General features: G+C 43.2%; 2 pseudogenes and 1 gene segment (V, D, J or C); all 3 read left to right on the forward strand.

The window, feature by feature from the left end:
- Positions 1-14,758: 14,758 nt before the first annotated feature.
- On the forward strand, positions 14,759-36,096 carry LOC119062521 (immunoglobulin heavy variable 3-23-like). The segment is given in 3 exon segments: positions 14,759-14,886; positions 14,990-15,466; positions 36,020-36,096. Coding segments are annotated over 3 exon segments (600 nt in total).
- A 7,907-nt stretch (positions 36,097-44,003) lies between these two features.
- LOC119062520 (immunoglobulin heavy variable 3-23-like) lies at positions 44,004-44,504 on the forward strand (annotated as a pseudogene).
- Positions 44,505-64,081: 19,577 nt separating this feature from the next.
- On the forward strand, positions 64,082-64,150 carry LOC119062522 (uncharacterized; annotated as a pseudogene).
- The last annotated feature ends 7,939 nt before the right edge of the window (positions 64,151-72,089 follow it).

Here is a 72,089-nt window from a genome sequence, read left to right on the forward strand (position 1 = left end):
AAGAATCTCCTGCTTAGGTAAGTGTTGATTGTCCTATAACTCCAGTTGGTGTAACTCCAGTTGCAACTTATTGATTTGTCTCTATAAATTAGTAGAAAAAGCTCCTCTTAGGTGATGTTGAATATTACTTCATGAATATTGGCTGGAGTCCTATTGTAGAGGGGTGACACAAAGTTTGGAGAAACCATTATCAAAGGTCAGCTGCTGATGGGTCACTAGTGTGTCCTGGTGTTCATTGATCCAGTTGAGGGCTGATTCGACTGCAGCACACTGAGTTACGGTTTATTGATGAATCTGAGCCTGTTGAAGCATTTCTTTCTTTTTATTTTTTTAATTTTTGTTTATTTTTTTTGGAGCACTAGGGAAAAATTAGCATTATTTTTCATTTTTTATTCTATTTTTTAAATTTTATGTAGTTATTTTTCAAGTACAGTTTTTGGTCTATTTCTCCCATCCCAGCCTCCCCCACCCCTTGCTCCCCACCTCCCTCCCATTTCCACCCCCCTTAGTTCTCGTCCTTGTGTCCTTCCTATTTGTTTCTCCAAATCCCTCCCCCCTCTTCCCCTTAACTTCCCTTCCTACTCCCCTCTGGTCACTGTCACCTTGTTCTCTATTTCAGTGTCTTTGTTTTTTTTTCCCTGCTTGCTTGTTTGTTTTGTTGTTTAGCTTCCTGTTAAAGGTGAGATCATATGGTATTTGTCTTTCAACACCTGGCCTATTTCACTCAGCATAATGCTTTCCAGTTCCATCCATGTTGTTGCAAAGGGTAGTAGCTCCTTCTTTCTCTCTGCTGCATAGAATTCCATTGTGTATATGTACCACAATTTTTTGATCCACTCATTTACTGTCGGGCACCTAGGTTGTTTCCAACTCTTGGCTATTGTAAATTGTGCTGCTATGTACATTGTGGTGCATAGGTTCTTTGAAATTGATGTTTTAGGATTCCTGGGATATAATCCTAGCAGTGGAATTGCTGGGTCAAAAGGCAGGTCCATTTTTATTTTTCTGAGAAAATTTCATACTGTTTTCCATACTGGCTGTACCAGTCTGCAATCCCACCAACAGTGAACTAAGAACCGCTTTTCCCCACACCCTCTCCAACATTTGTTGTTTGTTGCTTTGTTTATGATAGCCATTCTGACTGGTGTAAAGTGGTATCTCATTGTGGTTTTAATTTGCATCTCTCTGATAGCTAACGATATTGAGCATCTCTTCATGTGTCTCTGAATGTTCTGTATGTCCTCCTTGGAGAAGTGTTTGTTCAAGTCCTTTTCCCATTTTCTAATTGGGTTGGGTGTCTTCTTAGAGTGGAGTCATGTAAGTTCTTTGTATATTTTGGAGATTAAACCTTTGTCTGAGGTATCATTGGCAAATATGTTTTCCCATACAGTTGGTTGTCTTGCTAATTTAATACTGTTTTCTTTAGCCATGCAGAAGCTTTTTATTTTGATGAGATCCCATTTGTTTATTCTTTCCTTTGTATTCCTTGTGCTAGGGGACATATCAGTAAAAAAGTTGGTGCGTGAAATATCTGAGATTTTCTTGCCGATGTTCTCCTCTAGGACTTTAATGGTGTCACGGCATACATTTAAGTTTTTTATCCATCTTGAATTCATTTTGGTGTATGGTGTAAGTTGGTGCTGAAGTTTCATTTTTTTTTCATGTAGCTGTCCAGTTCTCCCAGCACCATTTGTTGAAGAGGCTATCTTTACTCCATTTGATGTTACTGCCCCCTTTGTCAAATATTAATTGACTGTAGAGAGTTGGGTTGATTTCTGGGCTCTCTGTTCTATTCCATTGGTCTATGTGCCTGTTTTTATGCCAGTACCAGGCTGTTTGATTACAGTGGCCTTGTAGTACCCTTTGATATCAGGTATTGTGATCCCTCCTACTTTGTTCTTCTTTCTCAAAAGAGCAGTTGCTATTCGAGCTCATTTATGGTTCCATATAAATTTTTGAAGTGTCTGTTCTATGTCTGTGAAATATGCCATTGGTACTTTAATAGGTATTGCATTGAATGTGTATATTCCTTTGGGTAGTATGGACATTTTGATGATGTTAATTCTTCCAATCCATGAACAAAATATATGTTTCCATTTGTTTGTGTCTTCCTTGATTTCGTTCTTCAGGGCTGTGTAGTTTTCTGCATACAGGTTTTTTACCTCCTTAGTTACATTTATTCCCAGATATTTTATTTTTCTTTTTGCTATATCGAATGGGATTTTTTCCTTGATTCCTGCTTCTGCTGATTCACTGTTGGTATACAAAAACGCCTTTGATTTCTGGATATTGACTTTGTATCCAGCTGTTTTGCCAAATTCATTAACTACTTCAAGCAGTTTTTGGGTAGAGTCTATAGGATTTTCCATGTACACTATCATCTCATCTGAAAACAGTGACAGTTTTGCTTCCTCCTTTCCTATTTGGATGCCCTTTATTTCATTTTCTTGCCTGATCCCTGTGGCCAAATCATCCAACACTATATTGAATAGAAGTGGTGAAAGTGGACATCCTTGTCTTGTTCCTGATCTTAGTGGAAAGGCTTTTAGTTTTTTCCCATTGAGCATGATATTGGCTGTAGGTCTATCATATATGGACTTTATTATTTTGACAAATGCTCCCTGTATTCCCACTTTGCTGAGTGTTTTTTATTATAAATGGGTGTTGTACCTTATCAAAAGCTTTTTCCGCATCTATTGATATGATCATGTGGTTTTTGTCTTTGCTTTTGTTTATGTGATGAATTACATTTATTGATTTGCAAATATTGAACCATCCTTGCATCCGTGGGATGAATCCCACTTGGTCATGGTGTATGGTCTTTTTGATATATTGTTGGATGCAATTTGCCAATATTTTGTTGAGGATTTTAGCAACTATGTTCATCAGCGATGTTGGCCTGAAGTTTTCTTTCTTTGTTGTGTCTCTATCTGGTTTTGGAATTAAGATGATGCTGGCTTGATAAAAAGAATTTGGGAGTTTTCCATCCTTCTGGATTTTTTGGACTAGTCTGTGGAGAATAGGGGTTAGCACTTCCTTAAATGCTTTGTAGAATTCTCCTGTGAACCCATCTGGTCCAGGGGTTTTGTGTGATGGGAGTTTTTTGATTACTGCTTCAATTTCTTTTGCTGTTATTGGTGTATTTAGATTTTCTGCTTCTTTTTCACTGAGTTTTGGAAGATTGTATTTTTCTAGAAATGTGTCCATTTCCCCTAGGTTTTCAAATTTCTTGGCATACAGGTCTTCATAGTAACTTCTTACAATCCCTTCTTTTTCTGTGGTATCATTTGTAATCTCTCCTCTTTCATTTCTAATTGTGTTTATTTGTGTCCTCTCTCTTCTTTTCTTGATAAGCCTACTTAAAGGCTTGTGTATTTTGTTTATCTTCTCAAAGAACCAACTCCTGGATTCACTGATCCTTAGAATTGTGCTTTTAGTTTCTATGTCATTTAAATCTGCTCTAATCTTGGTTATTTCCTTCCTTCTGCTTGCTCTGGGCTGTCTTTGTTGTTGTTCCTCGAGTTCTTGCGCCTGTAGTGTTATGTCGTTTGTTTGAAATGTTTCTATCTTCTTTAGGTAGGCCTGTATTGCTATAAATTTCCTTCTCAGGACTGCCTTCGCTGTGTCCCATAAGTTTTGGGTTGTTGTGAGATCGTTTTCATTTGTTTCCAGAAATGTTTTTATTTCTTCCCTAATTTCATTCTTGACCCATTCATTGTTTAATGGCATACCATTCAGTGTCCACGATTTTGGGTGCTTTGGGTTTTTTTCTTTGGGGTTGGTTTCCAATTTCAGTTCCTTGTGGTCAGAGAAGATGCTTGGTATGATTTCAATTTTCTTGAATTTGTTGAGGCTTGTTTTGTGTCCTATCATGTGGTCTGTCTTTGAAAATGTTCCATGTGCATTTGAAAAGAATGTGTATTTAGTGTCTTTGGGATGAAGGGCTCCATATATATCAGTTAAGTCCATTTCATCTAGGGTGTTGTTTAGTGTCGCAATATCTTTCTTGATATTTTGTTTGGAAGATCTGTCCATTTTTTTGATAGTGTGGTGTTAAAATCCCCTACTATAATTGTGTTGCTATCAATATCTTTCTTGAAGTCCTCTAAGATTTTCTTGATATATTTGGGTGCCCCTATGTTGAGTGCATATATTTTTACAATGTTAATGTCTTCTTGGTGGATTCTTCCCTTGAGTGTAATGAAGTGGCCTTCTGGGTCTCTCTTTATGGCCCCTTTTTTGAAATCTATTTTGTCCGATATGAGAATTGCTACCCCAGGTCTATTTTCTTGTCCGTTTGCTTGGAAAACTTGTTTCCAGCCTTTTACTTTTAGTCTGTGAAGGTCTTTTGTCCTGAGGTGGTGTCTTGTAGGCAGCATATGTGTGGATCATGCTTTCTTATCCATTGAGCTATTCTGTGTCCTTTGATTGGAGCATTTAATCCATTTATATTTTAGGTTATTATTGATAGGTATATATTCATTGACATTTTTGTACCTGTGTTCCTCTCTGTCTTTCTCTTTTCCTTCCTTCCCTTAAAGCAGTCCTTTTAGTATTTCTTGTAGATCTGGCTTGGTGGTGGCATATTCTTTAGGCTTCTTTTGTCTTGGAAGCTTTTTATTTGGCTTTCTATCTTGATTGAGAGCCTTGCTGGGTAAAGTAGCCTTGGTTGTAGGCCTCTGTTTCTCATTACTTGGAATATTTCTTGCCAATCTCTTCTTGCTTGGAGTGTTTCCATTGAGAAGTCAGTGGCTAACCTTATTGGGATGCCCTTGTATGTTATTTCTTTTTTTTCCCTTGCTGCCTTTAAGATTCTCTCTTTGTGTTGGAATTTTGCCATTTTGATGATGATGTTTCTTGAAGTGGGCCTCCTTGGGTTCCTCTTGATTGGGACTCTCTGTGATTCCCGGATTTGTGAGACTTTTTCTCTCATCAAATTAGGGAAATTTTCTCTCATAACTCATTCTAATAGGTTTTCTATCCCTTGTTCTTCTTCTTCTCCTTCTGGTATTCCTATTATTCGGATATTATTACGTTTCATATTGTCTTGCATTTCTCTTAATCCCTCTTCATTCTTTCTGAGCCTCTTTTTGTTTTCTTGCTCTTTCTGTGAGATGCTTTCTACTTTGTCCTCCCACTCACTAATCCTATCCTCTGCTTCATCTATCCTACTTTTGAAACTTTCTACTGTGTCCTTCAAATCAGAAATTATATACTTCATTTCCTCTTGTCCCTTACTGATAATTTCTATTTTCTTTTTCACGTTGATGTAGTTTGCAGAGAGATCATTGTAATTTCTCTGTAGTTTCTGATAGCTCATTGTTAGCTCTTTGAACTTCATAATAACCAATGCTTTGAATTCACTATCTGATAGTTGATCAGCCTCTATTTCATCTAACATTCTTTCTGAAGTTTCTGCTTTGTTTTTTATTTGAGGATTGTTTCTTTGTCTTCCCATCGTTTGAGACTCTTCTTGGTAGTCTGAGCTTCTAAAATTGTTCTGACACCCTGGGTTAATGGTTTGAACTTCTGTGGTATGATACCTGTGAAGTTCAGTGGTGCAGACTCCACGTTTCTTGATTTACTCCATCTCCACCTACTGTCATGCTGGTCCTCGCACTGGTCCCTGTGTTGGTCGCCTACCATTGCTGAATATCCCGGCTCTAGTAGCTGACTCCTCCAGCGCCCACGCCCGTTACTATGGCAGCGGCACAGGGGTCAAGAATGTCCTGCCTCCCATAGCTAACTCCTCTGCAGCCCAGGCTGGTCACAGGGGTTTGTAGTGTCTGGCTCCGGTAGCTGACTCCTTGGCGCCCAGGCCCCTCTTTATGGCAGTCGCACAGGGGCCTCTAGTGTCCCGGCTCCTGTACTTGACTCCCCCGCGTCCAGTCAGTCACTATGGCAGTGGTACAGTGGTCGAGAATTTCCCGGCTCCCATAGCTGCCTCCTCGGGGCCTGTCCTGGTCTCTATGGTGGCGGCACAGGGGCCTCCAGTGTCCCAGCTCCTGCAACTGACTCTTCTGTTGCGCATGCCGGTAGCTATGGCAGGGGCACAGCGGCCAAGAATGTCCCAGCTCCGGTGTTCCTCACTCCTCTGGTGCCCAGGACAGTCACAGGGGCTTGGAGTGTCCGGCTCTTGTACCTGACTCCCCGGCTCCCAGGCCTGTTGCTCTGGCGGCAGCACAGGGGCCGTGTGTGTCCCAGCTCCAGTAGCTGACTCTGCCACTGTCTGGTGTTTCAGCGTCAGTCACAATCTCTGGTCTTTTAATTTCATAAATGCTGGGTAGCCAATGATTTATTGTGCTGTTTCTCTATAGATCTCCCAGGATTTTTACCCATGAGTACTGGAGCTATAATCAGCTCCGTCCTACTTCGTCGCCATCTTCCCAGCATAAATGATGGTCTTTATATCAGTTAGGATTGCATTTATTTTCTATTATTTTACATTTTTAATTGGCATCAAGTTTTCTATAATAAATATTTTGTAATTTATCATACTTTCTTGACAATAGTTAACTACATCTTCATCTAAGATTTAGTCATGACTGATTTTCTTCTCTACACGGAGCCTAGAAAATAAAAGGAAATTTGAGGCAGTGAATCTGCTGCATATTCAGCACTGAACTCTGATGAAGGAACATGGTCTTTGAACTCTGTCAGCTTCTATGTACACTTCATGCTTCTGTCTCCCAATCATCCACCCAGACACTCATGTGCTCCAATGTGCTTTAGCATCACACTCTGTTATTTGTTCATACTCTGACCTCTTAGTAGGGGAAGCATTTTCAGATGAGACTTTACATCCCCCCAAAATGAACCTCCTGTATTTTACTTATCCTTCTGGTCATGAGCTTTGATTCCTTTTGATGTGTTCATAGTTGGCGACTTTCAATGGCATCTCTCATTGCAAATTCCTCTCTGCTTATAACGATTCACAGTCCTGTGTCATGAACCCATCTCCCAGAGCAGTTGGGTCACTTGGGAAGGCACAGGAGCAAATGTAGGGATTAATTATTTTATTTCACATATTATTATTATTATTATTATTATTATTATTTTCTCTCCACCAGAGGGCACTTTTTAATTACTTTTAGAGAGAAATTTAGGGAGAAAGAAAGAGGACAGAGAGAGAGAGAGAGAGAGAGAGAGAGGTTACTTCCTATACATGACCAGTGTTGCATAGCCAAAATAGCTAGGGAAGAACTGTGAGCCAGAAGAGTTCAATTAAGGGCTTTTATTTGAAGTGGGACACTGAGATCAAGCAGTCTGAGATTGGCAGACTGCAGCACCACAAAAAGGGCAGAAGGGTTTTTTAAGGGTGTGTGGCCAGCCCCTTGGCAGGGTTAGTCACCCTGCTGATCTGACACAGGTGTCCAGTTTATAGGTGTTTTCAAGACTGTGTACTCATGTCATGGATGGCTGACTCAGCAGCACGAAGTCTGGGAGATTTATAGGCATTGTTTCTGGAAAAAAGATCGAGGTAGAACACAGAGGTAGTGAGGATTCAACCAGTTTCCAGCAGGGTACCAGAGGCTATATCCCAGCTACTTTCCATAATAGGGAAACTCATGGTCAGGTATTCAGCTGGTGATGCACACAATTTTTGATCCAGCATAGCAGTAGCTTGGGTTCTCCATGCCACAGTACATTCTAACACCCAGAGAGCGGATTACACACACCCAGACCTGGGATCAAAACACCAACCTCTGGCCATAGGACAACACTGCAACTGAGCCAAACTTCCCAAGACATGGGAGTAATTGTTACCAGACATGTTCCCTTGGACAAGTATCACTAAAGGGACATGTTTCTTATCTTAGCATCCAAAATTCAGAGCTCTGTATACAGTAGAAGAACATGCAAATGGGGCCCATCTGCTCATGAAAAGAAGGACCCTGCATGTATATAATCCAAAGCAGCCCATCCATGAACCTGCTGCTCTGGGACAGGAGCCCAGCCTGGGATTCCCAGGTGTTCCCAGTCCCTGCTCAGCACAGAACATAGACCACTCACCATGAAGTTTGGGCTCAGTGGGGTTTTCCTGTTACTATTTTAAGAGGTAATTTATGGAGAAGAAAAGACACTGAATATATTGGGGTATATGATAGAAAGAAACAGAGGATGGGGCACAGTTTCCTGACCTGACAGCTTCATGATTGCCCGTTTCCACTACTTTGCTGGAGTCTGGGGAAGCATTGGTATAGGGTGGATGGGTTTCTGGGGATCTCCTTTAGGTCCTCTGAATTCACCTTCAGTAGCTACAATATGAGCTGTGTCTGTCAAGCACTATGCTGGGGGCTGGTATGCGATTGTAGAATAAACACTGATGGAAATACTACATACTATGCCAAATCTTTGAAAGGCCTATTGACCATCTCCAGAGATAATACTGAGAATGAGCTCTACCTGAAAATGAACAGCCTGAGAAGTGAGGCCATGGCCATATATTACTATGTGACAGACACAGTGAAGGGGAGTAAGCATAAGACCTGACACAAACCTACCTGTAGTGCACAGGAGTGCTGGGATGCATTGGCCACTCAGGACTCAAGGTGTGAGAGGAATTCTGTCCATCAGAATTCTCCTATCTGCTGTGGATGATAAATCAGTCATCCTGTAAACAATCTTACTGTTCCAGAGAGAATGGTGTTGGCAGTTCCCTCTAGTGGAGAATATCCCAAGTTCTTCTCCCAAATGACTTTTATTGGTGATGGTATGTATAGGTATATACAGCATACATGCATAGCTCATCACTCAATGTGAAAAGGCTATAGTAATACAAAAAACAGGTATTATTTACAGATAACAATTGAAGGGACACAGATCATTGTTATAGGTCAGGTTATGTTAGTCATGCTGATGCCAGAGGGTCTTTAAGCTGTGTTTCATGAAATAAGGAGTTTATTCCTTATGCCTTGAACTTAAACATGTGGTTTATATCATCAGGGCTATACAAAACAAAGCAGAGCAAGCTTCAAAGGATATGATGCTCATTTCAAGCCTGATTCCCATGGGAATCTTCAGTGTTAGAGTCAGGTCATGTTTCTGACCTGCATTATCTTGTTTTCAAAAAAGACTTACTACCCCATTTCAGAGCTTGGTTTCATGGGGCTGCAAACTTGGAAACCATACAGAGGGGTCCCCAACACAGGGCTTCTTCAGGAGCAATTTTATTCTCTTGTCCAGAGATTCCTCTCCATATCACATTCAACATGCAGATACATAAGGAAGTCTTCACCCCAATGAGTCTGAAGTGCTTGCTTCTCCATCTAAACATATTGAGCAGACTCATATAACTGAGATCAAATAAACTGTTCCCCTAAATATCTGTGTTGTGACTGCTGATTTTTGTGTTAGTTTGAGTAGATGACAAGGTGCCAAAACTTTTGCCTGAAAGTCATTTCTGGGTCTGTGCATAGTGTGTTTACACATGAACATAACTTTGAATTGATGGTGCAGTAAAGCAGATGGTTCTCCTCAATGTGGGTGGGCACCCTCCACACCACTGAATGGCTGACTGGAACAAACAGTGAAGAAGGGAAAACAAAGTTCTTTATACCCATGTGCTGGATACTGGAGCTGGGACAGTGGTCTTCACTTGTCCTGGGCTCCTTTGTTCTCGGCCTTTAACTCAGGCTGAGTTATGACAGCAGCTATCCTGTGTCTGCTGCCAGCCACCACAGCTCATTGAAATTTGGGAGGTCTCACTACCCAGATTATGAACATCAGTTCCTAATAAATGTTAATGCAAATGTGAATTTTTGTTTGCTTCTCTGGAGGACCATGAGCTATGCTGTGTAAAGAAGAAGGCATGCAATTGTACCTATCATAGACAGTGTGCCCATGACAGCTCACTCGTATGTTTACTTAAAACAGTACTGGGAACTCGGTGACCATGAGGGAGGATCCCATTAATGTCATGCTACAAATAGCAAAGCTGTTTTCTGATATTCCCTGTGCCCTTTGACAGTCTGTTGATGACCATTAAAAATCCGGGAGCTTTGTGATGATTCATAGATCACAGAAGGTGGAATGAGCAGTAATGTGTAGAATCAGAGCTCGCTGTGACAGTGTTAGCAGAATAAGCTGATGACAAGCCAAGGGCACAAGTCCTCAGTGATTGATCTTGCAAATGATTTTCCTCCATATTGATCTCAGATAATATCCAACTGCTACCTACTTTCATGTGGAAATATTCATGATGTACATACACTGAAACAAACAAAAATATGTATTTGACTAAATAAATTATTGTGAATATTTGGCCCTGGCTGGTGTAGCTCAGTGGATTTAGTGAGGGCCTGCAAACCAGAGAATCATGGTTTGATTCCCACTCAGGGCAAATACCTGGGTTGCAGGCCAGTTCCCAGCAGGGGATGCACAAGAGGCAACCATACATTAATATTTCTCTCTCTCTCTCTCTCCTTCCCTTCCCCTCTAATGATAAATAAATAAAGAATCCTTAAAATATCGTTTATATTTGCCAAGAAGTATGTTTGCTAAATGTAGGTGCCTAGGGCAATAATACATGATAATGACAATATCAACATCGAAGGTAACTATGCAGTGACTCCAGTAACTTGGTGGCACACAGAACTGACACCAACAGAACTTGTGATAAATCTAGCACAACTCCCCACACCTGTGGAAATAGGAACTTTCTCTTACTCTCTTATGTAGAAACCACCTGTCACATTCCTCAGCAAGTGAAAACCAGAATAGATTCTCCTGTCTGTCCCAGGAACTGAGAACTCAGTGCCTGCCAGGCTGCTGGATTGGAGGACATGGAGTCCATGTGGGAAACATCACACAGATCTTTCATGACTGACACCAGAGAAGACCAGCTTGGAAAAGGAGCCTGAGTAAATGATCAGCAGGGCCTGAGTCCTCACTTTTGATGACTTGATCAGTGCAGGAATGTCAACAGTGGTTCCAGAAACCCAGATGCAGGAGGAGATGGTGGTTCCTGTAGCCCCTTACAGGTACAGCTGGGGTCACTGAGCAGTGGTTCTGTTTCTGTGTGGGATGCTGAGGTCTGAGTTTCTCAGGGCAGGTGGTCAGGAGGAAAGACAACCAGCATGATGGAGAATTGATAAAGGAAGAAAAGCCAGGTTATCCCTCCCACAGTTGACCTCACTCACCAAGCAAGTAACAATCAGGCCTAGAATTCATGTCGAGGTCCATCCCATATGGTAGGAACAGGGGAGAATGGAGACTTCAAGAGCATTACCAAGAAAATCATCACTGTGTGTGTATGTGTGAATAATTGAGCAATCGAAATGTGGTGGGATTAGAGCCTCATGTAGGGTCCTCAGATGGGACCTTAAAACGGAGGAATCTGAGGACACTAGAGGCTTCCAAAAAGCCCAAGAAGTTCCGGACTCAGAAGTGGTGGCAGTGGCAGTGCATCAGGCAGCTCCAGGAAAGGGGATTCATGGTGGCTAATAGTGCCATTGTCTGTAGGTTCCTTGTAGAGTGACTGGGGTTTAGTAAGATCAGTTCTTTGTGCCTAGAGATGTCAAAGCACATTGTGTTTCTTTGGGAGCATCCTGAAGTGAGGGTATTTTCTTCAATTCTCAACTACTGCCAATGAGATAGCCATGCCCTCTGAGCCCAGACAGGACCCACAACTGCAGGACCCAGGCTGGGCAGCAGGGGGCACTGGAGACCCAGGAGCTCAGGGCGACAGACCCAGGATTGGGCAGAGAGGGAGCTAGGGAGGAATTTTCTTTGAGGTCCTGCATCCTCCTCTTATAATAAAAAAAAACATCTGAAGTAGAGTCAGACATGAGCTGACTTTAAACTCTCTATTCCATTAGAGAATTTACAAAAGTATAAGGCATGAGGACCACAGCCAATAAGGGCATTTCTATGTCTTCTTTATATCTCAATTGTAAGGAGCTGGACATAGGTATTATTTTATTAACTCACTAGGTGGAGAGTTTTGTAGACACACTGGCCCAATAATAATACATTGATGTACCAAAGCCAGACTCACCCAGGTATCTCTATGCCACTCAAATTTGGGTTAAGAATAAGAAGCATGTCCTGTGGGGGTTTGTTTCTCAGGGGGAGAATTTTTTCTTTATAGAACGTAAGGACCTGGCAGGGGACACATACCCTCACACAGTGATTAGGGCTGGGTCTATCAGAGTCCCATTGAATATGGTCTCTGTGTCCTCTAACTTCTTTCAGCTCAGGTAAGGACTTCAGGTATGAATCACTGTGCTTCATGAATACTCAGAGGAGAGAGGTAGACAAGATAAAATATGAGTGTGTTTGGACCCTAAGAGCATCAACCATGGACACACCACCCCTTCAGGAGTCCTGATGGCACAGGCCCTCACCATGGACTGGAGCTGTAGTGCCCACTTCCTGGTGACAGTGGCTCTTTAGTCTCTGTGTTGATGAGGGGACCAAGGATAGGCAAGGTACATTTCCACAAACTCCTATCTTCTCTCCATGGGTGACAAATTCCCGGTGCAACTGGTGCAGTCTGAGGGTGAGGTGAGGAAGCCTGGGGTTTCAGTGAATGTCTCCTGAAAGGCTTTCAGATACACCTTCACAGGCTACTGGATGCACTGGGTGTGACAGGTCCAGAGAAAAGGGCTTGATTGGATGGGGAGAATCACCCCAATGATAGTGGAAGAAAGTACACAAAGAAGTTCCAGGGCAATGTCACCATGCCTGCAGACATGTCCATGAGAAGAGCTTGCATAAGGCTGAGCAATCTCAAAGGCAATAACTTGGCAATATATTACTGTGTGAGAGACACAGTGTGATGACCCATATGCTGAATGTGTCACAGACCATGAGGGGTGGGGAAGTTTGGCTGATCAGAGGACTTGAAAGGGTGATGGGCCTTCTGACTTCCTCACACACAGGTAGAATCTGAGACCAGGACTGATGCTGCTATGGGCACATCAGAAACTCAGGGAAAGTTTCAGGAGACCAGATACGTAGCAGGGTAGAGGCAGGGAAGGTGCTAAAGAAAGGGCTCCTGTTCTTTGTTGTCATTGTGCAGGGGGCACATTTGGAGCCTCCTTGTACTCTGAATGAAATGTTTCTTTGAGGTGCTATCTGGGAATCCTTGGTCAGTGTTACCTTTGGGTATTTGGGCAAGGTTATGCCAAGCAAGTTCTAGTATATCTACTTATTTCTGAAAATTGGAATTGTACTTGGGGAAAAGTAAGTACATGAAAGTAAATGGGAATTTTTATGTTCTTGTCTATGGCCCAGTATCACACAGATGACATTCTGGCAGCAAAGTCCAAAATCTGGCACACTCTGTGACATCACAGCCTTCTTTCAGCCCTCCCTCAGGGTGAGCTTCTGTGGCTTCTCCTCACATGAGATCAAAGGCCTATGAGTGCCCTGTCTCTGAAATAGTACTGATGCCCTCACACAGCAAGGAGCATCATAGGGACGCCTTTGACAATGGAAGATTCATATTTAGCCTGTACTATCTTCCTTTGTCAAGTGAAACAATGATCACACACCTGGTGCTGCAATGTACACACATTTGTCTTGTACATTCTAGAGGTCAGTGTAAAACTGTCAGTTTAAACCAGCTTCGCTCACCATCCATGTAAATTAATCACCATGCATGGAGTACTGTTTTCCATTTTGCACATTGATACTGTCATTACATCAGGTTCAAGTTCAGAGGATGCCCATTATGTGTGGCCATGGTCAAACACTCCCATGGATCACATGCAGACATAAATAGAGACTGTGAGAGACAGGAGATGGTTCTTGTGAAATTAACTGTCAAAGAATCAGAGGACTTCATTATACTCCTTCCCCTGGTCCCTGATAACAGCTGAATTGAACATCCATGTAAACACAGATCCTAATAGACAGCATCAGGCTGAACCTGCAATGATGAATAGTTTAACATAAAGTCAGATCCACCAGCTCCAGTAATGGGAGGTTATTTGAATTATTTATTCATCCTGTAATCAAAGGATAAAGAAAATAATGCTCTTCATATAAATTGTGATTTTATTTATACATGTTATTTTCTATTAGTTGTTTTCACCAAACTTTTATGTAATCTAATTCCTAAAATTTCAACATATTTCCTCCTTAATTTCTACATAAATCTTCACATAAGAAGACATTCTTATGACTGATTTTCTTCTGCATCCCAAATATTTGCACCTAATTTTCCCAGAGTCTAGGAAAAGAAAACAAAAATGAGGCCGTGAACATTCTGCATTTTCAGCACCAAACTCCACTAGAAAAATATTTCCCAGGCCACACTGCCCACTTCTGTGAAGGGTTCCCACTTCTGTCTCCAAAAGAACCACACAGACCCTCCATATCCTCCAACACTGTGTCCACGAGCTCTAGGGTCACACTCTCTCCTTAGTTCATAGTCTGATCGCTTTGTAGTGGAAGTAAGACACATGGAACTTCCCATGACAAGAACAGGAACCTCCTGGAATTTTAATGCTCCTTGTGGTCATGAGCATCGAATTTTCCTGGTGTGTTCATTACTGCTGACTTTGAAAGGCATAGCTTATTTTAAAAACCTCTCATTCATGATGATTCACTCTCCTTGGTCATGTACACATCTCATGGACCAGTACAAGTTCAAATGTGGTGAGTAACTGGTAACAGAGATGTGTCCTTAGATATGTCACACTCCGGGACTATGTCCTTCAGGTCAACATCCAGCCCCAGATCTCCCTATGTAGTAAGAGGGTATGCAAATAGGGTGCCTCTGCTCATGAAAAGCAGCCCAGACCAAAGCCTGAAGCTCTGAAATAGGATCCCATCCCTGGATTCCCAGGTGTTCCTGAAGTCTCGTCAGGACAGAACACAGACCACTCACCATGATATTTGGGCTCAGCTGGGTTTTCCTTGTTACTGTTTTAACAGGTAATCTCTAGAGAATGGGAGACACTGAGTATGTGAGTGGATACGTCTGAAAGATAAGGTGGATGGGCAAGAGTTTATTGACTTAATATTTTTGTGTTTGCAGGTGTCCAGTGTGAAGTGCAGCTGGTGGAGTCTGGAGGAGGCTTGGTGAAGCCTGGGGGGTCTCTGAGACTCTCTTGTGTAGCCTCTGGATTCACCTTCAGTAGCTACACGATGCACTGGGTCCGCCAGGCACCAGAAAAAGGGCTGGAGTGGGTCTCAGCAATTAATAGTGATGGTGGTAGCACATACTATGCCAACTCTGTGAAAGGCCGATTCACCATCTCCAGAAACAATGGCAAGAATGAGCTCTATCTGCAAATGAACAATCTGAGAGCTGAAGACATGGCCGTGTATTACTGTGCAAGAGACACAGTGAGGGAAAGTCACTGTGAGCCCAGACACAAACTTTCCTGGAGCAGACAAACCAGCTGGGCTGCAGAGGATACTCAGGACACTAGGGAGCGCTCAGGTCACATTGAGCACTGGGTTCATTTCAGGAACAGCTGCAAATGCACATTAATTTTTGGTATCCTGGCAGGTATGGGGTTAATTCAATACACACCAGTTTCAGAGAACCTCAGTTCCTTCATGATTCTGTGCTGACATCTTAACCATGTGAATTGTAAAGGCTTGCTATAATAGAAGGAAAACATTTCACATGCACAGGAGGCAGAAAGTCACCTACATTTGCCTAATTTTATCCTAGTGAATCATTATTGAATCATCATATCTTCATGATTCACATCTGAAATCCAACATGATGTTCTGCTGGACCCAACAGTGCAGCCCAGCCCCACACAGCTCAGAGTCGATGTTGGCCAGCAGCAGATGCATGCATGCTGAACAATGTGCACAAAGGCTCATGAGCCCAATGTCAGAGGACAAGTGCCCTGGGGGAGACAGTATTGACCTGACTCCATGTTCATGATGACCAATAGCAGTTGACATCATGCACATGTAGATCAATCTCCCCCCTAACTTGCCACAGGTGTCCAGGATGATGATGTCACACACAAAGATGGACTATGAAATAGTTTTCCACTTCATTGTGGAGTCTGTTGATAGCAGGGAAGACTTCAGCAAGTCAGGAATGGCTGTTTCACATCATGTAAGGATGCCTGTTTTGGCTCTTATTGTTCATCCATGACAAGGTTGAAGAAGGTACTGCTCATAGGGTGGGTTTGCATGGTTCTAATCTCCCACCTGTATGGAACTAAAGAGAATAACCACTTTCTTTATATATTTCCCACCTGTGTACAAGAGGAGAGAGAGGGATGAATCTTACTATGACAGCATCCAACATAATAAAAAATGATCCTTACTTCTTATTCCATCAAACTCTTAGGAATCATTAGTGAGAACATGGAGCAAACAACTAGTGTGGGTAGAAAACAAATTCAGCTCCTAGAAAATGAGAATAATTGTGATATGTAAGCAACAAGGTAAAATAATAATAAATTATGTGGACATCTTAGCTCAAATTTTAGGCTGGAACCTGTTCATTATACAAGATATTCAGTTTGGTCTGAAGGACTTGTATTCCTTTTCTATTTCCAAAGATGAGAAGTTTCCACAGGACTATAGGGATCCTGTTTGGGGAGATCTGCTGAAGTGGTCTTCCAACTGGACAGAAACATGGTTTGATTCCTTTTGTGTTGCTATGAGTGATTGTGTCACTCAAAATCTCACACATTAAAATTTGAGACTCATATTATGGTGTTAGAATGCCTGGCCTCAGGACAAGGGTTGGTCCCAGGGTGGAGCTTTGATGAATGGAGTCAGGGCCTTCATTAAAGAGGACTGAGGAAGCTGCCTTGCCCCAACTGTCCACTGAGATTAGAGTTAACAGCCATCTAGGAAGTGGATTCTCACCAGTCACCTAAATGGCCAGCATCTATTCTTGGATTTTTCACATCCAGAACTGTGAGTAATAGATTTCTTTTCTCGACCAGTGTTCCAGGCCACAGGACTTTGTTACTGCAACCAGAATAAATTAGGACTGTAGTGCAACATGACCACATGGGTTGACTGTCTAGAGTTTCACTGCAGTTTGTGTTGTAAAAGGTACCTCATGGGTGTTCTTTCAGTGACGTTCCAGGGCAGTGTTTCTCTGATATTTTTTTCCACAGATAAAAATGTTCTGATTGGACATTATGGGAGACTCCTAAACAAATGTAGCAGGAAGGCAGCATTAGAAGTGAGTTTAATCCATGAACCCTTTCAGTATTTACCACATCGGCATAGAGTGAGGTTGCCCTGGAGGTGAAATTTGTTGTTCTCCCAGTCACCATGTCACATGGACATGGCTGATGTGTCCCTGAAGGTTTGGACAGAAGCAACACTCAGGAGGAGCATTGGCCAAGGGTGTTAAAGGGTTCACTTAGGTTTGATCATTTTAACTAAGCATGTCATGTTTTCAAACTTCCCAGATATTGTATATAATGATGACAGTGTGGAATCTGGAATATAGTATCCTTTTATGTATTAGTGGTTTTGTGTGGTGTGCATGTCAGTAACTTGAGGAGGCAGTTGGTAAATCATTGGGCGGAGAAAAGAAGTGGCTAGGCACAGAGTATATCCAGGGCAGGTAAAACGCTGTACATGTGTTTGTTTCTTCTTCCCACTCCCTTTCTCAACACTGATGGACTCTCAGTGCACAGATGCACAATGGGCAGAGATTCTGTCTTGAAAGCACAAAGAGTAGCCCTTGCATTGTCCACTGCCCTCAGACCCAGGAAGCTGATGATGGGGATGAACATCTGTGAGAGCGACTTCCTCGCGAGTCCTCCCTGGTGCCATGGACGAAAGTGAATATGGCCGAGACATGATGTGATCTGCTTGGGGAGGAGAAGTGGCTAGCGGCCAGTTTCTCAGGGGAGACAAAGGCCCCGAGCCCCCTGCTCCATAGCCTTTTGTTGGGTTGTAATAGGAATACAGGACAGCAAGTATGAAACAGCAGATAACATTTCAAAGAAATGTGAGGGCTTCAGAGTCTGAGTCAGTGTCTGTCAGGAAAAGAGTTGCAGAAACTTTGGGAGACATACTCATTTCCTCTCGGACCCTTATCATATGAATAAAAGCAATCTTAGCAGAGCAGATTTCACAGGTTTATCAGGAAGTCTTTGTGATGACATATTTTCCCCCTGGACATGCTCTAGCAAAGCAAGGAGCTACACCTCTCCCAACAGGTATTCAGTCTTAAGGGGATTAGAGTCAGGGAGCTTTTCTCCCAGAGAACATGGGGACTTGGGTTATGTCAAAGCCGGGGAGCGAGAGTCCAATCTTCTTTGTTGCAGCCCCCTGAGTCCTTTCATGAAGGCCTCCCAAGTGATGGAGTCTGGCTTAGTTTGCCCCCCGCTGTGAGGGGTTTTACCTGTCATTGACTTCCGACCAAGCTTTGGGGACAGAGAGAAAACTGAGGCAGCATTTGCTACCAAAGAGAGGCTTTGTCTCCTGGGGCTGGCATCCCAAAGGTCGTCCCTTGCTCTTAGCCAGGATGGGTTGAGATACAATTCTTTAAACCAGGCAGAACGGTCTACAACAAACCTGCTTTTGTGTGTGGACACATGGACAAGTTTGCAAAGGACATTTATTCTGAGGTGAATAGCATGGAATACTGTGCAGGTGGAATATCTCAGTAAATTAAATTATGTTAAACTGATCAATGGAAGAAATTAGCAACAACAATAACTCTATGGCACACAGACTTAACCATCCTCTTATAAAATTTTCACTATAACAACCAGAATGCTTGTCCCTCTGAATCAAGTAGGTTCTCTTGCTCACAGACTTCATCTAAGTCTCCCTAATAGGAGGACTAAATGGAGATGGTGTGCTTTATGTGCTGATAAGCTAAGCCCTGTGACTGAGCCTGCACCTGAGAGAGCAGCCCTAGCTCCTGAGTCTCTGCTGTTTGCACTCACTTCAGCAGTTAACACAGAGGAAGCACCATGAAGTTTGAGCTGAGCTGGAACTGGTTTTGATGTTTTCACATGTAACATTATGAATAAACTGGGGTTTGAGTGTGCGAATGTGTGTGTACTTCTAATGAGAGAGTTGTCTACAGGCATCTGAGGTGATGTGCAGCTGATGGAATCTGAGGAGTACTTGAGATAGACTGCTGGAATCTGAAATTCTCTTGCAAAGGCTCTGGATTCAGTTTCAGTGACTATTCCATAACCTGGATCATCCAGCCTCCAGGAAAGAGACTGGAGTGGATAGGCGTTATTTGAAAACAAGCCAACACTCACACAACAGAATACACTGCGTTAGTGAATGTCAGTTTAACTATTTCAAGTGATTATTTCAAAAGCACTGCTTATCTCCCTTAAAGCAAGGGACATAAAGGAAAAAATAAACAAATGGGACCTCATGAAATTAAAAAATCTTCTGCATGGCTACAGAAAACAACATTAAAATAAAAAGTCAACCAACAATATGGGAAAGCATATTTGCAAATGATAACTTGGACAAGAGTTTGATCTCCAAAATGTATAAAGAACTCATACAACTACTCCAAGAAGACAAAAAATCCAATTAGAAAATGGACAAAAGACTTGAACGGACGCTTCTCCAAGGAGGACATACAGAGGATCCAGAGACATATGAAAACATACTCAGCATCACTAGCCATCAGAGAGATGAAAATTAAAACCACAATGTGATACCACTTCACACTGGTAAGAATGGCCATCATAAATCAACAAACAAATGTTGGAGAGGATGTGGAGAAAAGGGAATCTTAGTGCACTGTTGGTGGGACTGAAAGCTGGTGCAGCCACTGTTGAAAATAGTGTGGAGTTTCTTTAGAAAACTAAACATGAAACTTCTTTTTGACCCAACAATTTTACTCTAGGGATTTGAACCCTGAAACACCAATCCAAAAGAACATATGCACCCCAATGTTCATAGCAGCACAATTTACAATAGCCAAGTGCTGGAAGCAACTTACATGCCAATCAGTAAACTAATGGATGTAACGACTCTGGAACATTTACACAATGGAATACTATGCAGCAGAAAGAAAGAAGGGGCTTCTATTCTTTTTGACAGTATGGATGGAAATGGAGAGCATTATACTAAGTGAAATAAGTCAGGCAGAGAGGAACAAATACCATATCTCACCTTTAACTGGAACTTAGTCACCAAAAGAAAAAAAGCAAGCAAAATATAACCAGACACATTGAAATTGAGAACAATCTGACAGTAACCAAAGGGGAGGTAGAAGGGGATAGTGGGGTGAAGGGTATTCAGGAATTACTTTAAAAGACATATGGACAAAACCAAAACAGGGTGAAAGCAAGGGAGGGAGGTTGGTTTGGTGGGGGTAGAGAGTAATGGGTAGAAAATTCAAACAGCTGTAATTGAACAACAATAAAATAATTTAAATTAAAGAAAGCACTGTTTATCTATAGATGAATAGCTAGAAAGTTGAGGGCACAGCCATGCATTACTGCATGAGACACACAGAGATGGAAACTCAGTGTGAGGCAAGAGTTGCAACTTCCAGCGGGAGAGGCTGTGACTACTGATGGGCACTGAGCACCTCTGAATGTGGTCAACCCCAGGAGCTGCTGCACGTGGCGGGTTGGGCTGGTTTGCTGTGTGGTTTTCTCTTCCTGTAACAGTTTCCCTCAGGCAAGATTTCTGGTTTCCTGATTCAGTGCTTCACTCTGAATTCTCTGAGTTAGAAGTGTCTATTGTAAAGAGAGACAGCTTTTCCTTATGGGCAAGAGGCAGAGTCATTTTCAGACACTCTTGTGTCCAATTCCAATGAGTAATGAACCCTTCTGATTCCTGTAGTTAAATAAAACCAGAGGCCGGGCTGAGTGAATTATTCAGCTTGGGTGAGTCATGGTGTGACCAGACAATTAATGACTTGGAAGTTTTCTAAGTCTTCGTCCCTCACACCTGTGACCTAGTTACCAACTGTAACACACTTTGAAAATGTGAATGGGTAACAATTAATCCCCTTTCCATTTTTGTACCAGCAACGTGTCCCTTGTTTCTCTTGATCTCTACCTGCAGAATCTTCAACATTTCTATTTCTAACAAAGTCCTCTTTTCTAAAATGATATAAATTATCTCTATCATGCCCTGTACTTCTTTTTGTATCCTCCCCTACAAAAATCTTTAAACACATATGTCTAGTAAACTGTGTTCATGAAAATAAGGTGTAGTTCTGTTTATGACTTTAAGTCAGCATCTTCCCCTTACTCAGTTTCAAAGTGTCTGCTCCAGTCCCTATGTCTGCTGTAACCAAAAAAACATGGGTAATGGAGCCTGCGATTTTTCTGGGGAGATCTTTGGGGAAAAAATACCTAACAAAAGTTCCATTTTAATACTGATAAAATACACTTTGCTAAAATTAAAGAAATTTCTCCAATCAAAGATCCATTAAGCCAATAAAGACAGAGGAGAACATGAAGAGTATGTTTCTAAATTGCATGTCTGATGGAAGAAAGTGTTTATTATACATTAAGTACACTATATATTGTGTGGTAGATCCCAGCAGCCTCTGACCATAGAGATCATCTCCAGAAACAGGGCTTAGAAAGGCTCAGAGTGAGCATTTCCTGTATGGATACAAGTTCCCTTGCCCATGAGCTAATGTGTACTTAGAATTATCTTCATTTCCTGCCCCCTGAACCACAATATCACTGACAACACTAGTCTGAGCAAACAGGTTAGTTAAGCCACTACCATAATCTTTTCAACAAATGTAGATTTCTGAGTCGTAAACATACATAATCATGTTTTTTTTTTCTTTTCTGGTCATTCATTCATGTAAAATTGTGATTATTTCTGCTGCGGTTATTTTGGGGTCTCTGCAATGTGTAAAGGGCCTGTGTGAGGGGAGAGTTTCCACAGAGAACTTAGACACCATCACAAAACTTCCAACATCAAGAATGCAGGCCCTGCCTGGTGTGGCTCAGTGGATTGAGTGCAGGACTCTGAAGTGGGGGATCACTGGTTTGGGTTCCTGTTGGTGCACATGCCTTAGTTGTGGGCAGGATCCCTGGTGGGGGGGTGAGAGGCAGTCACACATTGATGTTTCCCTCCCTTCCTTTCTTCCATCCTCCCCCTCTTTCTAAAAATAAATGAATAAAAATCTTTAAAAAAAGTTCAGGATGTCTTACCTGTCTGAGTTTGGGAGACAATTACTGAAAACAAAATGGCATCATAGATTAAGAAACAAAGGCAGAAATTGTACTTAAACAACAATAAGAAAGTTTAATAAAAAAGAAACACATGAAAAGATGCTCAATATCACTAGCTATCAGAGAGATGCAAATTAAAACCACAATGAGATACCACTTTACACCAGTCAGGATGGCTATCATAAACAAAGCAACAAACAACAAATGTTGGAGAGGTTGTGGGGAAAAGGGGTCCCCAGTTCACTGTTGGTGGGAATGCAGACTGGTACAACCATTATATAAAACAGTATGAAATTTTCTCAGAAAAATAAAAATGGACCTGCCTTTTGACCCAGCAATTCCACTGCTGGGATTATATCCTAAGAACCCTAAAACATCAGTCCAAAAGAACGTATGCACCCCAATGTTCATAGCAGCACAATTTACAATAGCCAAGAGTTGGAAGCAAGCTAGGTGCCCATCAGTAAATGAATGGATCAAAAAATTATGGTACATATACACAATGGAATTCTATGCAGCAGAAAGAAAGATGGAGCTCCTACCCTTTGCAATAGCATGTATGGAACTGGAAAGCATTATGCTGAGTGAAATAAGCCAGGCGATGAAAGACAAATACCATATGGTCTCACCTTTAAGGAAGCTAAACAACAAAATAAACAAGCTAGCAAAATAAAAACAATGACAGTGAAATAGAGAACAGGGGGACAGTGACCGGAGGGGAGAGGGGAGAGAATTTCAGGGGGAAAAAGGGAAGGATTTACAGGAACTACTATAAAGGACACATGGACAACAACTAAGGGGGGGTGGAAATGGGAGGGAGGTGGGGAGCATGGGGGGTGGGCTGGGATGGGAGTAAAAGACAGAATACTGTAGTTGAAAAATAAATAAAACATAAAGTATTGCTGGACGTGGTTTTAAAAAATTCTACAAATCTTGAATACCTTTAATCACTGGTGTATAAAATATGCATATGCTTAGAATCTCTAGTAAAAAGATGAAAACAAGGCCATGGTGCACATCTGTACCTCATTCTTTATTTATAAGGAAAGCTGTTAGAATTTCGTTTTTAAGTACTATGTTTGCTGGGTGAGTTTTCACTTCTTTTTTCTGTGGGTCCTCTTTAGAAATGCTTATTCTTTATTATTACTAGCATGTAAAGAATATCATCATGAATTAATGTTTAATTGTGTCAAACACTTTATCAGATCTACTGATAATATATCTTTGACTTGTTAATGTCACAAATTATGTTCAGTGTTTTATCATTAAACACTCCTAGTATTCGGGGAATAAATACTTTCAAAATGCAAAAAAAAAAAAAAAAGAAACAATACATTGAGAATGACTGATATATCCCCAATTTTTCTCTTATGGTAGATATTTTTGTGTGAAATTATAATATTAATTTTTGTTAATCATGGATATACTAAAGTTTTGTGATTCAGGAACTGAACCCAAGTGGTATCCCTTTTAAATCTGATTGGAAGAGAATTTAAAAGTGTGCCCCCCACATATCATCAACAATTTCTTCTTATGCTCAGAACGGTGAGGATGTATGTTGACCTTATTCCAATGTGTCTCAGAAACCAGGTGATCTCCTATACCTGAATCACAAGTTGAGTGATTCCAAGAGAAAAAAATGTTCACATAGAGGTCCCTGAAGAACCCAGGAGTTGGAACTCAATGCTTTCCCACTTATAGGGAGAAGACTGCCCTGCATGCAAATTTCTCCTCCAGTATCAGTTTAAATCTTCACCTGGGATATGGGGGCTCACAGCTCTCTCCTCACATGGGTCAAGTCTCTGGGGAAGATAGAGTTGTGGTCTATGGTCTGGAAGAAGATGAGGCTGCTGATTTTCCTTCTGTGCTTGGTAACAAGCCCACAGGTGGAGTGTCTCGGATTCTGATATTAATATGGAAGGTCCTCCTTGACCATTGAAGGCTGGCAGGTTACCAGTTTGACAGTCGTGCTTGATAGATTTGGAACTGGAGTGTCCATATGAGCTTTCGTTCTGCCTTTTGCACCCATGGCACTCGTGTTTCTCCTGTGACTGAGTCCTGAGTCCTTGGGCCAGAACTAATCTGGACACTCCTCTGTGACCCTCACAGTACACTCACTCCTCAATTTCCATGTGTTCCACAAATGTCCTCAGTCTTTAAAATTCACTGCAGGCATTTCTGTGTCCTATAAAATAATGGCACTTCAGTGCAAATTTTCTATTTTAATTTAAAGCATTAAGTTTCAATTCTGCCTCATTAATTGTATAAACATAACAGGAATGACCATTGATTATATAGGCTCTCTTAAATGTGCTTTGCTGGACTATTGTAAGATATTGCCAGAATAAGATTAATTCTACCCCATGAAGCAGTGAAGTCAAGCTACATGGTTGCTGTTAGATTTTACCTGCAATACCTATAACTTTGAGTGAGTTCCTTAAGTTCTTGAAGTCTTCCAAAATGTCCTGAGCTCTCCCCTGCCATCTCCCAGGATAGCAACCCTCACTCCTTGCCTGGAAAGACTGCCATGAACCTTACAAATAAGCAAGGTATTAGGCCCTTTCTCCAAGTTGCTTTTATTGGCTTCAGAGTAATTCTACATCCCTTGAAGCCTTTGCTGACATCCAGAGTCTAGGCAGTGTTCTCTCAGACATGGCATTCCTGTGAAAGTCTTGGTTGATAAAACCACGACTGGAAAATGGCTTTATAACTATGATCTTTTCCACTAAGATCAGGAACAAGACAAGGCTGTCCACTTTCATCACTTCTATTCAATATAGTATTGGAAGTTTTAGCCACAGCAATCAGACAAGAAAAGGAAATAAAAGGCATCAAAATTGGAAAAGAGGAAAAAATTGTCATTGTTTGCTGATGACATGATAGTGTACATGGAAAATCCTATAGTTCTACCAAAAAACTGCTCAAACTAATAAATGGATTTGGCAAAACAGCGAGTTACAAAGTCAATACCAGAAATAAAAGGCATTTTTGTATACTAACAATGAATCAGCAGAATCAGAAATCAAGAAAAAATCCCATTCAATATAACAGAAAGAAAAATAAAATACCTAGAAATAAATCTAACCAAGGAGGTAAAAGACCTGCATTCTGAAAACTACACAATACTGAAGAAAAAAATCAAGGAAGACACAAACAGATGAAAACATACACCATGTTCATGGATTGGAGGAATTAACATCATCAAAATGTCCATACTACCTAAAGCAATTTACAGATTCAATGCAATACCTATTAATGAACCAATGGCATACTTTACAGACATAGAAAAAACACTTCAAAAATTTATATGGAACCACAAACGACCCTGAATATCAGCTGCAATTTTGAGAAAAAAAGAGCAAAGTAGGAGGGATCAAAATACCTTATATCAAGCTATATTACAAGGCCACTGTAATCAAAACAGCCTGGTACTGGCATAAAAACAGGCACATAGACCAATAGAACAGAACAGAGAGCTCAGAAATCAACCCAACTCTCTACAGTCAATTAATATTTGACAAAGGGGGCAATAACATATAATGGAGTAAAGATAGCCTCTTCAACTAATGATGTTGGGAGAACTGAACAGTTATGTGTCAAGTTTCAAAAAAATGAAACTTGAGCACAGACTTATACCATACACCAAAATAAGTTCAAGGTGGATAAAGGACTTAAATATAAGCCATGATACCATTAAAGGTCTAGCGGAGAACATCGACATAAAAATCTGATATTTCACGCAGCAACTTTTTTACTGATATGTCCCCTAGAGCAAGAAATATAAAGGATATAATAAACAAATGGAATCTCATCAAAATAAAAAATCTTCAACGTGGCTAAAAAAAAAGTATTAAAATAAAAAGACAACCAACTGTATGGGAAAACATATTTGCCAATAATACCTCAGACAAAGGTTTAGTCTCCAAAATATACAAAGAAATCACATGACTTCACTTTAGAAGACAACTAACCCAATTAAAAAATGGGAAAAGGACTTGAACAGACACTTCTCCAAGGAGGACATACAGAATATCCAGAGACACATGAAAAGATGCTCAATATCACTAGCTGTCAGAGGGATGCAAATTAAAACCACAATGAGATACCACTTTACACCAGTCAGGATGGCTATCATAAACAAAGCAACAAACAACGAATGTTGGACAGGATGTGGGGAAAAGAGGACCCTAGTTCACCGTTGGTGGGATTGCAGACTGGTACAACCGTTATGGAAAACAGTATGGAATTTTCTCAGAAAAATAAAAATGGACTTGCCTTTTGACCCAGCAATTCCACTGCTGGGATTATATCCTAAGAATCCTAAACCATCAGTATCAAAGAACCTATGCACCACAATGTTTATAGCAGCACAATTTACAATAGCCAAGAGCTGGAAGCAAGCTAGGTGCCCATCAGTAAATGAATGGATCAAAAAATTGTGGTACATATATACAATGGAATTCTATGCAGCAGAGAAAAAGAGGGAGCAACAGCATTGATGGAACTGGATAGCATTGTGCTGAGTGAAGAAAGCCAGGTGTTGAGGGACAAATAACAAATGATCTCATCTTTAACAAGATGATAAACAAAACAAGCAAGCAAAATAAAAACAAAGATATTGAAATGGAGAATGGGGGGACGGCAACCAGAGGGGTGAGGGGATGGAATTTCAGGAGGAAAAGGGGAGGGATTTAGAGGAGGTAGTATAAAGGACACATGGACAACAGCTAAGGGGGTGGAAATGGGAGGAAGGTGGGAACCACGGGGGATGGGCTGGGAAAGGAGTAAAAGGCAGAAAAGTGTACTTAAAATAATTAAATAAAAAAGCAGAAAATGGCTTTATGTGTCCTGTTATGAATAAAAAAGGTTTCTTCTTGATTTATTGAAATAAATGTATTGCCATGGAAATAATAACAATCATTTATTAAGTCTGTCCAAATTGCAGAGGGGTCAAACAGAAGGAAATATGAACGTCTCAATATTAATTAATTAATTAATTAATTAATTTATTTATTTATTTAATTGATTTTTGCCATTACAATCATCCTATTCCCCCCTTCATTCCCCTCCACTCTGCACAACCACTCCCCCAACATTCCCCCCTTTAGTTTATGTCCACGTGTCTCAAGTTTTTTAGATTATACATTTCCCACACTATTCTTCCCCTCCCCCTATCTATTTTCTACCTACCATTTATGCTACTTATTCTTTATACCTTCTCCCCCCTCTCCCTCCTCCCACTCTCCTGTTGCTAAACCTCCATGTGATCTCCATTTCTATGATTCTTCTCCTGATCTAGCTGTCCTCTTAGTTTACTTTTGTTTTAGATGTGGTTGTTAATAACTGGGAGTTTGCTGTCCTTTCACCGTTCATATTTTTATCTTCTTTTTCTTAGATAAGTCCCTTCAAAATTTCATATAATAAGGGCTTGGTGATGATGAACTCCTTGAATTTGACCTTATCTGAGAAGCACTTTATTTGTCCTTCCATTGTAGATGAAAGCTTTGCTGGATAGAGCAATCTTGGATGTAGGTGCTTGAATTTCATGACTTGGAGTACTTCTTTCCAACCATTTCTTGCCTGTATGGTCTCTTTTGAGAAATCAGCTGACAGTCTGATGGGAACTCCTTTGTAGGTGACTGTCTCCTTATCTCTTGCTGCTTCCAGGATTCTCTCCTTCATTTTAATCTTGGCTAATGTAATGATGATGTGCCTTGGTGTGTTCTTTCTTGGGTCCAACTTCTTTGGTATTCTCTGAGCTTCCTGGGTTTCCTGGAAGTCTATTTCCTTTGCCAGATTGGGGAAGTTCTCCTTTATTATTTGTGCAAATAAGTTTTACACTTGTCGCTCTTCCTCTTCCCCTTTTAGTACCCCTATAATTCGGATGTTGGAATGTTTAAAGATGTCCTGGAGGTTTCTAAGCCTCTCCTCATTTTTTAAAATTCTTGTTTCTTCACACTTTTCTGTTTGGTCATTTTCTTCTTCCTTCTGGTTCATTCCTTGATTTGAGTCCCAGTTTCCTTTCCATGACTATTGGTTTCCTGTGCATTTTCCTTCATTCCAATTAGTTTAACCTTCATTTGTTCCTCTAATTTGTGACTAAAATCAACCAGTTCTGTGAGCATCCTGATCACCAGTGTTTTGAACTGTGCATCTGATAGGTTGGGTATTTATTGGTCGCTTAGATTTATTGGCTCTGGGGCTTTGAGTTCTACTTGAGCCATAATGTTTTGGTCTGTTCATGCCTATTATGTATGAGGGGCAGAGCCCTAGGTGTTCCCCAGGGCGGGGCAACTCAGTTGCTGAGTTGTGACACTGTATGTGGGGGCGGGCTCAAAGAGGGGCAATAGTGGTCCTCTCTGCTGCTTCCTGTTGCTGGGACCTGCACAGTCTGTCTCACTGCTCGCTCCTCTGCCTGGTTTATCTGCACGTGAATGTGTGACCTCAGTCAGCGTTCCACCTTGCGCCCTCAGTGGGTCTGACGGTTGCGACCCAAAACCTGGGATCTGCCAATCTGCCACCCTCATGCCTGGGTCAGTCTGGCCGAGTTTTCCTGCTCAAACCCACTCCACCAGTCACTGGCTCCACCCCTCTTACTGGTCTGTCTGAACGGTTCATTGTTGTCAGACTTCCATATAGTTCAATTTTCTGTGTTTTGGTTGTGTTTTTGTTACTAAAACTTTGTTGTCCTTAAACTTGGTTGTGCGAGGAGGCTTCCACCTATGCTTCCACCTTGGCCAGAAGTCCTTAATATTTATTTTTAAAGTATAATTTACCAAACTGCTTTAAGAAAAATGCTAGGTTTCTTATGTCTGAAAAACAACTTGATTAAAAAATTAGCAATATGTTCAGCAACAGTTACAAAATTTCAATTGTTTTCAGTTCCTGAGGTCTCATTATCAATTTTCTTTGTTCTGATTATTGGCCAGTGTCTTTATAAATCAAGTTATTCCACAGAATTCAGTTTTCTTTTACTGTTCAAAATATGATCTGAAAATGTATTCTCAGAAATATGGAATATACAAGAAGTCAGAGTCCTTTCCATGGTTGTCTCTGAAGATGTAACATATATGAAAATGTATTAGAATTAAACTGTGTATAAGGGAGACAGTTTCCCATAACCTTGAGAACAGGCCTCAGAAGTAGTGTTCTCATAGCCCTGAGGCTGTGCCTGATAAGTGGTTCCCACAGGCTTGAGTGGGCTTGCATGCAGAGAATGAAGCTCTGTTGAACAATATGTTGGCTCCCAGTCAGCTTTGTCTATATTTTAGTATATAAGGGAGGTGGGAACTACCAGTGGGGACACAGACTCAGGGCAGGAGACACACAGGTGACATGTAGGGACATGCAGGGAGAAACATAGCTAGCAGCCTACTTAGAGCTGGGCAGCAAGAGAGCCTATGACCAATCCATGTATTGGCCTATGATAGACCTATTGTGATGATTTACTTCCTCTTATGTCACAGACTCTGAGGAATGGGGCAAATGAATTGAGCTGAAGAGATGAAAAAGCAGTGAGCCTCATGACTTCCTCACACACATTCAGTACCTGACCCATGACTGATGCTGCCATGGGCACATCACACATTCAGGGAAACTTTGAGGAGACCAGATACATTGCAAGGAAGCAGCAGAAAAGATTTTGTTGAAAGAACCCATGCTATCTGTTGTGATTGTGCAGGGGGCACATTTAGAGCCCCCTTGTCTTCTGAATGAACTGCTTTATCAAGGGGTCATCTGGGAATCCTTGTTAGGGTCACATTTGTGAATTTATTCTAATTGTCTTCTAGCAAGATCTAGGGCATCCCCTTATTTCTGAACAATTGAATTGTTCTTGTGGAAAAGTAACTATATGAAAGTCAAAGAGTAATTTCTATGTTCCTGACTCTGGCCCAGCATAACGCACATGACATTGTGGCATCAAAGTTGAGGGTGGACAAGTGTTTCATGTTTCACCACAGTATGTGACTTCACAGAGTTCTTTCAGGTCTCCCTCAGGGTAAGATCCTAAGAAGTCTACTCACATGAACCTACAACCCTGCATTGTATCTGTCCCTGGGCCAGTACTGATATCATCACACAGCAGGGAGAAGCATGGTGACTCCCTTGACAATGGAAGACCCACAAACAGCCTGTACTATATTCCTATGACAACTGAACCAAACTGAAACCTGGCACTGCCATCTACACACATTTATCCCTGTAGAGTCTGCAGGTCAGAGCAAAAGTGTCAGCTTGAACCAGGTTCATTCACCATCCATGGTAATTCTTCCCCATGTATGGAATTCCATTTTTCATGTTGCACATCGATACAATCAGTACATCAGGTTCAAGTTTAGTGGATGCCCATCATGTACTGTCATGGTGACAAACTCTCATGGATTACACACTGACATGAATAGGGACTGTGAGAGAGAGGAGATGCTTCTTATGAAATTAACCATCAAAGTACCAGGGGCCCCAACACACCCCATCTCCTGCTCCCTGAATAAAACTATGTCGTACATCCATGTAAACATGCATCCTGATGGTGAGCATCAGGTTGAACTCTCCAATGATGAACACTTTAATATATAGATTGATCCAACAATTCCCGTAATGGGAGGTTATTTGAATGATTTAATCATCCTGTAATCAATGGATAAAGAAAATATCCTCTTCATATCAATTATGATTGTATTTATATGTGCTATTTCCTATTAGTGGTTCATATCAAGGCTTTCTATAATCTGAAATTTCTAAAATTTCAACATATTTACTCTCCAATTTCTACATAAACATTAACCTTAGCAGACTAGTTGTGACTGAGTTTTTTAAGTATCTCAAATGTTAGAACCTGGTTTCACCACAGATTCTAGGACATGAAAGAAGAGGCAGTAAACATGTGGCATATTCAGCTCCAAATTTGACCAAAGAAACATGTCCCAGGAGCTTGGTGCACTTCTCTGAAGAGTTCACCCTTCTGCCTCCTAAAGAATCACACAGATACTCCACCTCCTCCATCAATGGGTCCACGTTCTTTAGATCCACACTCTCTTAGCTCCTACCCTGATTGCTTTGTAAAGGAAATAGGGACAGATGGAATTTCCTGGCAAGTGAAGAGGAGCTTCTTGCACTTTTAATGTTTCCTGTGGGTGTGAGCTTTGGATTTCCTTTGTGGGTTTATTACTCATGACTTTCAAGGGCATCTCTCATTTTAAATTACTCTCTTCTATGAAAATGCATTCTCCTAGGTTATGTGAACTTCTCATGAACCAGATTGGCCAGTGGGACATGGCACAGGCTCATTGTTAACACACATGACCCTTAGACAAGTCACACTCTGGGACCATGGCATCCACAGAGAGCAGCAGCAGAGGGTGCCATTTCCCCGCTCTGACCCCGCCTCCACATACAGCGTCATAACCCAGCGACCTGAGTGGCCCCTCCCTGGTGAACCACCTAAGGCTCTGCTCCTCACTCAGCAGCTAGAAACAGCAGAGGAGGTCGCCATTTCCCCACTCTGACCACACCTCCACATACAGCGTCACAACCCAGCGACCTGAGAGTCCAAGGCTCCGCTCCTCGTACTTAACGGGCAAGAACAGACCAAAAATGGCTCAAGAACATCTCAAAGTCCCAGAACCTATAAATCTAAGCGATGAAGAAATAGCAAAACTCTCAGACGCACAGTTTAAAACACTGGTCATCAGGATCCTCGCAGAACTGGTCGATTATAGCCACAAATTAGACAAACATATGAAGGCGAAACTATTTGAAATGAATGGAATTGCACTGGAAACCAATAGCGATGAAAAGGAAACTGGGACTCAAATCAATGGAGTGGACCAGAAGAAAGCAAATAATGGCCAAATAGAAAAGAGTCAAGAAGCAAGAATTCAAAGCAATGAGGAGAGTCTTAGGAACCTCCAGGACATCTTTAAATGCTCCAACATCTGAATTATAGGGGTACCAGAAGGGGGAAAGGCACAGCCACCAGTGGAAAACTTATTTGAGCAAATAATAAAGGAGAATTTCCCCAATCTGGCAAAGGAAATAGACTTCCAGGAAACTCAGGAAGCTCAGAGAGTCCCAAAGAAGTTGGACCCAAGACGAAACACACCAAGGCACATCATCATTACATTAGTCAAGATTAAAATGAAGGAGAGAATCCTAGAAGCAGCAAGAGCTAAGGGGACAGTCACCTACAAAGGAGTCCCCATCAGACTGTCAGCAGATTTCTCAAAAGAGACCTTACAGGCAAGAAGGGGCTGGAAAGAGGTATTCCAAGTCATGAAATCCAAAGACCTACAACCAAGATTGCTCTATCCAGCAAAACTTTCATTTAGAATGGAAGGACAGGTAAAGTGCTTCTCAGATAAGATCAAATTCAAGGAGTTCATCATCACCAAGCCCTTATTATATGAAATGTTAAAGGGACTTATCTGAGAAAACGAAGTTAAAAAAACATGAACAGTGAAAGAACAGCAAACTCACAGTTATTAACAACCACACCTAAAACAAAAGCAAAGTAAAAGGACAGCTAGATCAGGAGTGGAAACATAGAAATGAAGATCTCAAGGAGGTTTAGCAACAGGGGAGTGGGAGAAGGAGAAGCGGGGAGAAGGTACAGAAAATAAGTAGCATAGACAGTAGATAGAAAATAGATGGGGGGTCAAGAATAGCATGGGAAATATAGAATCTAAAGAACTTGAGACACATGGTCGTAAACTAAAGGGGGCTTAATGGTGGTGATGGGGAGGTACGGTGGAGGGGAATGAAGGGGGGAATAGAACAACTGTAATGGCATAATCAATAAAAAATAAATTAAAAAATGATCAGGACTGGGGATGCATCACCATCCATTACACGCACCACACTCAGGACTGTCCTACAAAAAATGGACCTCCTTTCTTGAGAGACACTTTTCCCCCATGAATTTTAACTTGAATTTTTCCCTAAGCAGGTAACCATCACTTCTCTCTGCCCTCACCTGGCATGGAAGTGAGGGTAATGACAAGGCCCAAGACAGCATACACTTACCTGTGTCTCACAGTCTCTAAATCTCCTTAAAAACTGGAGAAAAAACAAACAAACAAACAAACAAACAAACAAACAAAACCCCTGGGGAATAGAGATACCCAGGTTTGACCTGAATTGTGTCTCTGGGCAGCATCACAGTTTAAGGGAACTCTAGGGCAGGTGAGGATACACATCACTGGGCTCGCTGGTTCTATGGAATGGGGGGTTCTCTCCCCTTCTCCATGTTGGCAGAGGGGACAGGAGTGCTTTATAGGCACAGGTGTTCCCTCGGGTATACCTGTGTTCTTGCTATAAGAAGCTTTCTCACTGCTTCTATCCCTCCACATCCACCTCCCTTTCCTTCCTGCTGGTGCAGTTGCCTAGTGCCCTGAACTCCTTAGAGATATCCCTCATCACCTGCAAAACACTGGTGCCATCACTGTCACAGATGTCACATCAACCCCACGTGGCTGTACCATCTCCTAACTCTCAGCTCTCTTATCCACATGGGAGAACTTATTTTTATATTTGTCACCTGCAGAGATCTCACATTGGGTCAACGTGCCCCACTTCTCGCTGTTCACTATTAAATAATGGGGACTTCAGTGGGCATTTTCTGGGTGTGAAGGGTGTGCGGGACTCGGGGAAGCAACACCATTTTTATGCTTTTACAAGTCTGCTAAAGCCCATCATGTGCTTCACCTCAGTTTAGTGGTTTAATGAATGATGCAACTAACTTTCACTTTGATTTCCCTTCATCTGCCACTTTGGCCCATCATGAGCTCCCAGTGCCCTTCCCAGCATAACAGCCTCCAGATCCTCTGACCAGCACCTCATGTGAATATGGGGATGGCAGGTTCCAGACAGATGCGCTGGGAAGCGGATCCCATTATTTCACACATCCCAAAATACCTGCTAGCCAAGAGTGAGTGCCTATGACTCTCTGGAATAAGGTTACTCCAGGGCCTCTGCAGCTTATATAGACTGGTCCCCTAACAGATCTCCTGATCAGCTCACCTGTGGGAAGGGGCTGCACTGCCCTGAGGGAAGTGACATGAAAGGAAGAACACAACAGTTTTAACCTGTCTCAGCTGCAGGGTTTGGGCTGGACTCTGGGCAACAGGAAATAATGAGCATGGCTCATTCCCTAGAGCTGGACTGGGAGAGAGGCTGCACCTGCACCACCACCTGCAGGATCAGGAGCCTCAGCCAGGTTATGGGAAAGACGACTCTTTACTTTATAATAATTTCACATCAAATATCATTTTATATGAAATTATGATCATACAATCTGGAAATGATGATTCTACTTCATGTATTTCCTTCTATTTAGGTAGTTGTTTGGACTTAATCTGTTTGAATATGCACCTGAATAAATCACAGGATTAAAATAGTGTGATCCACTCATCTTGATCATCATTAATTTTTAAATGTAAAAAAATGGGGTGTCCTTTAACCTGATTCCAAGGTACCTCATCTCTCAAGCACTCTCCTAGCAGACCCACTCAACTGAGTCCAAGACAAAAGATGTGCTCAGGCCACAGAAAGACATGGGACAGTAACCTCTGTCCATCCTCACTTATGAGAACAGATTCCCCCATATGCTAATTTCTCTCCCAGCTCTAGGGTACATCCTCCCCTGGGCTTTGGGAACTCACAGGTCTCTCCTCACATGGGCCTGAGGTCTCTGGGGAAGACAGAGCTCTGCTTTATAAAATGAGACTGCTGGGTCTCCTCCTGTGCTGGTGACAGGCCCTCAGTGTGAGTGTCTTAGAAGTCAGACACATATCTTTGGGATGATGGTGATTTCATGTGACTAAAAGGGACTGATGCTCCTAATCCCCAAGCCTCCTGTCACAGATGCAGCAACATGAGTCGGGCCCAGGACTGGTGAAGCCCTTACAGACCCTCTCCCTTACCTGCACTGCAACTGGATTCTCTTCAATGAGTCATTATGTGCACTGGACTTGCAGGGCTCCAGGGAAGGGGCGGGGATGGGTTGGAGTTACATACAGAGTTGGAAACACAAAGTATAACCCAGTGCTGAAATCCCAACTGAGCATCACCAGGGAGATTTCCAAGAACCAAGTTTATTTAACACTGAGAAGCCTGAGAGCCAAGGGCACAGCCATGTATTACTCTGTGAGAGACTCACAGTGAGTGGAAGTCGGCATGAGTCCAGGCATAAACCTCTCTGAAATTGACAGGGGCTACTCTCAACACAAGGGGACACTTGGCAGACCATGAGAATATATCCCACAAACCACAGAACACAAACAAAGGGGCAGGTGTGGACCTGGTTAAGAAGAAAGGGGCTTCTTCTTGGGAGCAGTGATTTCCCCTCAGAGCTGTCAGCTGTATCTAGGGCACTTCCTTCTCTGTGAATCAGATTTTTCAGATTTTCACTGCAAAAAGTGCACAAATAAGTAAATCAGTTCACAGATGAAATACTACCAGGTACCACCAATCTCTTCTTCACCCGCTCCTTTTTTTCTTTCTTAACAAAGTGCATCATATTTTATTATGAAATTATTCTTAAAACATGACCTATGAGTGTTTGATCCATTAGAATAAATTCTATGTTCATACTAAAATATAAGTAAACATTTATAGCCACTTTATTTTTGTTAGAAGCTAAAACAACCTACATGTCCTTCTAAACTTAGAATAAGCAAATTGGGGAATATCCATAAATGGAATTCCACTCAGCCATTAAAAAATATCAGTTGATACAGACATCAATGACAGTGAGTATCAGGAATCACTCAGCATGAAATGTGCCAGGCTAAGAGACTCCAAAAGGGTGTGTCCTGGGGCTCACAGGTCCACCCCAGGAGGACAGTAGGAGGCTGGGCTTTCTGGTCCTTTCTCATTGTTACCATGTGGAAGCTTCACTCTGTGTACACTGACCACACTCTCCTTCTCAACAGGGCCTGATGAATGGACAGCTCCACACATGGAGGCTACTGACAGCTCCAAAAACTTCCAGGCTTCTGTAAATGCATAGTGTCCACCACGAGGTCTTCAGACATCCTGACAGCAGTTGTATCCTTCAGGTGCTTATACCTTTGGTTTGACCACAGGCACAGGGTTTCAGGGCAGCTGACACTCCACTGATTCCCCAATCTCCTGCCATGGCCTTTCACCACACACAGGTCTCAAGCATCTCCATATGTCACTGAAAATGGTGTCATCTACAGGGGAATAGATCTGGAACTCTATGTGATGACTGATTCCCAGCCCTTTTGCTAACCAAATTCAAAGGCACATTCTTCAGCTGCTTCTGGAGAAAAACATGAAGTGACACTCCACACTCAGTAAGGAGCAGAGTGCTCAGATCTGATTACATGTTAAGTCTCATCTCCATGACCCTCCTGCCCTGGTGGGTGAATCCTGCCATGAAACTGAGGATGAGACTGTGAAACGTCCAGGATCCCAGGGGTGCTGTGCCCAGGGAATGGGCTCAATCCCAGGAGTGAGATGGATTGGATGAGAGAAGCCTCTCTTTCTATAGCACCAGCTGGGAGCTCGAATTCTGCAGCCAGCTGATTCTGGTCGAAGGAGGAACACTGATATCTCCACTTCTGGAGGTGTGTGACCAGGCAGCATGGAATTCATGCTGTTACATGTGTCCTTCTGAGGAGTTTCCATTTCCGATCTGGGACAGGGAAGGGAGTGTGTGTACCTTCATTTTTGTTGTCTAGTTATTCCCACTGTTAGCATCTTTTCTGGAGTAAAATTTTCTTCATCATCATGTTCCAATAAGACCATCTACAGTCGTGGTAAAGACTTGTAAAAATGATTTCTACCTTCTGACTGAAACTGCAAACCTTGTAACTCTTCAGGCCCTCATGCTGAATTTGAAATTCTGTCTGCCTTATTTTGTTGTTGTTGTAGTGAGAACTCCACGTGAGATCCACCCTTGACAGAAACCAAATGCACATGCTGCTTCATAATGCCAGGTGCAGAAATGGACAGCAAACCTCTGGAACCTAATCACCCTGTATCACAGGATGCTTTTTGCTTGAGAAGGCATATCCTCTGTGCCTGTCCCACCAGCTCTAGGCAAACACCAAGCTGCCCTGGGCTACTACATCTTGACTGGCCGAGAGTCCTGACATAACAGGAACCATTTGGTGTTTGCTCGGCTGTGCCTGCATCACTTCACTCAGCATGATGTCCTCATGATAAATCTGTGTGGTTTCATGCAGCAAGATTTCTTGTAATTATTGAAATGGCAATATAAAAACAAAACAAAAAAAGGGGCAGCAACCAGTGCTCATCTGAGATAAAATATAAAAGCTGCTTGGGAAGCATGGATCAGGTAGAAGTCCTAATACTGCTCTGACTAGGAGTGAAGGAAAGGGGTTTTTGTAACACAGGTAGGCATGCAGATACAGGACTAGAGGGGAGAAGCTTCTATCACTGCAGACAACCTAAGTTAGTCTCTACCTGCACAAGGTGATGCAAATTCAGAAGATCGTCTCCAATTTTCAGTCCAGTAGTTAGGATACATCTTCCCTTTTAACTGTGCAAAAAGTTGTGTGAACTGCAGTGTTGGGACCCAGTGCAAAGGTGACTGTGTCAAGTCCATATGTGGCACAGGTTGAAGACGGAAGATGTGCCAGGTGGTTTGACTGGAATGGCTTCCCACACTCTATTTTAACACGGGACTACTCATGTCATTTTCTCACATTGAGAATCCATCACATGATCACGTGTCCACCAAAAATCCATGAGTCTACAACAGTGTGGCTCATTCTAGGCTCTAGCACTAAAGCAGACTCCAAGCCATGACTATGTCTCACAATGGAATCTTCCAGCCAGGGAATACCGACTTCCCAAGTTCTTCCTCCTGTGCTGCAAGCAGAAGCCTGCTGTCTGTGTCCCTGACCTGTACTGATTTAGGGACCTCAGCTCTCTGGTGTCACACAGTGCTGGTCCCTTCTGATGTCTTAGTGCACATGGTCTGGCATCTGGCAGTGTCACTTTCATTGTGGTTTATGGCAGAATTCCTTGTATTTCAAGGCTGAGTGGTAACTCTGCATTGTGAGTATATAGCAAACATCATTTATTCATCCCCCGACAGGCATTCAGATTGCTCCCAAACCTTGGGCATTGTGGGTAAAGTGGCAATGACAAGGGAACTCTCTCTTCCAAACCCAGACTATGTTCTAGAGGAAGAAAGCATTGGATGCTGGGTTGCTGGTCACCCCTCTGGGTGGAGGGGTGCCACATTGATTTCAACAGCTGCATCCTTTGAGCAGGGGTCTGCGCTGATGACCGGTTTAGGTTTAGTTTGCTTTTTGTTTTCTTCTCTTTTGGCAAGTTTATTATGTGTTTGTGACACTAGTACTGTATCAAATGTGCAATCTGAGTGTACATTGTCTGAGTGTGTGGCCTGTCTTTCAGTTTAAATTGTTATGGTGTTAGTTATGATGGCACATGTCCTAGGCGCTGGAGCAAGTTACACCTGTGTCAGGTGTGAGTCCAGCAGCTGCTGACCCCAGGGCACTTCTAACAAGTCACACACTTTAGTTCATCACTTGCGGTCTGCTTCAGTGCTGGATTCTAACAAACTGTAGGGCACTGTGATAGGGAAGCCCATGGGTGGCCTCAGCAAATGACAGTCCATGGACAGGAAGGATGGCTAGCCACTTCCAATGCAGCCTAAGTCCCCAATGACCATGTATACAGTCAATGTCTGAGCCCAGCACCATGGAACAGACTTACAGGAAGAGGAAGAGATGAATCTATGCCAAGAAATACATTTATAGGAACATTGGAAAATAGCAAATGTAATGAGCTAAAAGTTGCACTTCACAAGCTGAAGAAAGTCAGGGAATGTATTTGAATTGAGGACAACTCTTAGTATATATTTGAACGAAGGATTCTGTGTTTTAATAACTAGTTGCTCTCAGACTCACACTGTCAGGCCAGTTGCTGGCTCCATTAAAGATCTACCATATGAGGGTAAATCTTGAGGGAACCAGAGGTAGTTGTGTCCTTGCCTGGAATATTATTCTGCACAGGCTCCTCACATCTTCATCCTCACTGACAGCTTAAATACTGGGAATTACATCTGTGCTTTCTCTGGGTTCTCTTTAGTGAGGTATAGTGTGCACTGGACCCAAAGGCTCCAGGGAATTGTCAGGAACAGGTCAGTACTATATGGGCTGGTGGAAGTAAAGACTACATAGCCACACTGAAATCCTATCTCAGTATCAGGAGGAACACCTGTGTGAGCCAAGTTTATTTAACACTGAGCAGTCTCACAGCTGAGGACACAGCCATGTATGACTGTGGGACAGACACAGTGAGGGGAATCAGTATGAGCCCAGACACAAACCTCCCTGCAGGAGACAAGAGAGCTGAGCTATGGGGGGCACTCAGGGACACAGATTGTGTAGGTGCAGGTCACATGAAGGTTAAGGCTTAGTTTCATCTCTGGCCACGGGCTTTCCCCTCCATCAGACATGTCACATGTAGTTACCTAAGAAAGCGATCACCAGGAGTCTAACGTGGATGCTTGTCCTCCATCTAAATGCACTGGACAGAGGCATATTGTTTCTCACTTGGATCTCTTCCCTTAAATACCTTTTTTTTTTTGGTAACAGTTTGTGTTTGTTTTAGGTTGACTGGATCACAAGATGCCCAAAGATTTGGCTGAAAGTCATTTCTGAGTCTGTCTAATCGTGCTTACAAGTAAACTTACCTTTGTACTGGTGTCTCAGAAAAAAGACTGTTTTCTCCAATACAGGTGGGCACTCTCCCCTCCAACTGAGGGACTGACAGGAAGAAACAGTGAAGGAGGGAAAATTAACCCTTTACAGCCTGTGTGCTGGATTCTGAGGCTGAGACACAGGTCTTCTCCTGCCTTGGGTACCCTGGTCCTCAGGCATCACACCCAGCTGAGTTACAGCAACAGTGTTCCCTGTTTCTGCTGCCTGCAACCTGTGCCTCATGAGACTATGAGATTTACCATTATCCATAAATATGAGCCATGAGTCTATATAAAAATAAATGTTAATATCATTTTGGGTCTCATTCTCTGGAGGGCCATGCCCTATGCTACCATAAATCAGGAAGCATGCAACCTTGTCCAAGTTTTTCCACCAGAGCCCACACATGTGTTTCCTTAAAACAATGCTGGGGGTGGGGGGAAAAGCAATGCTGGGCACTCAGTGAACAAAGGGAGGATCCCATTAATGTCACATTATAATTTGCAAAACTGATACCTAACATTCTCTGTGTGCTAGACCCATGAGGCCAATGGAAAAAAACAGAGCCTCACGAAGACACAGAGGAGACTTTGGTAAACTACGCTGATGAGAAGCCACAGGAAACAAGTCCTCAGTCATTGACTTGCGAATAGTTTTTCTTCATCTTAGAAAATAACCAACTGCAATTTGCCTTTAATGTGGGAACATTTCTAAGATACATATGAAACAAAAAAGATTTTTCTCACTCATCAGATTATGTTGGACATTTTCTAAGGAAGATGTTTTCTTAATGCAAGCTCTTAGTGCAATAATATGTGATAATGACAAGTGCAACACAGAGGATAAATATGCAGTGTCTTAAATGACATTGTGACAACATAACTGACACTTGATAAACACAGCATAGGTCCATGGTGCTGTGTCAGTGGGGAAATTCTCATACTCTCCTACATAGGAGCCACACGTGACATTCTCCTGACAGAGAAAACCAATCAGATGATCTCTGTCTCAGGGGCTAAGAGAGATCTCAGTGCCTGTGGGGCTGCTGGATTCAGGATGCAGAGTCCATACATCTAACACTATAGGGGACCATTCCATGTGGCATGGGGAATGTAGCCCAGCCCCCACTTGGAAAAACCATAGGGGAGTGAGTTGGCACACAAAAGCCATGCTCATGGATACGTTCTCCCATGGGGAATCAGGCTGGCATCGTACCTAGGCTGGTATGAGACCTGCTTTCACTAAAACTCCCTCACCCTGAATTGAGGCAGGAAATGTTTACTGCATATCTTAAAAGTAACTTCCTAAAATCTATGTGAAACTTCCCAGTGACAAGTGTAACCAGTTAAACCACTGTTCCCTTTGCATTTGTAAATATCCTTCTTTTCTGATGAAATTAACAACATCCTCTCATTTGTTTTCTGTAAAATGTAACCACCTAAAGCTAACATGTGCATAGTATATGAGAACCATCCTTGATGTAATGCAACCAGAAAAACAATAAAATTGTGTCCAGCTAGGTGTTGTGGCCCTCTCTTATTTATAGAGTGGCCATGCCATCCCCTTTTTTTCTACAAGATTTCTGTAGTTTATGTGAATTTGTTCATTGCAGCCACAACACATAGACCCTGTGAGCTGGGATCCACATCAAAACATCACCACAGCTCCTCCATGAGTGACCCTAGAGAAGACCACCTTTGAATGGGAGTCCAAGTAACAGTCAGCACTGTCTGAGTCTCTCCTGTGACACCTTGGTCAGTGCAGGAATGTCCATGAAGGTTGAACCTGAAAACCAAATGCAGGAGGAGATAGGGGTTCCTGTAGCAAATGAAAGATGCACGTGTTAGTCACTGAGGAGTGAGTCTGTCTTCCCGTGTGATGTGGGGTCTGAGGTCCAACAGACATGTGATACAAGGGAAGATATTCATCAGTATGGAACATTTAGAAAGTAAAAAAGACCAGAGTGTCCCTCACAGAGCAGACCATCACTCACTCATTCAAGAAGTCACACCAAGGATTAGCATCCATTTAGGAACCCTGCCCATGTTGAAGAAACAGAGAATAAAGTGACTTGGAGTTCACTACCATGAAAAATCATCACTGTGTGTGTGTATGTGTGTGATTTATAGAGCAGTAAGTGTTCAGTGGGGTGAGGGCCACATGAAAGGATACTCAGATAGGACCTTCAATCAGATGAGCTGGAGAGCACCAGATGCCCTCAAAATCCCTAGGGACTCTGGACTCAGAAGTGTTAGCTGTGTAAGTCCACCTGGAAGCTCCAAGGAAGAGGTTCCCTGATGATACACAGAGCACTGGATATGGGGCTTGCTACTGAGTCATTGGGGTTTAGTACAAGCAGTCTCTGTGCCCAGAGATGTCAAAGCACATGGTGTCCCTTTGGCTGCGCCCTATAGAAGTTAGCGCACAGCCATAAGAGGTCCATTGCCTGTGAGTCCAGACAGGAACCTGTCCTGCAGGACACAAACTGGGAAGCAAGGGACATGTGGAACTTAGAAGTGCAGGGCTCCTGCCCCATGTGCAGGTGCACAGGGAGTTAGGGAAGGATTTTCTCTGGAGGACTGGGGCTTCCACTTTGCAGAAAACATCTAAAATAAAATTGAACTTGAGGTGACTTCTGTTCCAGTTTCCAGTACCATCTATGCTATCTCAGTATTCCTTCAGTCTCCCTCAGGGTGAGATCCTAAGACATCTCCTCACCTGAGATTACAGCTGTGTGAGTGTTCCTGTCCCTTGGCCACTACTAATGTCATCACACTGCAGGGAGAAGTGTGGGGACACCCTTGACAATGGAAGTCCCACATCTACCCTGCACTATGTTCCTGTGACAACTGAACCATACACATACCTGACGCAGCCATCTTTATTCTTGGCACAGCACATTTATTCCTGGCACAGCACATTTATTCTTGAAGAGTCTAGAGGTCAGAGCTAGTGTGTCAGTGGAAATGAGGTTCATTTACCATCCCTAGTATTTCACCCCATGCATGGAGTCCCATTTCCTATGTTGCACATTGAATACATTAAGTGTATCGGGTTCAAGTTCAGTGGAAACCCATTAGGTACAACCATAGTGATAGTTTTCCATGTGTCCCCTGCAGACATGAATGGGGATTGAGAGAAAAAGAGGAGATGGCTCTTCTGAAATTAACTACATAAGAACCAGGGGACCTAATCTACTCCCTCTCCTGCTCTCTGATTACACCTACTTCACATGTGCATGTAAACACAGATGCTGAGAGTGAGCATCAGGCTAAACCAGCAATGATATACAGTTTTAATATAAAGTTATATCCATCAGCTGAAGTAATGGGAAGTGCTTTGAAGGACTTATTCATCCTGTAATAAAGGAATAAATAGGAATAGTGTTCCTCATACCAATTATGATTTTATCTATGTCAGTTATTTTCTATTAGTGCTATGCATGAAGGTTTCCATAATCAAATTCCTAAAATGTCAACACACTTAGTACCCAATTTCTACCTACATCTTCAATAAAGCAGATCTGGTCGAGACTGAGTTTCTTCTATTTCCAAATATTTGAATCTGGTTTTACTGCAGAGTCTAGAGAATAGAAACAAAATGAGGCAGTGAGGCTGCTGCATATTCAGCATCAAACTCTGTTGTATGAACATGACCTGGGAGCACTGTCTGCTTCTCTGTAGAGTTCACACTTCTGTCTCCAATGCTCCACACAGATGCTTCCACCTCCTGCAACACTGAGTCCATGTGCTCTAGGGTCACACTCTGTTCTTAGTTCTTACTCTGATTGCTTTGTAGGGGAACCAGAGTCAATTGTAACTTTCTGTGACCTGAAAAACAACCTCCTGCTTTTTAAATTCTCCCTCTACTCGTGAGCATCAAATCCTCTTGGTGAGTTAATTAGTGGTGAATTTCAAAGGTATAACCCATTTTCAATCCCTCTTTTTTGTGAGAATTTACTCTCCTTGGTCATGCACCATCTAGACCCTTGGACATGTCACACTCTGGGACCTTGTACTTCATGACAGTGCCCAACACCAGACCTCCCTATATAGCAGGAAGACATGCAAATAGGGCCCCTCTGCTCATGAAAAGCAGCCCAGCCCTGACCCTGCAGCTCTGGGACAGGAGCCCAGCCCGGATTCCCAGGTGCTCCTTGTCCCTGCTCAGGACAGAACACAGACCACTCACCATGGAGTTTGGGCTTGGCTGGATTTTCCTTATTGCTATTTTAAGAGGTAATTTATGGAGAATGAGAGACACTGAGTGTGTGAGTGGACATGACTGAGAGAAACAGGAGAGGATGACAATTCCCTGACCTGTCATCTTTGTGTTTGCAGGTGTCCAGTGTGAAGTGCAGTTGGTGGAGTTTGGGGGAGGCTTGGTGAAGCCTGGGGATTCCCACAAACTCTCCTGCCTGGCCTCTGGATTCACCTTCAGTAGCTATGAAATGCAGTGGGTCTGCCAGGTACCCAGGAAAGGGCTGTAGTGGATCTCAGAAATTAGTAGTGGTGGTTGTAGCACATACTATGCCAACTCTGTGAAGGGCAGATTCACCATCTCCAGAGACAATGGCAAGAATGAGCTCTACCTGCAAATGAACAACCTGAGAATTGAGGACACAGCCATGTATTACTGTGCGAGAGACACAGTGAGAGGAAGTCAGTGTGAGCCCAGACACAAACCTCCCTGAAGGAGATAAGAGGACTGGGCTGCAAGAGACGCTCTGGGCACCAGGGGGCAGCGCTCAGGACACACTGAGTTCAGGGATCAGTTTCAGATGGAATTTAAGGGCTGGTTTCCTGGCACGTATGGGTTTAGTTCTCCACACAGCAGTTTCCCTCTGCGAGCCTCCCTCCCTTCATGGTTCTGTGCTGACCTCTACAATATCTGAGTTACAGAGGCTTGTTGTCATAGGAGGAAAACCCTCTCACATGCTCCAAAGTCAGAGAGACACATGCATTTGTTTTCCCTTATTATAAGGAAACATCAATGAATCATCACACCTGACCCAAATCAGCTGAATCCAACCAGAGGCTCTGCTGGGAACAACAGCCAGCCCAGCACCACACAGCTCAGTGTCCAAGCTGGTCAGCAGCAGGACATGTGCCTGTTTGACAGCGGGCACCAGAAGTGTATGAAGTAAACACCAGAGAACAAAGACCCCCAGAGATGGCACTCACTGACTTGGCATCATTCTTACAGCACCAAGTGGGGGTGACACCACGCAGAGGAAGAGGGACCCACACAGTTTTCTGTGGGTGTCAAGGCTTAGGACAACATACACCCCAAGGGGACATGGAGCATTTACAATGTAGAGTCGATATCTCTGGGAGGAACAGGATTGGCCCTTCAGCAAGTAAGCTTATTGTACTAAGTACTGATGAGCGGCCCCCAGGTTGTTTACTGAGTTATGATCCACCAGTGATTAATACTAGGCTGTGGGTCTCAATTGGAATCTGTAATAAACTGAGAAGTTTTTCTGATTTTTCCCAATAAGTATGACACGTGTAAGCACAGTCCTGAATTCGGCCACTTCTCCTTCCTGTCACACTCTGACCCATATGCTTGATTTAGCCTCATGGAATTAGGGATAATTTTCTTTTTCTCCTTTTCAATTCCTCTTGATATTCTACATATTATATGAGCTTTTAGTTTACAGCAAAGTGGTCAGAAATTTACACAATGTGTGATGTGATGTTCCTTTTGACCCAATACCCCCACCTGGTACCACACATGGTATTTACTATGTTATTGACTGCGCAGTACTTTACATCCTTGTGCTTAATCTATAACTGTTGATTTTTACTTCTTAATCACTTTACCTTTTTCACCCAGGCTCCCAAATTTCCTCTCCTCTATAAATCCTTACTCTGTTCTCAGCATCTATGTGTCTCTTTCTGTTCTGCTTGCTTATTTATTTTGTTCTTTAGGCTCCGCATATCAGTGAGATGGTGGTGTACTTCTCTATATCTGTCACACTAACTTCACTCAGCATAATATGTCGTGCATACATCCACATTGTCACAAATTGAAAGATTTTTTTATGGCTCAGTAAACATGATGGGTTAATTTTCAAATTGGTATGTTGGCCAAAAAGTCTTCTTTTTCATTTTCACCAATAATTTTATCACCTGCGTGGTGTAACACTGATTGTTCTCATTTAATGTGTCAATTTGAACACTATTAACTTCAGCTGATCTACTTGACCCTGGAGCATTGTTCAGAGAGAAATCTCCATGATGAAATGTCACAAAATACTTTAGACACATTTGGTCCTCCCCTACAGATGTCCTGATGGCACAGCCCCTCACCATGGACTGGAGCTGGAGAGCCCTCTTCCTGGTGGCAGTGGGTACACATAAGAGGCTCTCCAGTACCTAAGGAGGGGACCTGGGACAGCTGAGCGGTATTTACATCCACTCTTCTCTCCTCTCCACAGGTGGCCACTTCCAGGTGTAGCTCGTGTAGTCTGAGGCTGAAGTGAGGAAGCCAGGGGCTTCAGTGAAGGTCTCCTGCAAGGCTTCTGGATGCGCCTTCACAAGCTACTATATGAACTGGGCATGACAGGCCTTGGGTCAATGGTGTGAGGGCAGGGGTGTGGTTAACCCCTAATAATGGTGGCAAAATCTATGAACAAAAGTTCCAGGGCAGAGTCACCATGACAGCAGACAATTCTGTGAACACAGCCTACATGGAGATGAGCAGCCTCAGAGCCCAGGACATGGTTATGTAGTACTGTGTAAGAGATGCACAGAGAGTCAAGTCAGTGTGAGCCCAGACAGGAACTCCTTTGGGGGAGACAGGAGGGCTGAACTGCAGGGGATGATAGGGCCACTAGGGGACACTCGGGACAGTAGGCTGTGCTCAGCTCACTTGGACTACAGAGACCCAACCCAGGAGCAGGTGTGGATCTGGTGGGGATCCTTTATCTGGAGGGGCCTTTATCTTGGGAGCAGAGAATTTCTCTGAAATCTCTCAGTTGCATCCAGGGACACTTCTCCCTTCTTTGTGGCTCTGGTTTCCTACATTCTCATTGCAGATGGCAAAGGAAGAAGTGATGTTGTCTGTTTGCAGATGAGATTCCACTCTTTGCCCGGGATCTTTCCTTCACCACTCTCCTGTATGACCATTTTCCTTTTTGGCAATGAACCTCCCTGAGCGCCCTTGTATTCCCTGTGGTTGGAAACCTGTCTCAAATCAGGAGTCCAGCCTTGTCCAGCCCTCTGTTCGCTGAGCTCAGGCTCTCTGTCCCACAACATGCACAGTGTCCTCACAGGTCTCCTTCGTTCTGACAGGCCCCCCTCACCCTATGGGGGTTGTGACCATCCCTCCTCATATCCACTCCTCAGGTCTCTGTCCTCCCTGCCACACATTACCCTCCTGCCCCTCATTTACTTGGTGGGTGTGGAAATGCACTTGAAGATAAGTTTCAGCAAACACTGTATTGTTGCTCTGATTTAGTTTCCTTTTGAAAAGAACCCATGATTCCATGTATGTTCCAACTGGGAACACAGGGTGTCAAACCTTTGTCATCACCTTAACTCAGCCACCCCTAACTTAATCACATCTGCTGAGTCCTGTCTTATAAGGGAACACTTACCAGTCCCAGCAGAAGGAACCTAGATGTTCCTGACTCTGGATTCATCCGTACTGGTTTCCTGATGGTCTGGGTCTCAGCTTCACCTCAGGAACCTGGGGGTAGGCTTCCTTCCCGAGGTCCTTGAAGTTGTGTGGGAGAGTGTGAGTGAGTGCACACACACATGTTATCTTGTTGGGACATGTGTTTGTAACTGTGTTGTGTGCTGTGTGTGCACATGTATCATTTAATCTCTATTCTGAACCTCCCACAACCAATAGAAAAAGGACTTCCCTAAATGACAAGGAGAACCAGGCCCCAGGGATAATGCAGGCCACCAGGAAGCCTGTGTTTTCCTCTCTGTCTGGTGGGTGTGACTCTGAGGACAAGAGAATGTCACAGGCACAAGTTTCTTTGGGGTCTTCTCCTTGACATACAGTGCCTTCAGAGGGTTTGAGACAATATCTGTAAAGAGGCTTAAAGGTGAGGTGTGCCTTACTCAAAGTCCTCTTTGTCTCCAGGTGTCCTGTCGGGCTCAGGACTGGTAAGTCCAAGAGAGGAGCTGCAAGGATGGGGTGCACAGGGCCAGGAATAGTGCACACCCCAACATTCCTTACAGAGCAGAATCATGACCCAAAGGCATGTCCCTGATCTGGCTCTCCCTGCAGCTAGGCTCTGTGACCACCAAGGACATGGCCTGTCACATACGATCTAACAAACTTGTTTCAAATGAAATTAGGGAAAACTAAACACTACCAGAGCCATTTTATAGAAAACAATTAGGGTTTTTTTTTTTTTTTTTTTTTTTGTGTGTGTGTGTGTGTGTGTTTTACCAACGTAAACTCTTAAACTAAATGGCTGAGGCTGTTGTTGAGGAAATTGACATAACACAACATGAACTGGCTACATGAGGATGAAAATGACCACATAAAGAAGCAGAGCCCTGGAATTGTTGGCTCCCAGCCTCCTTAATCCAACCACCCATGTACCTGGGGGCACCTGCACCCCGTTCAGCACACTGACCCACACAGCATGTGCCTTCATGCCCATGTGATGCCCAGCTTGTGTGGAGAAGCTGACAGCATTCTGAAGGGCCATGTGCAGACATGAAACAGATGAAAAAGAGGGAGGGAACAAACCTTATGAAATTTACTTATGATGAACCACAGATGAACCTGTCTGTTGCATTCCTGATTAGCACCACGTCACATTCCACAAAGCCACAGACCCTGATGGTGAAAATAAGGCTGGGTCCCTGTATTTCACTAGTTTCATAGAAAGTCAGACCCACTAGCTGCAGTAAAAGGGGTTATTTAAATGATTTATTCACTCTGTAATCCATAGATGAAGAAACATGATGCTTTTTATATCAATTATAATATTATTTATTATCCATTTTAGATTATTGGTTGACATCAAGGTTTTCCACGACAAAATATATATAATTTTAACATACTCGATGATAATATCTACCTCCATCATCACCTAAGAATATCTAGTCAGGACTGAGTTTGTTCAATGTCCTCAATGCTTGAACCAGGTTTTATCACAAAGTCTATAAAATGAAAACAAAAATGAGGCAGGGAGACTGCTGCACATTCAGGACCAAACTGCACTGGAGGATCATGACCTGGGGGCACAGTCTGCTTCCTGCAGAATTCACACTAATGTCTCCCAGTGATCATCACAGAAGCTCCACCTACTCCCGCAGTGGATGAGTGTGCTCTAGGGTCACACTCTGTTCTTAGTTCATACTCCTATCACTTTGGATGGGAAAAGGATCAGATGGAATGCCCTGTATACTGAATACAAGCCTTCTCTGTCAGTGAGGTTGAAATCTCTCGGCGAGTTCAGTATTGGCAGTTCTCTAAGTCATCTCTCATTGTAAATCCATCTCCACGTATGACAATTTACTCTCATAGGCCATGTGCCCATCTCCTGGGGCAGATCGTACACTGACTAGGGAAGGCACAGGACCAGATGAATGAAGAAATTTTTTTTTTCGTATTATTATTTTTTCTCTTCACCACAGGAGAGTTTTTCATTTCTTTTAGAGAGCAAGGAGGGATTCGGTGCAAGAGAGAGAGAGATTGCTCACTGTAAATGCCCAGAAATACACACACAGACCTGGCATTAAATCTCCCACTTTCAGTTACAGGATGATGCTCCAACCAACTGAACTAAACTGTACAAAACTTGGGAGTAATTGTCAACAGACCTGTGCCCTGGCACTGGTCATGCTATGGATGATGTTCCTCATGTCAGAGTCCAAACCCAGAGCCCCCTATATAGCAGAAAAAATGCGAATAGGGCACCTCTGCTCATAAAAAGCAGCCTAGCCCTGGCCCTGCTGATCTGGAACAGGAGCCCAGCCTGGGATTACCAGGTGTTCCCAGTGCCTGCCCAGGACAAAGGAGAGACCACTCACGATGAAGTTTGGGCTCAGATGGGTTTTCACTGTTGCAATTTTAAGAGGTAATTTATAGAGAACCATAGATGCTGAGTGTGTAAGTGGATATGATTGAGAGAAATAATGAATGTGTGACAGTTTCCTGACCTGACATCTTTGCGTTTGCAGGTGTCCAGTGTCAGGTGCAGCTGGTGAAGTCTAGTGGAGGCTTGGTGCAACCTGGAAGGTCTCTCAGTCTGTCCTGAAAAGCCTCTGGATTCACCTTCAGTAACTACTAGATGAGCTGGGTCCATCAGGCTCCAGGGAAGGGGCTGGAGTGTGTCTCATGCATTAGTAGTAGTGATAGCACATACTACCCCAATTCTGCGATGGGTTGATTCATCATCTCCAGAGACAAATTCAAGAATGAGTTATATCTGCAAAAGAACAGCCAGATAGCTGAAGACTTAGCCATGTATTACTGTGGGAGATACACAGTGAGGGGAGGTCTGTGTGATCCCAGACACAAACTTCCCTGTGGGAGGCAGGAGGGCTGAGCAGCAGGGAGCACCAAATACACCAGGGGACACTCAGGACATGATGTGATTGATCTTAGCAAAGACTTTTTCTTTTTTTAAAATTTTTATTTATTTATTATTTTTTTTATTGATTATGCTGTTACAGTTGTTCTCTTCCCCCCTTTATTCCCCTCCACCCCACCTCCTTGTCCCCACCATTACCCCCCCTTTAGTTTATGACCATGTGTCTCAAGTTCTTTAGATTCTATATTTCCCATGCTATTCTTGCCCCCCTTCTATTTTCTATCTAATTTCTATGCTACTTATTTTCTGTACCTTCTCCCCCTTCTCCTCCTCCCACTCCCCTGTTGTTAACCCTCCTTGAGATCTTCATTTCTATGTTTCCACTCCTGATCCAGCTGTCCTTTTAGTTTGCTTTTGTTTTAGATGTGGTTGTTAATAACTGTGGGTTTGTTGTCCTTTCACTGTTCATGTTTTTTTAACTTCTTTTTCTTAGATAAGTCCCTTTAACATTTCATATAATAAGGGCTTGGTGATGATGACCTCCTTGAATTTGATCTTATCTGAGAAGCACTTTATCTGTCTTTCCATTCTAAATGAAAGTTTTGCCAGATAGAGCAATCTTGGTTGTAGGTCTTTGGATTTCATGACTTGGAATACCTCTTTCCAGCCCCTTCTTGCCTTTAAGGTCTCTTTTGAGAAATCCGCTGACAGTCTGATGGGGACTCCTTTGTAGGTGACTGTTCCCTTAGCTCTTAGTGCTTCTAGGATCCTCTTCTTCATTTTAATCTTGGCTAATGTAATGATGACGTGCCTTGGTGTGTTCCTTCTTGGGTCCAACTTCTTTGGGACTGTCTGAGCTTCCTGGATTTCCTGGAAGTCTATTTCCTTTGCCAGGTTGGGGAAATTCTCCTTTATTATTTGCTCAAATAAGTTTTCCACTGGTGGCTGTTCCTTTCCCCCTTCTGGTACCCCTATAATTCGGATGTTGGTGTTGTATTCAAGTTGCGAGCGAAAGGAATCCCCGAACACTGAGAGCGGTTTGATGGTAAATTTATTGGCCAAGTTTTACCTGCGCAGGGGCGAACTTCCCAAACGAGACCGTAGTCTCGCGGCTACGCAGAGCCGCCAAAGTGGAAGTCGCGCCTGGCTTGCAGACTACTGGGTTTTTATAGGGGCAGGCAAGCAAGCAAGCAGGGGATACAGAAGCAGACGTGGCGGTTAGCTATTGGCTCAATCAAACTAGGGCAAAAGTTCCTGATTGGACTGCTGTTGGCGAGCAGCTGGTGTTGGCGCCTAAAAATTTCCTAGCCTTATTTGGACAGGCCCCTATATCCTAGCCTTATTAGACAGGCCTTTACATTCCTAGCCTTATTTGGACAGGCCTTTACATTCCCTCCTTCTCTTTCTTATTAGTCAAACCCTTGACTCATGCTCCTCTTGAGGGAGGATTGTATAGGGCTGAGACAACACCATAAGTTTTACTGTTTCTACTCTATCTTTAATAAAGGCTATGAGCTTGTTTAGAAGTATTGGGCCTATCATCAGGGCTAATAGGAGGAGGATCAAGGGTCTGGCTAGAGCCGATATCAACGTAGTTAGCCAAGGGGAAGTCTTAGATAGGGAAGAATACCAGGAGGATGACTCATCCTCTTGTTCTCTACTTTTAAGTCGTCTAGTGAGTACTTTTATACTTTCTCTAATTATTCCTGAGTGGTTGGCACTAGAAACAACAATCTTCTCCAAGAGCTGCACATATTCCTCCTTGTTGCAGGAATACTAGATCTAACCCTCTTCGATTTTGGAGTACTACTTCTGCTAGGGAGTCTACTTGCGCTCTAAATATTCTACTTGCTCTTGGAGTAAGGAGACGTCTTTGGAGAAAGTCTGTGACAAGGCCCTGAGACTGTTTTCCCCATGGATCAATGCCCCTGCTCCTACAGCAGCCGACCCTACGACACCGATAGTGGCACGATGGGAATTAGCGATGGGACTCGCTTGGCTCGAATGGGGGCATGTATCAGAAAATCAGGGTTTCCCCCATATAAGTACACTTGGGGAATGATGTAAGCACTAACACATAGCTCAGGGTTAGTTGGTACTAGACACTTGAAGATACCTTGAGTGCAGACAAACCATAGTCCTTCTGGAGCTAATGTAATAGTCAAATTCCTAGGGTCTCTCGGCAAATGCTCTTGGTTAAGGCAATAGTCACTATAGTTTGAGGCTGCAAGGGTATAGTTACGCTAGCAGATAACAGGTGCCTCGTCCATGGAATTCTGCTAATGTAAGGGTACTTTCAAATGTACACTGTTTGAAGTCTTTCATCTGGTCCTGGTCCGGGTTCTCGGGAAGGGGTTTTGTCTCAGGCACCCCCCACCTACTTTATAATTATATAAAGGAAAAGGGACGCAGATCTCATCTTCTTGTAACTGCTTCGAGCTGAAAATGGACGCTGTCCTACGTACTCCGGGGGTCAGGGGGTGCCCTGAAAGGGGAGGGGAGTGCAGCACAGAGGGAGTCCTTCCTGCAAGGGGAAAGACCTTACAGGGTCCTGGTCAGTTGGCTGTCACCTGGACGTCGCAGGCTTGGTGTCCAAAGGCTGGCATTACTGAACTGTTGGCATTCCGGCCAGGTCATATTCTGGAGGTGACAGATTAGGCAAGAAATTGGAAGCACAATTAAATCATAACTATTAATTGACAAAGGCAGACACTCCAGTAAAGAATGGCTTATTCAGTGGAAGGTGTACGAGGCATGCTACACCTATCTAAAAACTCTTGTGCTCCACTATACTTCACTCAGGCTGAGGGGAATACATTAAGATTTCCCTCCTTTCAGATTTCTGAGCTATAATTCGGATGTTGGAGTGTTTAAAGATGTCCTGGAGGTTCCTAAGACTCTCCTCATTTTTTTGAATACTTGCTTCTTGACTCTTTTCTGTTTGGCCATTATTTGCTTTCTTCTGGTCCACTCCATTGATTTGAGTCCCAGTTTCCTTTTCATTGCTATTGGTGTCCTGTGCAATTCCATTCATTTCAATTAGTTTCGCCTTCATATGTTTGTCTTATTTATGGCTATAATCAACCAGTTCTGTGAGGATCCTGATCACCAGTGTTTTAAACTGTGCATCTGAGAGTTTTGCTATTTCTTCATCACTTATATTTATAGGCTCTGGGGCTTTGAGATGTTCTTGAGCCATTTTTGGTCTGTTCATGCCCTTTAAGTGTGAGGAGCGGTGACTTGGACTCCCAGGTCACTGGGTTGTGACGCTGTATTTGGGGGCGTGGTCAGAGCGGGGAAATGGCGGCACCCTCTGCCGTTTCTTGCCGCTGGGTGAGGAGCAGAGGCTTAGGTGGTTCACCTGGGCTGGGCCACTCAGAGTCGCTGGGTTATGACGCTGTATGTGGAGGTGGGGGTCAGAGCAGGGAAATGGCAGTGGTCTCCCTGCCGCTTCCTGCGGGGACCCACTGGGTCCCGGTCCAATTGCCCACTCCCTTGCTTGTCTATCCACGCATGGATGCAAGACTACAGTCAACCCGTAGCCCTGCTCCCTTGCTGTTTCCCCAGGGTTGCTCGCTTGGTCGCTGGCTTGGTAGCTCACTAAGTCCAACCCTGCACCTAGATTCCGCGCGCCTGAGTCCATCTGACCGAGTTTTCCTGTGCAACCCCGCTCCACCAGCTGCTGGTTTCGCCCCTTACTGGTCAGACTGAAGAATTTGTTGTTAACAGACTTCCAAAAAGGTCAATTTTCTGTGTTCTGGCTGTGTTTTCTGTTGCTAATATTTAGTTGTCTCTAAACTTGGTTGTGTGAGAAGGCACGGCATATCCACCTATGCTTCCATCTTGGCGGAAGTCTTCAGACTTTTTCTTTATGTGATCTTGGACAATAACCAATGGTAATTTTATTTCTTGGGGAAACGTTTGTGACATCCATGTACTAAAACAATGGAGATGTATCATTCATCACATTTCTGTAATGTTTATTAGAAGGATGCTTGATGGAAGTCCCAAGTGTGATAATACATGCCAATAACATGTACAGCATAGAATATGAATAAGCAGTGACTTAAAAGAACTGGTGGCTCACAGAAATGACACATGCTGGATAAATGCAGCACAGGTCCACTATTCTGTAGAACTGGCAACTTTGTCAATGATCTCCTACATAAAGCCACCAGTGACAGTCACTAAATGGTGAAAGCAAAACAGATTCTCCTGTTTGTCCCTGGAACTAAACCAGAACTCAGTGCCTGTTAGTTGTTGAGAACTGCCCTGCCTGATTTCAGAGACTGTAACCTGACTGACAGGTGAAAAGGCCTCCCGGCTAAGGAATCTTAGACCAAAAGCCACCAAGGACACAAAACTGACCCTCCAGGCAGAGGCACAGCCTCCTCACCTAGATTTACTTCAACGTGCTTGGCTCCAGGTGGATGACTGGTTATCCAATGACCTGCAAGATTATTCAAAGGAGGGACAACCTAAGACAGGCATAGTTATGAAGGGGCAATCAGAGAAGGTCTTAGTGGACTATGGAGGAGGGACAAAAAACCCTCACCCTCGGCTTTACCACAGCCATAGTCCTCATATTATCTGTAAAAGGACTCCTAATCTTTTTACTGCCTTGCTTCCCCTGCTTAATTCTGGCCTGAAACAATGCTGATGTGGGTTGCATCCCTGTGCTGGAACTGGCACTTCCTGGTTGGGGACAGTAGGGCCTGAGAAAGAATGCATAAAGTCTTATGAAGCCTGCTTTTCTAACAATGTCCTCAATTTAAATGTTAAAGGCCCAAGCACAAAATAAGTTTCTTTCCCAAGCTTTTACAGCTTTTTGGCATCACCCAGTCTACCAGACCCTGATGCAAAAAGAACCCCATGATCTCAGAAATGTTATCTGTAAACTATACCTCCTTTCTTTGTTATGCATCCCTGTGCAAGCTAAACTCAATAAGAACCCATTGAGAGGGAGGCTAAACCACATTTCTCCTCTGAGAGATTGGTCACACTTCCTCCCCAAGCAGATTCTGTCTTGGTAGAATTATTCTTACCCACAGCAGCCTGGGGGAGATCTGCAGGTGGCTCTCCCCACAGTTGGGCTGCTAGATTTGGAGGGTACACAGCCCACATGTGGAAGGTCACACAGCTCCTCCATGACCAACCCTAGAGAAGACTGCCTTTGAAAAGAAGCCTGAGTAACAAGCAGTGGTGTCTGAATTCTCACCTCTGATGCCTTCATCAGTGTGTTTGGTCACTAATATTTACACTTGACCATGACTGAAGATGTATCTACAATTTTCACTGATGGAGACTGGACTGTGTGAGGAAATTCAATGAGTCCACTTGTGGAAAGTACTGGGATTCTTGAACGGAAATTCCCCAATGTTGGGTGGAGAAATTCCTGGTAGAGACAATTATATGTGGACTATTAGGCATGAAAAGTACCCTATGACTGAAGGATATAAAGTAATTTGGAACCTAAGCTATACGTAAAATGTTGGGACAGAAACACAAGTGCTTCCCTAAGGACAGCCCAGCACGGCTGTGTATTAACATGCAGTAATTTATACTGGGGTTGTGGCACCTGATGAGTGCAAGGGCTGCTCCTCATGTTCTTGATCAGGGAGATGTCTTCCTCCATGGCTGACCCTGAAGAACACTGGGCTCTGTTGTTTCCTGTTGTCATGTGGCTACTGGTTCCTTAACATCTCCCAAATGACCACCAAAAGGTATCTTGGATTACGGCTGACATTTTTACATGATGGACAGGCTCTTGTGGGAAAGGCCACCATACTGTGAATGTTAGAAAATTCTGGGTCATAACTTAAGAGTGAATCAGATCAGTCAGATGAATTATAGGTGCTTTCTCCTGGTAGACACACACACCACAGTTCCCAGGCCATAGGTCAGAATGACAGTATAGAAAACTGGGTTACTATAGAGACGACCATATGGAGCCTGAGCCTATAGAAATTGTGAGGGATGTAAGGGTCACATTGAGTAGGGTCTGTCAAGTGTTATTGGAAGAAACTCCCAGGACACAGGATCCATCAGTGAAACTTCCTGCTGCCCTGTTGAAGCAGTCACAGGGTATGGGGCCCTGTGTCAAAAGGTCACAGGGAGCTTGTACAAGGGAGTGATGGGCTGAAAGTGTATATATTCCTCTTGCATCCATGGCAGAGCCAAATGTCAGCAACCTCTGTCCTGTCTCCCAGTCACAGAGATGGCATCTGGCCATGGGACTGATACCCTGTGGAAGGGCTTGCATTGCTCACCATGGATGGGTCAGAATGTGTCCTGTGGCTCAAGGAGGCTGTGAATGGGTCCTGGCAGGAATGCACACTTGTTTTTCTCTGTGCTTCAGAGACCTTCGGCAGGTGCCACTTCTCAGTGGCTGTGAGAAGAATTCAATGTAGACACAGTACCACATGGACAGATGCACTAAACTTTCTCACATTGAGGGACACACTTTACAGAATCTAACAACAAACAAAAAGGAACCACATAAAATGGAGTTATTGAGTTCCATACCAACTTCATAGTCCTGGTTTAACAGAAATGGAAATGAGCTATCAAAACATGTGTTGTGGGGGGGCAGGCTGCATCCGCAGACCCCAGCCCTGGCCGCCACAGATGAGAATAAGTCTACCAAGACATGATCTGCTTCAGGAGGAAAGGTGGTCGATCTCTCAAAGGAGAAGAGCCAAGAGCCTTTTCCTCAATGGACTTTCATTGGGTTAAATTTGCACAGGAATACAGGTAAATCTCATCAATCACTGTCAGACAATGATTGATTAATTTAATTTAAGGATAAAGCAATAGATAACATACAAAGAACTATGAGTGTAACAGGGTGCAGCCAAAGGCGGGGCCCACAAAGAAAGTTGGAATGAGATCCAGAACTCAGGGTGTCCAGGAAATATTAATATGTCCTCACCCCTTCCCCCTGACAGGTGTGAGTTGGTGGAAGGGACAAATGGAGCAGAGGCATTGAGAGCTATTTTGTACAGCAAAGGCTTTGCAGCTAACCTCTGGCATGATCATTTAACATATCTATAAGATTTAACTGGTTGCATAGATATGTTAAATAGCTGTGGCCACGCTTTGAGCCAGGAGGATGCAAAGGGACTTCCCCATCCAACAAGTAACTGGGAGGCAGGTCTCCCAGGTTAAGGTGCCTGCATGAGAGCTTGGAGATGATTGGCTCCATGACATGGGGCCACACCTGCCTAGACCCACAATGGCAGCCCAGTAAACTTCTAATAATACAAGAGTATAGCCAATTATAAGAGGAATAAGAAATGGAGCTACAGAGGAGGACTGTCATGGGGATTTAAAACCCAGACTCAGCAGCCACGGGAGAGCCATGTGGATTCGTCAGGGTGGGGACCCCTGCAGCCATGTAAGAAGAGAGAAAGTGCCCTTGCTGGCATAGTTCAGTGGATTGAGTGCAGGCCTGTGAACCACATGATTGCAGTTTGATTCCCAGTCAGGGCACATGCCTGGGTTGCAGGCCAGTTCCCAGCAGGGGACTCATGAGAGGCAACCATACATTGATGTTTCTCTCCTTCTCTTCCTCTCTAAAGATAAATAAAATCTTTTAAAAAAGAGAAAGCCTTGCAGCTCTGGCAGAGTTGGAACCCCTGCAGCCATGTGGAGAAGAGAGAGCCACAAAGCTTTGCCAGAGTGGGAGACCCCCACAGATTTAGTACGGGGAATAATCATAGGGCTTTAGCAGAGAATCATCACTCGGCTTTGCCAGAGTGGAGACTCTACCCTCTCTGCAGCCACGTAAAGGAAAGGGTCAGAGTGCAGACCCATGGAGCTCTGGTAGAAGAGGACCACATGACTTTGTAGTGCTCCCTTTGGCTGCATGGCCTGGGAAGCAGGAGGGACTTTGCCTGGAAGAAGGGTGAAAGAACTCTTTGCCAGTAGGCCATGAGAGGGTGCCATATGGCTTTGTCTTAATTGGAGTTCCTTCCTGGATGGCAACACAGCTGATGGTGCCAGGGCCTGAGACACAGATGTGTGCTTCTTTTCCTGAGTTTCAGTACCCCAAATTAGGGCAGGGGGAGAAGGAAGCACTGTGGGCATCTGTGGGTATTCTAAAGGACTTTGGTATTTTAATGGGGACATTGGGTCACTACTTCAAGTCTGTATAGCTTTAAATAAACCTTTCCTTTCCTTTTCACAAATCTCTGGCATTGAGAGATGTCTTTCCTCTGGCGGTGGACATAATGAAACTTGGCCCCTGCTTGTTCTGTAACATGAGGGCTTATTCTGAGTCAGGGTCTGTGAGCTAAAGGGCTACAAAACTTTGGGAAACAAACTCATTTCCTGCTCAGACCCTTATCATTTAATTGAGAGCATTCTTAGCAAAGCAGGTTTCACAAGATTTTATGTATTCTTTCTTAGGTTTAATCATCCTGGGGAACCATCCTTTCCAGCAGAGGGCTACACCACACTCTCACATTATTTCAGGCTTAAGTCAGGCAGGGGAAGTAAGGCAGCCAAGAGATTAGGAGACTCCTTGCAGACAGAATGGAGACACAGGCTATGCTAAAGCCAAGGGTCGAGAATCCATCACCTCCTTTTGCTATAGCCCCCTCAAGTCCTTCCTTGGGGGCCCCCCATGATTGTAGCTGTCTTAGGTCATCCCTCCCCTGAGGAATGTTACCCATTATTGGCTAACCGATCATGCACTGGAGGCCAGGCAGGGTGAAGCAAAAGTGGCAGAGGTGGCATCTCTGCCAGGGAGGTAAGCTTTGTTTCCTTAGTGGCTTATGGTCCCAAGGTCTCTCACACAGCCTCAGCCATGGGTGGTTACAGCTTCTGAAACCAGGCATGGCAGTTCCCAACAGTGTTGTGTGCACATGAGTTTATATAAAATTTCGAAGACCGGCTTACAGTAATCACAAGCATGTGCTCCCACTCACCATGGGGGAGAAGAGATAGTTCTACTGCACAGACTCCACCACTGTCCTGGGGGATGTGGAAATAGGTGTGTGGAAGCATTGAGGTGGGGTGATAGCAGTCCCCCACATCAACTCACCTTCTCTTCTCTTATAGGAAGCAATGGGCCTGATCTTCCAGGGTTTAGAATCAGGTTTCCCCAAGCAATAAGAGTTCAGTAACTATGTATTTCAACTTTTATATCGTAATTCATACAGGTCTGATGGAGTGCACTGTGTCTTTACCCCATCTGGAACAGTGAAGGGACATAGAAGAGTCTAGAGCAAGGTTATTGACAATATTTTTGTTTGGAAATAAACATAAAATGAAAGGGTGTTATTTGTGGTGAACTCCTGCAAGCAGAGTACACCTGTTTTAACTAAAGACAAGAATAAAGGCACAGGTGACAACAATCCTGTGGAGAAAAAGGGAATGGCATGGCTACTCTCTCAAGGGGAGAGTGTCTATGAATGTTTTGGCCACTCCCTCGAGAGGAGAGTGCCCCTACCCTTGGCTAGACAAGCTTTTATTGTTTTCCTCGGGACTTACATCAAAGAAGCATTTATTATCTCTTACATAAAATATTATTGTCTATATTTTAGGTACAATAAGGGAAATGAAAAATAATATATGCATGAGAGAAGACAGTGAGCTGATTAGCTCTGTCCTTGGAAACATTCACATAGGTGTTGGAAATTACCTTGAAGATAGACAATACACATATATTGTTTCAGACCAGGGTGATGCAGTTTTAGCAAGAGTAAGCCGTCACTGTCTGTATGCACTTTCTAGGCCTGATTCCCATGGGAAAACTTAGTTTGAAGGTTTGGCTCCTGACACCACCTCGCTTCTGTAGGTTCTGTATAGGGAGCTGAGTCACATTTGCCAGACCAAAACAAACCGGTCCCCTACAGTTACTTATAGATTAGAGAAGTAAACATGGGTGAGAATCCTTTGTGTTGAATATTTGCTTTTCATTTGCATGTTCCAGAGTCACCTGTAAGTTACTCAGTGAACATGAGCTCTGCCCTCTTCTGGTCATACAAAGCATGATTCCTGGGTGCTTGTTTCCCTCTGGGCCTAGTTTTACTTGGGAAGATAAGGTGCAGCCCTCAGTCAGGGATGTGTTGTTGGCTGTGGGCTCCTCCAGATTTGAAAACCGAGAACAAGGTCAGACTCATCTTTGGGTGAGCTGTGCTGCCCTCTTCTGTATGGTGCCCTTGGCTGGTGGTCATTCCAGCCCGGTTCTAGGGATCTTTACAGAGGATGGAAGGATGCAGAGTTAATGTGAAGCACAGATCCTGAAGACATTCTTGACTTCACACAGACGTCCACAGCATCTCTGGCTGCTGTGGTTCTGTGACATGGTATGTGTTTCTATGGGTGACAGAAGACAGAGAAGATTAGCGTGCAGGATACTTCTTCATTCTTTGTGGCTCTGATTTCCCACAATCTCACTTCAGGCAGCAAAGGAAGAAGTGATACAGCCTGTTTGCAAATGAGATTCCACCTTGTGCCTACAGACCTTTCCTTCATCATGTTTATGTGCATTATCTTCCTTCACAATGATCCACTCTGAGTGCTCTTATCTTCCTGGTGGTAGGAAAATTTTCACAAAGAGGGATCCAGCTCTGTCCAAGCCCCTGCGTGTTGAGCCCAGGCTCTCTGTCCCCAGCAAGCACACAAATTCCTGAGAGATCTCCTTCTTTCTGACAGGGAAACCTTCCCTCTCAGGGGTTGTAATAATACCTCATAACCTCCACCCCTCGGTCAGGTCTCTGTCTTCCCTGCAACATGTTACCCTCTTGCTCCTCATTTATTGAGTGGATGTGGAAATGCTCCCTAACATCTGGATGAAAAAAGTCACAGTATTTTTAGTCTTATTTTCTTCAGTTTTCTGTTGAAATGAACATTTGTGATTATACGTCTGTTTCAACTAGGTAATAGAAATCAATCTGCCTATGTCAACAATTCTGCAGAGTCTTTTCTGGATATCCCTGAGCATCCTGGTTCAGATATCCTAAATTTCTGAGGATCATGGTTTCAGATGCACCCCAAAAACCTAGAAAAAAGGCTTCCTTCCTGGGCTGCTGGAAGTTGTGTGGGAGAATGCAAGTTTGTGCTAGTGTGCTTGCACACATTTTAACTTATTTATATGTGTTTGTGACTGTGTGTGGAAATGTATGATTTAATCTCTGTTCTGAGTCCCCCACAGCTCACAGAACATGGACTTTCCAACATATCAGTGAGACTGGGTCCTGGAGAGAGCATAGCACACTAGAAAACCTATCTCCCTGTTTGTTGGCTGGGTGCGAGGCCAAGGACTAGAGAGTGCGTCATGGACACAACAGGCTTTGGAATCTTCTCCTTAATAGAAACTCACTTCTGAGTGCCTGAGGCAAAGAGGCTGAAAGGAGAGGCATCCTTTACTCAAAGTGTCCCTCTTATTCCCAGGTATCCTGTCCCAGGTGAGTTGCATGAGTCAGGCTAAGAGATAGTGTACTGCTGAGAGGGGCTCTAGGGGTCGGGTGCATGGAATCCAGGGACAGTGGGCACCTCACATTTCCTTAGAGCAGAACATTGAACCCAGGAATACATCCCACATGCAGCTTTTTCTGCAGTTGAGTTCCATGACCACTGAGGGCATGGCATTGTGTTAAATGCCCCATCCACGGGGAGTGAGGCAGAGCCAGCCCAGACACCAAAGTCCCTCTTAAGAGTTCACTGGTGGGGGTGGGCTGCAGGGGGTTCTCAGGACACGTGGGCACCCAGGGCCCATGTGATGAACAGATGCACAGAGAGGCTGGAAAGTGATTTTTGAATTAGTGTGTATCTCCTGCCCTGATGCAGAAAAGTTCTCATAGTACTTCCCTCCTATTGCTGTGTTCATGTTTGCATTTGTTACTGTGTGTATTCATTTGTTAGTCAGTGTGAACATCTGTGAGTGGTTGGGTGTTTCTGTGTGCTTTCCCACACAACACTTATATGTTAGTGAGTGTTGGTGCTGTGCCCATGTGTGTATGTGTAAGTTTATGAATGTTTCTAAGTGTTCTTAGGTTCCTAGTGCTTGTATCTCTTTCATGGAAGAGGAAGGGCTTAATGTTTCTTTACAGCATTTCCTAATTTTCTACAAAATGCTCAGCTGCTGAAATATATGGCTGATAGCACATCTTAGTATGAGTCTTTCCTCAGTGGTTTTTACCTTTTCACCTATGAATCTGAGCTCTGCAGGACTCTTGCCAGATGATTGGTCTGTGTGTGAAGCTCTGAACTCATCTCTCATGTGTACATGGCTGTACACAGTGAGCCCATCTCTCCATGGGCTCCTCCCTGTTCTGACTGAGATCCCTTGGGCCCTTGATCTGTTTATAGGCCTGATCAATCTCATGACTGGAGAACCTCACCCATCATCATGGGGTGCACATGGGTTCTGGAAAAGGCTGTAAGCTCAGTTATCCAAACTCGGGGTCCCCTATATTCACCCTTATGAGAAGGCCCTTTCTTCTGCAAGAAGCAGTCCTAACACTACAGTGCGGACATGTGAACTGAGGCCTGGGATGTGCATCATTGACCTCTTTCAAGATTTCCTCCTGGATCCAAGGGATTCAAGCTTCACTGCAGGTAGTATTTTCATCAGGACACACTGAATGTTAAAAGAAGTCCACGGGACCACTGACTCCCTGCTCCTGATGTTTAACAGCTGTATCCCTGATGATGACTACCAAAGGGGACGTATGTTTAATCCAAAGCTCTTTGACCTCCTGTGAACAAACAGACTATATTGTTAAAATTTTAAATAAATATACTGAACACTTCTGTGCAAAACAAAATGTGCACAGAATGAACATATTCGGTAGCATACCGTGATTAACATCAATTTTGTTCTCTTCCGAATTGACCTGTGCACAGTCATGCACACGGTGACACATAGTAACACACAGAAACAAATAACCACAACACAGTCAGGCACACACATTCATGCACAAGTCACACCAGTGTCACAGGAAGTCACACACAATCACAGACAGCCACACACTCATTTTTGAAAAAGACATAAATTCCTGTGAGTGCTGTGACACAGAGCTGTTCATGTAGTTGCACACTGTTGTGTATAAGTGTGTCAGTGGGTTTTCCACATGCTGACGCCCAGTACACAAATGCCTACTGCAGATGGATCTCCTGCTACAAGTGCTACAATAGGTATTTAATAGACCAACTTAAATAACAGTCATTTTATGTTTGCCTCCTATAGTACCAATGGTTCTAAAAAATAATGTGTTTGGGAATGATGTGGTTCTGAGAATAAACAAGTAAATCTATTACTGCAAAATTATAATTATGAGCAGCTTTATACTTTGTGCCCTGGTGTTTTCAGGAACCTATTTAAAAGTTATACTAACTCACCTTTAATCACCAGGCAATGGCAGAGTAAACTACACCTCCCACTCTTGTGTCACAATACAAAAGTGTAATTTCTTTGCCTCCATAAGCATATTGCTGCATGCTGAATTTCCACTTTCATCTATAACTCTGCTTTCTAGTAGTCTTTTATAAAGTTAGGAAAGAGTACAGTTGAAACATAGTCAAATGGATGGGTAAAAGAGTTGGAAAGAAACGTTCAGGACAAGTTTAAAGGGCATAAAATGTGGGAGGAAATGATGCTATGACTGGTGGCCCTGCCTGTCTTTCCTTGTCTGCTCCATTCTCTGCTTTGCTTGGCAAAGGAGCAAAGGTAAATGAGGACAGAAACAGAAACCTAAACACAATGCAGTGTAAATGCAGTGTGCAAGTGGTGTCTGAGATAGGACTGACCTAGCTTTGCGCAGTGGCAGTATCGTAGCCAATGAGGTTTATCCGAGGAGCGATTATTGCTAATTGAGATAGGACTGACCTGTTACAGAGGGTGGACGGGTCTCTCAGACTAGACATAGTTAATGGGAACAACATAAAAATTGTGAAATCTAGTTTTATATATTTTAAAATTGTTAATTGTGGTACAAAAGACAACATCTATCACCTTAGCTATCTGAAGCATACACTTCAGTAATGTTAACTGTATTTATGTTGACATAAAGCAGTTTGCAGAAATTGTTCGTCTGGTAAAACCTGACACTTTATACACATCAATCACCTCCCTGCTCCTCCCTGTTTTGGCATTCACCATTCTGCTTCCTGTTTTCATACACTTGCCTAATCTAGATAGACACTTTGCATAAGTGGAAAGATACAGGGTAGTGTTTTCATGACTGTCTTATTTCTCTCATTTTACATTCCTCAAGGTCCATCTGCAGTGAAGCATCTAACAGCATTTTCCTTTTTTAATGTTGTATAATATTTCAGTGTATGGATGTACCACCTTTTCTTTATCCCTTCATCCATCTTTTTATTTAGGTTGCTCCCACCTCTTATCAGTTCTGAATAAGATCATGCTGCTGAAAGATGTCTGACCATCTCATTGAAATTACTTTAGATATACACTCAGGGGTCTAATTGCTCTACCTTTTGACCCTTCTATTTTCACTTTTTGCAGAGTCTCTGTACTGTTTTTCCTAGTGGATGGGCGAGAGTTTCTATTATTCATATTCTGCAAACACTTGTGATTTTCTTTAGTTTTGTTTTTAACATTGACTTCCTAATGGATGTGAGGAGATATTTAATTGTGATTTTTATTCACATTTCTCTAATTATGATGAATGTTGATCATCTTTTCAAATGCATGTTGGTGGTTTGTATGTCATCTTTGAAAAAGGCCTATTTTATTCTTTGCCCCTTTTTTCTTTCAATTGTATACAAATATGATCATCAGCTCCATATAATTGTAAGGCACACTGCATAATGACTGGACTTACGTATCTTGTGATGTGATCACCACAGAAATACAGTTAGCATCTGTCATTTCATATAGACACAAGAAAATGAAAGAGAAAAAATGAAAATAGAATAAAAAAGGGAAATGTGAGTGTCTTTGTGCTTAGACCTCAAAGGACCTACTATCTTTAGCAACACTCACACATACCATAGAGCACTGTTAAATCTAGTCATCATGCTGTCCATCACACCCCCTGGACTCACTCATCCTGAAATATGTACCTTCATATTATCAACATCCGATTCTCCCACTGAAGAGTCTCACCTTTGGCAACCACTATTTTTTGAGGCTCCATGCACAATATCACACAGCGTTTGTCTTTCTGCCTCTCACTTCCTTTGCCCACCATTATGCCATCAAGGTTCATTTCTACTGTCACTAATGGCAGGGTTTTATTTCTTATGGTGAATAATATTCCATAATATATATTTAAATTATTCATGCCTTCGGTGTTGTATATAATGCTTCAGTAAATGTGGAACTATAGAAAACTCATTGAAATAATGATTTTTGAAACATACCCTGAGGTGAAATTCCTGGGTTGTAAGGCAGTTCTGTTTTTAGGGTTTTGAGAAACGTCCATATTATTTGCCTCAGAAGATCCACCAATTCATATTACCACTAACAGTACACCAGGTTCATTTACCGCATGTCCTCTTGTCTAGGATCACATTTCTGTGTCTATCCAGTTCACTATGTCCACCCTTTTAGGACAGGACTCACAGGATAACAGGTACCTGGATAACGACCCAGGAGAGGATGCTGTCTGCTGGATGGGATCACACCGCCTTACCTCCTCCACAGCACAGGTCCCTTCTGAGGGCTTTGTTCCCTGAGGGTCTTGGTCCTGAATGGCCGTGTCCCCAGGAAGAGCAGACATGGAGCCCAGAGCTATGTCTCATTGCTCCTCCTGCACAGACTCACTCCCCTACTGCAGAGCCCTATGGCCCCATAGGGGTCAAGACCCCTATGTAATGGAAAATCTCACTCAGCCCCTCATTGCTGGGTTGAAAAGCTGAGCATTGGGATCGAGGAAATTACTCCTTTTCTTCAACATGGACACCACTGTGGTCCATTCTCCTGCTGCTGGCCACCCCTTCTTGTGACTCTTCCAGTAAGGCACACTCACAGAGATTAAAACATTACCAGTCTCCACTTCAAGTAGCTTGACCTCTTCTTGTCCCTTCTCAGCAGGAGCTGTCTCGGGTCACCCTGCAGGGGTCTGGTCCTGGGCTGATGAGACACTCCCAGACCCTCACATTGACCTGACCCCTCTCTGTATTCTCATGAGCACTGCTGGTGTGGGTATCAGTTGGACCTGTTATCCCCCTGGGAAGACACATGAGTGGATCTCAGTGTTTGGTGGTACAATGATAAGTATTACAACCCATCTTTGAAGAGTAGGCTCACAATATCCAAGGACATCCCCCAAACTAGGTGGTTCTCACAATGACTAGCATGGGCCCTGCAGACACAGCCACATAATACTGTGCACAGATGGCACATAGATACATTCCAGAGTCCGCCTGTAGAAGAACCTGGATGCATGTCAGCTGAGCCCCATGTCTGCAGAACAGGAAAATGTGGGTAGGTGTCATTTACTGCCAGGCTTTGTGGATTCCACTTGACTCTCACTTGGCTCAGAGCCCCATTTCCCTTTCTTTTCTCTCCTTCAAAGAACCACATGCCTGTTAGTGGTGCAGACAGGGGAGATGCTGAGTTTTGTTTCATAAATATTCAACATGACAAGGTCAGTTACATAGGACTAAAGTGTGACCCACAGGATATGACTGTTTCATGGGTTCCTGTCCCTCCAAGTTGCAGAATATAATGAAGACAAAGTCAATTTTTTTGTTAAAAATTGCATTTCATGTTAGAGAAACATTATCCAAGAAGGAATCTTGAAGCTTCATCCGGTTCTTCGACCAGAACAATCAACATGAAAAACCAGGTGAAGGGTAGATTTTCTGAAACTTACCAAAGAGGAACAGGGAAGATGATGGGAGGAGAGAAGGAGAGGGTGAGCTCCCTTCCACAGGTGCAATGAGTAGGAAGTCAACGGGATATTGAGGCAGGGATCTCTCTCCACCTGGGAGCATGGGGTCTCAGCCCATGCAGGGGTCCCCAATCCACAGCAATAGAGATGGAATTGGGAGCCCATGTAGCGCCAGGTGGTGGGAATTTATGGGGATTCTGTCCACCTGGGAGACTCTCAATGCAGCATCCCAGGGACGAAATGGCACCCCTGTTACTACACTAGGGTTTGTGACTGCGGGAAGGGCAATGCGAAAGGACCAGGCTGGAGAAGTTGTCTCCTTGGTACACCCAGTAGTGACTTTGAGGGGCCCTCTATTTTCTTCAAGGACTCTGGGCAGGGAAGCGCTGGGAGTTTCTACTGTGTGGCTTGAGGGAAAGGATTAGAGTAGACCACCTGGTGTGCATGGGCAGCACCCCACCCAAGCTGCTGAATTGCTATGCCTGCCCTGTCTTAGTCCTGCAGTCCTCCAAAGCCAAGGGGTACTGCTTTGAGTGGACATTTGGTCCCACCATTCCTGTTAGACAGCATAGGCACCAGGGGTTCATTAGGTCCTTTGGATGTTGGAAGGAACTGGCAAGTACAGTGTAATAAGTGGGTCTGTTTTTTTTTACCCCCTTCAGCTTAGTTAGTGGATGTAAAGGTGCCAGCAAGCCACCCAGAGCTGGTATTTTGGACTGTGACTCCCAGGTGTGCTTCCAAGCTAGAGCCAGTTGGACAGGTTCTGGGCTGTGTAGGTGCATTATGGGGAAGTAGACCTGGGTTTCCCAGTGAAGGTAGCTCCTGCAGGCATGGGAAAGAGACAGATGCCACTGATCACAGAAGAGTCAGAACAGGGACTGTGTGGATCCATGATAGCAGTCCTGGATCCAACACAGACTTTAGCAGCAGTTGTCTGTGACAGTTCTATGTACACCAGTCTCATGTTAGCTGATCTAGGACCATGTAACAGGTGATGCACAAGCTTCTTCATTATACTGAGGACTCTGAGTCCACAGGTGTATACAGCCTTGGAGTGTAGGTAACACTAGATACAGACACCCATTCATGCACTTGTTACAGACAAGAGGTATGACAAACTCACTAAGCATGCCCCAGTCTGCCCTGAATTAGGGTCAGGGATTCAGTGAGGCACCTTGAAGAGGGCACAGGCCCAGATGCTCCTGTTACCAGATGTGGCCTTTGGGGGCAACCCAGGTTGTGACCTCTAGGGGGCATGCAGGTTCCCTGAACACAAGGACCATCAAAGGAGCAGGTGCAGTCAGATGTTTTGGAGGTTTCTTTTCTGGTTTTGTCTTCTGGTAAGTTTCCCTCAGGGAACCTCTCTGGATTCCTGATTCTGCACACCCTGAAGTCTCTGAGTTAGACAACTCTGTTGTGAAGGAAGATTTTCTCCCATGGACAAAAGGCAGAGTCTCTTTCAGATACTCTTATTCCTAATATCAATGAATCCTCAAAGCTCTGACCCATGTTGACCAAATCTAACCAGAGTGTCTGGTGGATCCGCAGTCACTCTGGCCCCAACACCTTACCTTCCAAGCTGACCAGCAGCAGGAAAAGTGCTTGCTGGACAATGGGCACCAGAGGTGTATGAAACCAAATCATGAGGTCATAGGCCTCAGTGATGATGGTCATTGACTTGGCACCATGCTCACAGCACCAAGTGTAGGTGCCACCACACAGAGGCAGACCCACAAAGCCAGGTGTGGATGTCCAGGCTGATGATAGACACACTCCACAAAGAAGCATGGAACATGTGTCTTGCACAGAGTTGGAATTAATGCAAAAAATAAAAGGAAAGGCCCTTCAGCAAATGAGATTGTTGTAATAAGTCCTAGTTAGCAGCTCCCAGTGCATTACTGAGGTAGGAACCACCACGGTATAATACTAGGCCAAAGTTCTCAATGGGAGTCTCTAATAAAACTGCAGGATGTTCAGAAATTTTCACTTGAGATGAAATATGTGAGAACATCATTGAATTTAGCCATGTCTCCTGCCTGTTATACTCTGCCCCACACCCTTACTTTTGCCTCACTGGTATTTGGGAAAATTTCCCTTTTCTATTTAAATTATAGCTGACATTCTATATGTTGCATTATTTTATTTTTTAAGATTTTAATTTATTTTTAGAGTGGGTGAAGGGAGAGGGAAGGAGAGGGAGAGAAACACCAATGACCAGTGGCCTCTCACACACCTCCTACTGGAGATCTGGCCTGCAACCCAGACATGTGCCCTGACTGGGAAACATACCAGTGACCCTTTGGTTTGCAGGCCGGCACTCAATCCACTGAGCCACACCAGCCAGGGTTCTACATATTAATTTAATTGAGCTTCTTGCCTACAGCAGAGTCATCAGTCATTTACGCAATCTGTGATCTGATGACCCAATATATCCAGTACCCGCCTGTTACCACATATATTTGTTAAGATATTATTGACTTTATTGATTGTGTATACTTTATATTCCAGTATCTAATCTCCAATTGCCTGTTTGTATTTCTTTTTTTATTTTAAAAGATTGTATTTATTTATCTTTAGAGGAAAACGGAAGGAGAGAGGGAGAGAAACACCAATGTATGGTTGCCTTCCGTGCGTCCCCTGCTGGGAATTGGCCTGCAGCCCAGGAATGTGCCCTGACCGGGAATCAAACCACGATTGTCTGGTTCTCAGGCCCGTGCTCAATCCACTGAGCTACACCAGCCAGGGCTTATTTGTATTTCTTGATCCCTTCCCCTTTTTCAGCCAGGCTCCCTAACTCCACCCACCTGGAGACAACCAGTCTGTTCTTTGTTCTATGGGTGTGTTTGTAGTTCTCCTTGTTTCTTTATGTTGTTCTTTACATTCCACATATAATTGAGATCATATGATATTTGTGTTTCTTTGTATACCTTATCTCAACGAGCAAAACACCCCCTAGGCCATTCCATTTTATCCCAAACAGTAAGGTTTCTTTTCTTTTCTTTTCCTTTCCTTTCCTTTCCTTTTCTCTTCTTCTCTTCTCTTCTCTTCTCTTCTCTTCTCTTCTCTTCTCTTCTCTTCTCTTCTCTTCTCTTCTCTTCTCTTCTCTTCTCTTCTCGTCTCTTCTCTTCCCTTTTTTCTTTTATTTTCTTCTCTTTTCTCTTTTCCTTTCTTTCTTTTTTATAAAAGCTGAGTAAAGAGAATGGGTTAATTTCCAAATCAGTGCTTTCAGCAAAATTTCTTTATTTTTTCTAAAAAAATGAAGACATATTTTATGTAAAATGAAAGACACATTCATAACTGCATTGATTTGTGTATTTTTAGTATTTTGGCTACCTCCTGTGTGGTATAACATTTCTTATTCTCAATTAGTGTCTTGATTTGGTCGCTATCATCTTTAACTGGTCTACCTCACCATGGAGCTATTTGCAGTGGGGAATCTCCACCACACAATTTCTCAAATGACTTTTAGTTATTTAATCAGTCACAGCACCTTCTCCATACAATGCATAAATCCTTTTTCCTCATCTTTGGTGCATTTTTATCTTTCTTGAAATAATCAACTGTTATATGCTGAGAATGTATACTTTATTCTGTTATCAACATAAACATGGCTACACAAAATTCACCAATTTTGATGAATTTTTAAATGCACTCTGATATAAGAGCTGCCACCATACATTCTAACTAAATTGTTTCAAATGAAGTTAAAGGCAACTGATAGCCACTAGAGTCATAGAGCTGCCACCATACATTCTAACTAAATTGTTTCAAATGAAGTTAAAGGCAACTGATAGCCACTAGAGTCATCTTTCTGGAAAGTCAAATTTTGGCAAACCCAATATATTAATATCTGAATGACGTCATGAGGCAATTTGTAAGGAGAGTAACATAAGACAATAAGAACTTGCTACATGAGGATGAAAATGACCACATAAATAACATAAACCCTGAAAGTGTTGGTGCCGGGCTTGCTTAATCCCACCACGCATGTACCTGGGAGAATCTCTTCCCGGTTCTGCACACTGATCCACACTGCATGGGACCTCATGCCCAGGTGACAATCACCTTGTTTGAATGAGGTGACAGCATGCACAAATGTCAACTGCAGACATGAAAACAGATAAAAGAGGCTGGTGATGAAATTTCTGAAATTTACTTCAAATGAATCAAAGGTGACTGTGTTTCTTGCTTTTTTAGTAGAATTACATCACAAGTCAACAGAAACACAATTGCTGATGGTGAAAATAAGACTGAACCACAAAGGTTGACCATTTTACGTTAAGTTAGACCCAACAGCCCAAGAAGGGGATGCTATTTAAAGGATTTATTTATTCTGTCCTCAATGGATGAAGAAACATGATGGTGTTCATACCAATTATTATTTCATTTATTTTATGTTATAGCCTATTAGGGATTGGATCAAGATTTTCCATAATGGAATTAGTATAATTTATATACACTGACTTTACAATCTATAGATTGATCTTCATCTAAGCAGATCTAGTCTTGAGTGAGTTCCTTCTCTGTCCCCTATATTTGACCCACAGAGTCTACAGACTAAATAAACGGAGGCGGTGAGATTGCTACACATTCAACACCAAACTCCACTAAAGAGACATGACTCAGGAGAACTGTCTGCTTCTCTGTAGAGTTCACTCATCTGTCTCCCAGTGATACACACAGATAATTCACCTCCACCAACACCAGAGCTATGTGCTCTAGGGTCACACTCTGTTCTGAGTTTATTCCCTAATCACTTTGTATAGAAAGTGGTGTCAGATGGTACTGCCTGGCTCCTGAATACAAACCTCCTCTACTTTAAATTGCCCCTCTGATTGTGAGGGTTGGCTTTCACTGGTTTGTTCATTGCTAGATATTTCAAAGGGATCAGTCATTATAAATCCTTCCCTTTTTAATGACAATTACCTCTAATTCACTGTCTCAGGTCTTGGACCCA

This window comes from Artibeus jamaicensis, unplaced genomic scaffold, assembly GCF_021234435.1.
Source record: "Artibeus jamaicensis isolate MK-2021 breed Jamaican fruit bat unplaced genomic scaffold, CSHL_Jam_final contig_761, whole genome shotgun sequence".
Lineage (NCBI taxonomy): Eukaryota > Metazoa > Chordata > Mammalia > Chiroptera > Phyllostomidae > Artibeus > Artibeus jamaicensis.